The sequence below is a fragment of the Silene latifolia genome, chromosome 3 (genome assembly GCF_048544455.1).
Source record: "Silene latifolia isolate original U9 population chromosome 3, ASM4854445v1, whole genome shotgun sequence".
NCBI lineage: Eukaryota > Viridiplantae > Streptophyta > Magnoliopsida > Caryophyllales > Caryophyllaceae > Silene > Silene latifolia.
The window spans coordinates 57,742,182-57,803,129 of record NC_133528.1 but is presented as its reverse complement, the minus strand read 5'-3'; the positions used below and the strand labels follow the sequence as shown (position 1 = coordinate 57,803,129).

The window sequence follows — 60,948 nt, the reverse complement described above, 5'->3', positions numbered from 1 at the left end:
ATGGATTAATGACGAATATGCGATAAATACGACAAAAGACAGATGAAAACTATATCAAAGATGAATTCCAGAAACCCAATATTGATGAATTGAATCTCTACAACCCGGAATTGAATTTAATGACGAAAACCCGTAAATATCGGATTATTTGGGATTTAAGTCGGATTTATGATGATTAAAACATATCAATGATGATGATTATAATATACATGTGAATTATATGCTATCATGGTGAAGAATTAACAAACAAACGAAACAAAAGAAAGGAATTTTGACGAATAACGAGATCGAACGAAGAAGAAAGGAAGCGAGAATCTGCGCGGCCTCACGAAGAGGCGGCGGAGAATCGCGCTCCTTCAAGAGGCGCGGCGATTCTTGCGTCCTTTCTCGACGGTTATCTACTGGAAATCCGTAAAAAGAGGTTTTAAAGCATGGTTTTAGAAATCGGTTTTAATGGTATTTTCGACGTAAACCTTACAATTGATGATGCAATAAATAAAATACAATAAATAAGGATTATACACCCTCAGACTTACATGTTGACGAAACGAGAAGGACTAAGATATCGATTAGTGATGCTCGACGCGAATGCAAAGAAAGTGCCCTCGTAAGAGGAAAACGATTAAGTTAATTAAGTTGATTATGGTGTAGTTGGTCAAATTGGTCGGTCATGCAAACGGGGAGGCTGGTACTCAGAAGGATCCGAGCTTACGTGGTCGAAAGTTCAAGCACGTAGACGCCAAAAAGTAAGAACAAAGTCTAGAATGCAAAGGGAGAAGAGAAGGGCGGACACTCGCGTGAGAAATATGAGGAGCGAAGGCTCCTATTTATACTAATCACGTGAAAGAATTAGGGTTTCGGAGACTCTTTGGAAGTGAATCTCGGAAAGATATGAAAAAGATACGATAAATACGCGAGAAAGGGCACGGGAAGAGGCGCGCGAGCCATGCGTCTCTTGGAAGAGGCGCGCAGCCCCCACTGCGTCTCTTGGAAGATGCGCAGACACTGCTGCGTCTGTTCCCCAAGGGGTTTCCTCTGAGAAGAAAGATTTTCATGTTTGAGTTATGGTAGGACGGAAATAATTCGGTTTTCCTTAATATCTTATGTGAATATTACGGAAATTGTTTACTAAAAGATAAAATTTATGAAATATGGAATAGAAATATCCTAACATTCCGAACATTCGACTCGGGATTTAACGGTTATCAGAAAATGGAGACGGTTTTAGGCCCGGACTCCGAATGTACTCTAATTACTGTCAAAACGACCGTATCGGGACGTAGATGACAACTAAGAGGTAGACATTAATATTTGAGCAATCACTTGACGATAATCTTACGAATTGTCACAAATCGTTCCGCGTATCAAACATGCGGCCCAATCATCACCGGGTGGTTTGCGAGAGGTGTAGAAACGAGGTATCTACAGAGCCCCCACTTTGACTGAGGCTTGGACAAGGCGAAAGTCAAAGTATAGCCATCAGGTCAATCGAAGATTACAACCTGACGACTATGGCGACGTGAGGCGGCACAAGGGGTCTGAACCAAGGACCTATCGTCGGGAACATTTTAGAGTCTGTCGACTATCGGGGAGGGTCGTTTAAAGTCCATTAGACTACGTAAGGAGGCTCGCCAGCCATAAGAAGAGACCATACCTGAGACTTCTTCTCGAGATGCTTCCGGAGTTGCGTAGGAGCTAAGGTTAAGCGTAGGAGCTAAGGGTAAGACCTAAAGGATATATGAGGATTGTGCTAGGGTATGGGGCCCTAGAGGAAAGCATTGACGGGAAGGAGACCTAAAGTAAGTTCAACTTAAGGGGTAACTAAAGTTTGAGTATAGGAACTCTATTGGTTTGGGAACTTCTGGAGAACGACTCCTTGTCGAACTCCGCGGGGAAACACGAAATATTGCGAGTAGCAGGACACAGGCGGGAACTGCTGAAAGAAAACTGCTTGGGTAGTCTTCGGGAAATAATTGCGAGTAGCAGGACACAGGCGGGAACTGCTGAGGGGAAATCTGCTTAGGTAGATGTCAATCCTCATGTCTTGAGAGGGACAGTACGTCCGCTTACTCTCGCTAAAGACGTGATTGGGGGCTTTTCTTCTTGTCATGAGAGGGAAAGTATATCCGCTTACTCTCGCTTGGAGACATAATGAAGGTGTGTCGAATTCTTGTGAAGGAATAAATGACGTGCGACAGTCTGCTGCTGGCTTGGAAATGCGGGCCGGAACGAAAGAAAATCGTCAAACGGACCAAAAGAGTGAAAAAAGGTATCGGGGAAGAGGCGCACCAAAGATGGGCCCACAAATAACGAACTCATAATGAATTTTTGAAAATCCGTATGGAGGGAACACAAGGAAGAGGTGCAGCAAGAGCTGCGTCTCTTGGAAGAGGCGCAGCGCCTGCTGCGTCTATTCCCTAAATTGGTTTTTCTGCGTAAAAACGCGAAGAATCAGAGGTTTATGCTCATTTGCTCGAAACACAATTTATACGATTTCTCTCTCAACTCTTCACCATTTCCGCCAAGGTTTGATCCAAAAGCTTGCATTAAACATGACTAATCGAGGTATGTGTCTCAATCTTGCATTAATCTTCTACATTCATCCGATTTTGAGCCGAAAAATCTAGGGTTTATGACCCTTTTGATCGAAATTTTGGGGCTTTTCCCCCAAACGCATTTGCCTCTTCGAATTGACATTAGAAATGGATAGTAGGTAATATTAGGAACATAACCTTGTATTTGTTTCGAATTTTCATCAAGTTTTGAGCCTTTGAGTGAAATTTGAGACGGTTTTACAGCTGAACCGTAAATCGCTTCGAAAATAGCCTTAGGAATGCCCATTTGCGATGAAACTTGATATTTGGGATCCTTGAATGATGGGTAAACTTTCTACCATTTCGGAATTTTGGTTTGTGACAGCTTTTTCAGGACACCTTTCTAGGGCATAATCGTCGTTATAACGAAATGCTGCCGAAATTTCGGCTCGAACCCGGAACTAAGCTTCAAATTAGACCTGACTTGACCCAAACTACCACACGAGTGATCGGGTAGGTGGGAATATGGCCAAGGATGGCGAGAAAAAGAGTGGTTTCAGGGCTTTGAAGGCTCGAAAATCCCTTAACCCAGGCTCGTCGTCACGTGACGCGGCCTAAATTTGCTTTAATGTTGCAGGTGATGAGGCTTCTACTTCTGGGAGAGCTCCCATGGAGATCGACGCTGCTACTGTCGAGGAGGCTTTAGAGCAGGCCTTCACCGCCACCGGGATGGTCTGCCGGGGACGAGTTTCACGAGGAGGAGGTCAGGAGAGGAGGAGGAGGCCCCGAGACGGGCCAACGTCGGACGAGGAGGTCGTCAGCTGAGAGGAGCTCCTGCGTGGGCTGAGACTTGGGAGAGCAGGCGCCTGGTGTGGGCTGCAGAGGGTCACCTGTCCTACAGGACGGTGAAGAGTTTGGAAAATAAGAATTCACTACTCATTACTCATCTTCTTTCATTCGTTTGTTCAAATTTCTTTCAAATTTCATTCAAAACTAAAGATACCTTTGTTTCAAATCACAATAGGAGGCCGGGAACATCAGGTCGTTCTCGGGTTACACGACGGCGATGGAGCACTACGAGCGGCTGTCGGCGGAGGAGAGGGCCATGATCGAGCGTGGAGCGTTCGGTCCTTTGGTTCAGGTCTGGAGAGATATCGCGAAGAGGAAGTTGCGGGCTAACCTTAGCCTGGTCCGTGCTTTTTTGGACCGATTCTGGGATACGACTTCCACGTTCCACATGCCTTTTCGTGAGATGGGAGTCACTCTGGAGGACTACGGCATGATTTCTGGTCTGCCGTGTGGGACTGAGGAGGTGGAGTGGCCGGAGACTGCCGTGAGGGCGGATTCGGCCGAGGCGAGGAGATTGATCGGCTGGAACTTATCGCCGAAGGCTGTCACAGTGCCGGGTTTGATACCCAGTTCTTACGTTCGAGACTACTTTGCAGGGAAGACCCCGGCGCTGGTGACGATTGACGGGAGGGAGACGGCTCCTCCTCCCCGTCTGGTGAAACGAGCAGGGGCTCGTGTGCTCGCTCGTGGTTTCTGTCTTCGATTTACCTCGGAGACAAGGGCGAGAGGTCAGTCGACGAAGCTTCTTCCCTTCCTTTCGACCCGAGTTCCCCGGGACGTTGGGATTGGGTCATCTGCTTGGTTTTGCGGTCCTCATCCGCTTCATGAGGGCCATGGTTCGTCCGGAGTGATGGAGAAGGGGACTTCTCCCGGTGCCGTCGGGCCGGACTACTCTTTGAGGTATGAACCTTCCTTTAGACCAAAATAAATTCTTTTCTTTATCCAATCATGAAAGATCGTCATTTGATTATTCTACTTTTCAGGCGTGGGTGTACTCCTACTTTCCGAGCCTCGCGCCCAAGAGGACGGAGCCGCTGGAGAGGGCCTATCCCGTGGTGAGGGATTGGGTGATGTGCCGGACGAAGAGCAAGCGTTCTTCTCACAACGTCTACCGGCGGGACGTGAACGCTCTTCAGCTGAGCAGCGTGAGTATCTCACTTATATTCACTTGCTTCTTATATTTGCCTTTAATTGATCATAGGAATGATCTTTGCTTTATCTTGTCACAGTGGGTGCCCAGGCCTTGGGCGGAGTACGCTGGAGCGCCTCCTTTCGTGGCTGAGGTCCTTCGGCCTATGAGCTCGAGCCGACTGCTGTTGAGGACGTCGATGGGTCTTGTGTGGTACTTGGGCGAGCGCTTGGCTCGTCAGTGCTCGCGGGACGTGTTGACGGTTCCCGTCGATCCTCCTAGGACGATGTTTAGGGAGCCTTCTGAGGCTGAGAGGGAGGCGGACCTGGCTGGTGCCGGTGGCGACGCCCTTCTTCTTCCTGGCGAGGACTACTCGGCGTTCCTTTACGGGAGGTTGGCGTACTGGCCGGTAGTGGTGAGTATCTCTTATTTTTCCTCTTGATTCGATTATGAGATTTATGATGAAAGATCATCGATTAAAGAGAACCATTTGTCTTTGCAGGAGGTCGAGGCGGCGGGCATCGAGCCCCCAGAGTACCCCGAGACCCTTGAGTACACTGACGCGACCGGGAGGACGACGATCTCCGAGCTGCGTGACTTTGACGTAGCTGTGACGGATCTTGGCCGGACGGACGACGGCATCGATTCGGAGGGTGAGCCTCTAACTTGTATATCCTTTGTGTAAGAACACATTTGATTGAGTTTGTTCAATTGTTGAGATTTTTTTTTTTGAAAATGCAGGTTGCGCCGTCTCGGTTTGTGGCATTGTGGAGGGTGGCCAACCGGCTGCGAGCTACTGCCGTCGAGGCACTTGTCGGCGGTCGAGGTCGTCAGGTATGAACCTTACGCCTATTTTATTTTTGATTTTTGATTTTCTGATTTTGCTTGAATCGATTGACATGAGCCAATTTATTGTTTACAGGGTGACCGCGGGCTGGAGCGAGAGTTGACCCAGTCTCGGGAGGAGACAGCTCGCTTGTTGAGGGAGCTCGAGGTTCGGGATGCCGAGATCGCTGTTCTTGTGGCGAGAGTTGCAGAGTTGGAGGGCGCCCAGCAGTAGTTTTTGTTTGTTGGCTGTATTTTGCACATTTGTACATTTGGACTATCATTTTGAACATTTTTTGGACTTTGTTTGGGGCTCGAACCCCCAGTTTGTACATTTCCTCCATTTGGTATATATATATGGTGGCCTGAGTGCCTTTGTTGCTGGGTTGCATTGCTTTTATCTGCAGGTTAGTTTCGAACAGGTTTGGTAGATAACGGTTTGCGCCGTCATGCTGCCGAAATTTACATAGAAAACACGCAAAGCATACATTTTTATATACATATGGCCTTAATTAGCGCAAAATGAGAGACTCAAAAGAACGCGAAAATGCAAAAATTTTGCCGGAAATGACCGGACGGACGGTAGGGAGGGTTACCCCCTAAAAAAAGAAAAAAAAGAAATCTATAAGTTAGAAATGTAGAAATGAAATTAAGAAATAGAAATTAATATATACATGTTGAGATTCAGTAAAATAAATGAATTAAAATGAAATTATTTCCTAAAAAAAGAAAATTAAAATGAAAATTATTTCCTAAAAAATGAAAAAAATACAAGTGTGATATAATGGCAGAAATGTCGATGTCGCCTCGAAATGCGTGCCTACGAAATTAGGAAACCTGAAACATGGTAATCTTCCCGTATTTACCAAAATAATAACCTGTAGGAATAGGAAATTATTCGTTATGGAATTAGGAAAGATCCAACGCGGAAAATCACAGAAGTGAAGCTGAGGGAGAGGCGCAGCATGAGCTGCGTCCCTTGGAAGAGGCGCAGCAGGTGCTGCGCCTGTTCCCAAGGTGGTCTGTTCTGACGGATTTTTGGAAACAGCAATTAGTATAAATAGAAGCGTCGATGGAGCTTTTATTCACATAAATCTTCCGTCTCTGCTTCGTCTAATTACACAAAATTCTTCAAAATAAATTTTCTCATCATGAATACTTTGGAGATCCACTTGAAGGAATGGACCAACGAATTTTCAAATATGGAGAAGCATGATATGGGCTCTTATAACTTTGGATCGTTGTTGAGTTTGAAACTCATCAAGGTTGTTAAACCGTTCTTGGATGCTTGCCTTGACTATTGGGACCCGAACTACCATGTCTTTGCGTTCCCTGGAGGTGATATTTGCTCCTTTCCTGAAGAGATTGCTTCTATTGGTGGGTGGGACCCCGAACACTTGCCCGCCATTCCTTCTACTTCGCAAGGGTACAAGAGCAAATTTAGAGACTTGCTTGGATTGACTAGGCTTGAGGTGGACCGTCTAGTTACCTCAAAAGGCGTGAGAATGTTGGACTTCATAGATCGATTTATCAATCGGGCCGACCCCACCGTTTCTCATGCTGCTAGGCGGAGGGCATTTGGCTTTTGCTTGTTGCATGTGTATGTCTTCCAAGGGCACGTTGATGAAGACTTGAGAGGTGATCCCCGTCTTCTTGGCCTTGTTGAGCGGATGGAGTCGCGAGCCCACTTGCTTATGCTTGGGAGAGATTATTTTGGGCTTGGATAATAGGAAATCCAATCGTGATCTGCCGTTCTTGGGGAGTCCCGTCATTTTGCAGGTAAGAAAAAAACCTTTTCTTTTCGTCGTTTTTTTTTCTTTTTTTTCTTTTTTTTTCGTTTTTTTTTTTTTTTTTTTTTTGGTGTCTAATACCTGCTTTTGGTAGGTTTGGCTTATGGAACGGCTCCGATTGATCGAGCCCCCAGTTCATGCACTTTCCTGTCATGCCCGCTCGATTGCGATGAGGACAAGGTTGTATATGGTGGACTTCACGCGGGTTTGTGATTACTGGAAGAACAAGCTGAAGAGTGATGATGGCCCGTTGATCAGGTGGGTCGTACCGTGGTGGCACCTCAAGTCCGTTACTGGAGTGTCTTCTTTGGATCCCACTAGGTCCGTGCGCGTTCCCGGATTGGAGTTTATGGTATGCATCTTCCCGGAAAGGCTGATGAGACAAGTTGGGCTGAAACAGACGATCCCTAGGCTTGATACCGTCCCGCAGACTGCTATGGCGCTTACTACAGAGAGCCGAAGAGAGTGGGCTATTAAATGGGCCCAAAGAAACATGTGGTTCTTGAATTTCTCCACCAATGCTTTATGGGTGTCGGATTCTTATCTGAGGTGAAGAAAGGCTACAACTCCGGAAGAGCGCGAGAAATTGAGGAAGCGCGAGCCCATCGACTACAAGGTGCGCGAGGGAGAGAAAGAGAAAGAGAAGCATCTGACAGAGGGAGAAGAAGAAGCCGGGCTTCAAGTCATTCATCCTTCGAAGAAACCAAAGACTACTCCTGTTGCAGAAATGGTGATTGGCAAGAATGGAAAAGCTAGGCCTCGAGAAAGACCGTTGGTGATTAGGTCTGAAGTGGCGCAAGAGCGTCCGGCTCGAGGTCGTGACAAGAAATATGACAAGAATGACAAGGGCAAAGGGAAGATGGAGGAATAGCCCGAGTCTCTTTATTTATTATTTGGTTATTATTATTATTATTATTATTGTTGTAATAAAAAAAAGGTGGGGTTTTTAGAATCCTAGCCTATTCTATTTTTATTATGTAGCGTACTATTATTATTAGAAAATGAATGAAATAAAAAAGGTTAAATGGTTATGAAACCGTTGTGATTTTTTATTTATTATTCTTGTCGAATTTCAAATGCAGTGCAAATGTCCTTCTATTTACATTTTAGATATAATGGGTTGAATCCCGTAAAGGATTGCCTACGTATTCACTTAAAAGCGAATTCAAACCCTTGCGCGTAGTTCGAGTAAATGTAAAAGAATAATTGTTCAAAGCAAGAGCTTGTAATGAACTTTAGAAAAGAAGCATGAGCTTTTGCTTACTCTGAAGGTGCGAATTTAGTTTATTTGATGATATGAGGATGACGAACTTGTCAAAATGCAAGAGCACAGTGACATTAGCTTATTTCAGCTTGGCCAGGGGCCGTTTATTTAGTGCCACAAGAGCGACACGTAGGGTCACGCGAGGCGCGTTTTCACTCTTATTCTAGGCATAGTACCGCTTTAGTTGGTCAAGGTTTGTTGGGTTTGAAAACTCATTCCCATCTAGGTCTGTGATTCTAACCGCACCCCCTGGGAGTATGGATTTGACTAGAAATGGTCCGGCCCAATTAGGTTTGAATTTTCCCCGTGGATCAACAGGTAAAAGAGCTCTAACCGATTTTAGTACTAAGTCTCCTTCTTTGATGTTTCTTGGCCTAACCCTTTTGTTGAAAGCTCGTTTGATACGTGCTTGATATGTTTGGACATTATGCAAGGCACGTAGCCTACGTTCATCCAGGAGGATGAGTTCTTCATATCTATCCCTCTTCCAATCGGCTTCCGGGATTTGACTTTCTAGTAAAATACGCAAGGATGGTATTTCTAGCTCGACTGGTTGTACAGCTTCCATGCCGTAGGTCAAATAGAAAGGAGTAGCCCCAGTGGGCGTCCTAACAGATGTACGATACCCCCATAAAGCAAAGGGTATCTTGCTTGGCCAATCTCTATAGTTGTCAATCATTTTCTTGAGAATCGTGACAACATTCTTGTTTGCCGCCTCTACCGCGCCGTTAGTCTGTGGTCTATAGGGCGAAGAGTGGTGATGCTTAATCTTATATTTGGCTAGCAGTTGCTCGGTCTCAGCTTGGAAATGTGATCCGTTATCGCTGATGATCTCATGTGGGCAACCATACCGACAGATAATGTTGTTTTGTATGAACTTTGCCACATTTTTAGCTATAAGGCCAGTGTAGGAAGCCGCTTCTACCCATTTGGTGAAATAGTCAACCGCTACTAGAATGAAACAGTGACCTCCTGTTCCGGCTGGGGTTATCTTCCCGATTATGTCAATTCCCCATGCAGAAAATGGCCAAGGGGATGTCATTGTATAGAGCAATGAAGGAGGGACATGTTGCACATTCCCGAAGATTTGGCAATTGTGGCAATGTCTTACGTATTTGATGCAATCGGATTCCATTGTGGTCCAATAGTATCCCAAACGCGTGATTTTCTTTGCCATCATGGGCCCACTCATGTGAGGACCGCATTCTCCGTCGTGGACTTCTTCCATCACCTTTCGTGCCTGTGAATGATCAAGGCAACGTAGGATTACACCAAGAGGTGTTCTTTTGTATAATTCTCCTTGCATGAGAACGTATTGGGAAGCTAGTAGGCGTATAGCACGTTGTCCCCTCTTGTCCATATCCGGTGGATATGTACCATTAAGCTTAAAATTCAGGATTGCTTGGAACCAGGGTTCCTGTGCGATTTCCTCTTCATTGGTGATTTGGTGGACATAAGCCGGCTCTGACCGTCGTTCGATGCACAAAGGCATTTCCATCATGTGATCTGGCATATTGATCAAAGATGCAAGTTTCGCAAGAGCGTCTGCAAATTGATTTTCTTCCGGAGGTAGGTGTAGGTAGGTTACGTGATCAAAGAATTGAGCGACTTGGTCTATTCTAGCCTGATAAGGTGCGAGGCTTTCGCTTCGGATTTTCCAAGATCCTGTAACTTGGTTGATGATCAGTGATGAATCCCCATGTACTCGGAGGTTTTTAATGCCTAAACTCACTGCCGCTTGTAGTCCAATGAGACAAGCTTCGTATTCTGCAGCATTGTTTGTCACCTCGAAGTCGAGTTTGACAGCAATTGGTGTATGCTCGCCTTCAGGAGAAATGAGCAACACTCCTATTCCGAATCCTCTTAAGTTCGATGCTCCATCAAAGTACAGGTCCCAGGAGTCTACATCAGTTTGGAGTATATCCTCGTCTGGAAATGACCAAGTATCTATTGTTTGTGCGTCATTGATAGGATTTTCTGCGAAAAATTCGGCGACGGCGCGACCTTTTATAACTTTTAGTGGCACGTATTTGAGGTCGAATTCTGAGAGCATCAGGGTCCATCTTGCTAGACGTCCGTTGAGGACGGGTTTCTCGAAGAGGTATTTGACTGGATCCATTTTGGAGTATATTTTGACGGAGTAGCTAAGCATGTAATGGCGTAGCTTCTTCGTTGCCCACACAAGAGCGAGGCGTGTCTTTTCGAGTTGTGAGTATTTGCACTCGTACTCCAAGAACTTCTTACTGAGATAGTAGATAGCTCTTTCTTCACTTCCTACAGTTTGAGCCAGCATGGCACCCATGGCCGTTTCGGTTACTGTGAGATATAAACCAAGAGGTTGATCTCGTTGTGGTGGCATGAGCACTGGTGGTTTAGCCAATATCTCTTTGATTCGATCGAATGCTTTTTGACAATCATCATCCCACATGGTGTGGTCTGTTTTCTTGAGTTTCTTGAAGATAGGCTCACAGATCATCGTAAGTTTCGATATGAATCGACTTATATACTGCACTTTTTCCAGGAATCCTCTGACTTCTTTTTCTGTTTGAGGTTGTGGCATTTCGATCAGAGCTTTGATCTTGGAAGGATCTATTTCTATACCTCGTTGGCTAACGACGTATCCCAGGAGTTTGCCAGATGTTACCCCGAATGCGCATTTCTGAGGATTGAGCCTCATGTTGTACTTTCGTAGCCTTGCGAAGAACTTGCGAAGGTTCGCAATATGTCCTTCTCTTTCCTTGGATTTGACAATCATGTCATCTACGTATACCTCAACTTCTTTGTGCATCATGTCATGTAGGAGAGTAGTTGCGGTGCATTGATATGTAGCTCCGGCGTTGATCAATCCGAACGGCATTACCGTATAGCAATAGGTTCCCCATTGGGTGACGAATGCGGTCTTATGCATATCTTCCATGGCCATCTTGATTTGATTATAACCCGCATACCCATCCATGAAGGATAGTAATGCGTGGTCTGCAGTATTGTCCACCAATATGTCGATGTGAGGTAGAGGGAAGTCATCTTTTGAACTTGCTTTGTTTAAGTCCCTAAAATCAACACAAACACGGATTCTTCCATCCTTTTTGGGTACGGGTACTATGTTAGCTACCCAGTCAGAATACTCGGAAACTTTGATGAACCCGGCTTTGAATTGCTTGTCAACTTCTTCCTTAATCTTTAGAGCCCATTCTGTTCTCATTCGTCGAAGCTTCATTTTGAGTTTGAAACCTGGCTTAATCGGAATCCTATGTTCAGCGATATCCATGTCGATCCCTGGCATGTCTTTGTAGGACCAAGCGAAAACGTCTTTGAATTCATTTAGGAGGTCTATGAAATCGGCCCTTTCGGTAGAGCTCAAGGTAGTCCCTATCCTAAGTTCTTGGGGTTCTAGTTCGGTTCCTACATTGATGGGTTCGGTGTCCTCTATTACTGGTCCCCCTTCCCCTTCCTGTAGTATTTCTTTGGCTACGTAGGGAGGTATTTCGATCGAGTCTGGGTCTTGGTCATCCTCAGTATCATCATAAACAGAATTGCACTTAAGATAACACGAAGAGTAAGCAGAACCTGATTTATTCATATTAAAATTTGAGTAAAGTTGAAACAGAGATGCCAACTAATCCATGGTCAGTGGCGGCAAAGGGACAGTGGTTGGGGCATTTCCCGAACTACTGTGACTACTCGAGACTAAGCTAGGAGAAACAAAGGGAGTGGGGATAACGACAGGAGTAGACTCTCTAATGACTTCTCTAGACTCCGACTCTGACTCCGACTCCGACTCGAACTCATTGTCTTCTGGTTCTCCTTTGAACATCTCTCCTTCTCCAGTGGTGAGCTTGAAGAGTCTTCCTTGATTGTTGGTCCACTTGATTGATTTTCTCCATCCTTTCTGCTGTCTTGCGTCGGTTTCTGTGATTAACGCGGTGGGGTTGAAGCAATCGTCTTGTAGTATCATGGTAATGATCTCATCCTGCGCGGCCCTAACGAATCGATCTTCTCCGAACAATAGGCTAACGGCTTGTTCGTCTAAGCAAGGTGCTTGACGGGTTTTGACGGTAGGAACCGTTTCTGGAGGGATAAAGTAGCAATCGTGAAAGATCTCGATTCCGGCTAGCTTACTCTCGAGATAATGCCAAGGCTCAGGAAATCCGTGAAAGGGCTCTAGACTCCCCTCTTGAACAAAGTATCCATTTAAAGTAGGGAGATAGGGTCGCATTTGGACTCCTACGTGCTTGCGGTTTTGGAGTTGGGCAAGCATTTCGAGAACCTCCTCTTTTGTGGGTTTGTACCCTAGTCCAAGTGGTATCCTCGTTGAGTTGCCTTCCTTATATGGTGCGAAGGTATTCTTCCGAATAAGGTTCAAAGGCATTCCAGGGAAGTATCCCTGGGATTTGAGTATGTGGTTGACCACCAAGTTAGAGTAGGGATTATAGTATAAGGGTGCCAACTCACTTTCTATGACGCTTACACTTTGGAAGTCCCCAAGTTCGTATACGGGATCTGCAAGGACTTGATTGTTCGATTGCTTTTCGATTATTGCCTTGATGGGTGACGAAGTGATCGTCACCACTTTGCCGTTTAGTGGGATCTTGATCTTTTGATGAAGGGTGGATGTCACCGCTTTGGAAGCGTGAATCCAAGGCCTTCCCAGAAGTATGTTGAATGAAGCTTCAATGTCCACTATTTGGAAGTTAACCTTTCGTTCGATTGGCCCTGTGGCTATGGCTAAGTTAACAAGTCCTACCACCTTTCGTCGTGTACCGTCATATGCACGCACACCTTGATTGGTAGGGGTCCAATCCGACTCTTTCATGCCTAGCTTGTATGCCGTTTTGAGGGGTATGACGTTGACCGCGAGCCATCATCCACCAAGGTCATTGGCACATTCTTCTTCAGACAAATGACAGTGAAGTATAAAGCAAGGTTGTGACTAGCGCCAAAAGGTGGCAAATCTTCATCCGAGAAAGTAATAGGATTACTTAGCTTCGGTGATTCTTGGAAGACCAAGTTGACTACATCTTCAGGAGTGGAGTTATGTACTACATTTAGTTTGGCCAAAGCTTGCAGTAAAGCTTGGCGATGTGGGAATGAGCTTGCTATTAATTGCCAGACTGAAAGATCAGCCTTTATTTTCTGTAATTGCTTGAGCAAATGATCAGTGGAGTCATCTTCGTTGTCGTTTAGTATGATGACATTGGTTGGACCATTTTGAGTAGTGCTTTGATATGGACGACCCGAACGAGTTAGGTGGTCCACATCTTGGTCTTCACCATTTTGGACTATTTCTTTGACTAGGGAGTTTTCAATGAGATACTCGTCCTCATCATCGTCAGCCCAAACTCCGTTGATTGTAGCTAATTCCCTCATTCTCATGATATCATCTTCTAGTCGTATGATTTGATCGACTAGTTTATCAACCACGGTGATTATTTCTTGCATAGTAGCGTTTTGAGAGAAGATTAGTGGCACATGTTCTTCGGGTGTTGCGTTGGGATTGCGTAAAGTTGTTACCACGTTTTCTAATCCCCAAACTTGCCTATCTACACTCCTTGCCCATGTGATGAAGTCGGAAATGGTAGGGGAGATAGTAGAGTAGAACCCTTCATTCTCGATTGCATGAATTTCGTTTTCGATTGGAGAAATGAGGTGTGAGCAATCTAAGGTAGATTCATAACTTGTGATCACTAGAACTCCAAGAGGATTCTGAGTGTTGTTGGGTTTACCTCCCGGTGGTATTGGTAGTCGACCATCTTCAATCATGTCTTGAAGCACGTTTTTCAACTTGTAGCATTTTTCTGTGTCGTGCCCCTTGCCCCTATGGTATTCACAGTACGAATTCTCGTCCCAGAATTTGGACTTCCTTTCGGGTTCGGGAGTAGGTCCAATGGGTTGGAGTTTACCTTGCTTCATTAACTTTTTTAGAGCATTGGAGTAAGTGTCCCCAAGGTTTGTGAATTTCCTTGGTGGGGTAGTTTTCTTGGATGGCTCGAGAAGGTTAACTTCATCGGTCTTGCTAGTGGAGCCGTATGAACGACTTGTGGACCCTTGATATCCTCGGCCTACCGTTTTGGACAAGAGTCCTTTACGGATGTCATCTTCAATCCTTGTCCCTAGTACGGTTAAGTCCTTGAAGGTTTTGATGTTTTGGTATCTCAAATGATTGGCATAGATGGGTTTGAGATTATCCACAAACTTCTCCACAAGAGTAGCCTCATCCGGGCGTTCAACTAGTTGAGTGCTAGTCTTCCTCCGCCTACTTAGGAAGTCGGTGAATCCTTCTTTGTCGTTTTGGGTAAGAACCTCTAGAGTACGCATGTTGACTTGGATCTCGGCATTATCCGCATATTGTTTAGAGAACTCGATTGCGGCATCTTCCCAAGTAGCGACCTTTTTGTGGTCTAAAGAGTAGAACCATTGCCTCGGGATGGTATCAAGAGATGAAGGAAAGATCCTTAAGAACATCTCGGGTTTGATGCCTTTGATAGACATGTAATCCTTGAAGGCACGGATGTGGTTCAAAGGGTTCTCGTGTCCCTTGAACTTAGGGATATCCGTCATACTAAAGTTAGTTGGCAATTTTGAATTGACGGCCTCATACTTGCGATTGTTCTCCCTATAAATGTCATCACCCTTAAGGTACATCAATTGCTCCTCTAAGTATTGGAGTCTTTTCTCAGCTACAGTCATCCCCATGAGAGGATTTTCATCCTTGGATTCGTTGTCAGAGTCACGTAGTACTTCACTTTCATGAGGAGGCAACCTTCCCTCTACGGCATAGATACGGCCCTCGATGAGCTCAAGGCGGTCATAGGTTTGTTCTTGAGTAGCTTGCATTTGGGCTAGTGCGGCTAGGATTCGATCATTACCATCTTGAAGTTGGTGGAGATTTGTTTCATCACTTGATCCGGGCATCTTGGAAACTGGATAAGAGATCGGCGGCGAATCAAAACACGATCGACCATTCTAACACACTTGCTAAAAGAAGAAATGTTTTGACTCGTGAAGTGGGTGTGTGCCACTTGTGTTGAGTGAGCTTTGAAGAAAGACAAGGTTTTTGAAAATGTGTGTCCTAGTCAACTATAGTGTAGTTGTAGGAGTGGACTCGAAGTGAGGTTTTGAAATGGGCTTGTGGCCCGAATTTTGACACGACAAACGGACGGAGTTTTGACCGGATTTTGCGCTAATTAAGAGCCTAATTCGAAATTTTTGTTTGAAAAAAAGGGTTTTGATTTTTGAAAAATCGTCATGGTTTAGTTTAGAAGTGGTGATCACGTAAGGTATACACATTTATACAAGCATTATAACGGGATGCTGAGTGCATTTAAAAGGGTTTTGGTTTAAAGGGTGGGTTGCCATACCGAACCATCAAACCCGAAGTCTGTGGAGAGGCTCGTGCCAAACAAGAGTAAGGCCGATTCCTAGTCCATTTTCTCAAGTAGTGAAGGCCCATACAAACAAGAGTAAGCATCATAGTATGGATGACGTCAATCGCTATCCATCCTTAGGCCCAAATAAGAATTAGGACCGTTTAGACGGGACGATTGGTCGAATGGGTTGGGTTGGGCCTAGGAAGGCCGAATAAAACGGTCTAGGAAGACCGAGTTATGAAAATCGACAATTGTCTTGTACAAACTATTCCCTAACCTTGTTCAAGTTTCACCCTTGGCTACACGTAAGTGTATTAACCCCAGCGGAGTCGCCAAACTGTGGACAATGGGCCACGGGGGCGCTTGGTGAACAAGCGTTTGCATTTTTGTATGGAGTCGCCACCAATTTTTATGGGAAATTGGAACCGTTCGAATACCTCGTGTCATGTCAAGACACAAAGTAAAGACATGAACACTAAGCAATCGTTACCCTTAGCATTCTATGCCTAGAATGACTCTCGTGGATGCCAATGAACACGGGTGTTCACAGATATCTGGAGTAAGGGGTGAGGGTACGTATTAGGAAGCTCTTTTGATCGAACACCTAATCCCGCCCGCCTCGATAGCGGCCTCTACTAATGATTAGGGAAGTTATTTGTACTTGATATATCGTCGGCCATATGCATGCAATGCAACATCCAAGTTTTAATCCTAGCATGTGAGAATTAATACTAAGTCGGTGGACACGTAATTAGCATACAATTGGGTCGAAGTACGATTTAATGCTCATTTACATGTGAAAACATACAAACGGTAAAAGAAAATATGATGAATACAATAAAGAAAATTACAATAATTACAAAGGATAGGCGATTTACGTCGAAAATACCTTTAAAACGGATAATTTGAGAAAACGAATAAAGGAATAAATTAAAGAAATAAACGAACAGGAATTAGCGTGATATTACGGATAATAGTTAGTTAATACGTAAACTAATTAAACTAGGTCAAGGCAGAAACGGAGTTCAGGGACAGAACTCAGCCAGGAACAGGCGCAGCAGAGCCGCGTCCTTTGGAATAGGCGCAGCAGACGCTGCGTCTGTTCCTTGGCTCAGTTCTGGCTGTGAAGCCGTAATTGCAAGCCGTTAATGTTAATTGGCGAATTTAATGATCAATTGGTATTATTTACTCGGATGAAGGTGATTAGCAGGTTATTTAACATATGAATGGGTCATGAAAACAGCAAAACATGGATAAGACGGAATTGAACGAATTAACATAAGACAGAATAATGATAGAAGTGAAAAATACTAATGAGTCAAACAAATTAATTCAATTGATTAGGTTAGATATGATGGATTAATGACGAATATGCGATAAATACGACAAAAGACAGATGAAAACTATATCAAAGATGAATTCCAGAAACCCAATATTGATGAATTGAATCTCTACAACCCGGAATTGAATTTAATGACGAAAACTCGTAAATATCGGATTATTTGGGATTTAAGTCGGATTTATGATGATTAAAACATATCAATGATGATGATTATAATATACATGTGAATTATATGCTATCATGGTGAAGAATTAACAAACAAACGAAACAAAAGAAAGGAATTTTGACGAATAACAGAGGACGAACGAAGAAGAAAGGAAGCGAGAATCATGCGGCCTCGGAAGAGGCGCAGCAGAATCGCGCTCCTTCAAGAGGCGCAGCGATTCTTTGCGTCCTTTCTCGACGCTATTATCTCTGGAAATCCGTAAAAAGAGGCTTTAAAGCATGGTTTTAGAAATCGGTTTTAATGGTATTTTCGACGTAAACCTTACAATTGATGATGCAATAAATAAAATACAATAAATAAGGATTATACACCCTCAGACTTACATGTTGACGAAACGAGAAGTACTAAGATATCGATTAGTGATGCTCGACGCGAATGCAAAGAAAGTGCCCTCGTAAGAGGAAAACGATTAAGTTAATTAAGTTGATTATGGTGTAGTTGGTCAAATTGGTCAGTCATGCAAACGGGGAGGCTGGTACTCAGAAGGATCCGAGCTTACGTGGTCGAAAGTTCAAGCACGTAGACGCCAAAAAGTAAGAACAAAGACTAGAATGCAAAGGGAGAAAAGAAAGGCGGACACTCGCGTGAGAAATATGAGGAGCGAAGGCTCCTATTTATACTAATCACGTGAAGGAATTAGGGTTTCGGAGACTCTTTGGAAGTGAATCTCGGAAAGATATGAAAAAGATACGATAAATACGCAAAAAGGGCACGGGAAGAGGCGCGGCGAGCCCATCTGCGTCTCTTGGAAGAGGCGCAGCAGCCACTGCGTCTCTTGGAAGAGGCGCAGCACCTGCTGCGTCTGTTCCCAAGGGGTTTCCTCCTGCAGAAGAAAGATTTCCGTGTTTGAGTTATGGTAGGACGGAAATAATTCGGTTTTCCTTAATATCTTATGTGAATATTACGGGAAATTGTTTACTAAAAGATAAAATTTATGAAATATGGAATAGAAATATCCGGAACATTCCAACATTCTCGACTCGGGATTTAACGGTTATCGAGAAAATGGAGACGGTTTTAGGCCCGGACTCGAATGTACTCTAATTATCACAAAACGACCGTATCGGGACGTAGATGACAACTAAGAGGTAGACATTAATATTTGAGCAATCACTTGACGATAATCTTACGAATTGTCACAAATCGTTCCGCGTATCAAACATGCGGCCCAATCATCACCGGGTGGTTTGCGAGAGGTGTAGAAACGAGGTATATACAGAAAGATGATGGGGCTAATTATTAAATGACAAGTGAATAAAATTGAGTGTGAATGATCAAATTAATACGAGAAGATTCTTAGCATTACTCCTCGTCCATAGATGCTGCTCTGCATATGCCTTAGCTGCTTACCCCTTAGTTACCATCTCATGTTATTTCGTATAGATTCAGGTTAATGAAATTCATATATATCCAGTGTTTAAAGTATTTACATGGGATTTCGTACAGGTGGTTACGGGACACTGGAAGAACTACTAGAGGTTATAACCTGGGCTCAACTCGGCATCAATACTATATATTAAATCCAGAAACCAAGGGACTTCCATGTAATTAAAGAAAGTTATACAAATTAATTATACTATATAGTTTTAAATCACTAACACCGTGTGATGGACCCAATTAAGGGATTTCAATGCAAATATTATATAGTTTGGTTTAAAATTAAATTATATAAAAGTTTGGTAATTTTCCTAAATATTTGTAAGAGACTAAAACATGGTCAATTTTCTTAAAATAAAATAATTAATTAAGATGGTCAATTTTCTTAAAATAAAATAATTAATTAAGATGGTCAATTTCAAGGAGACTAAAAGAAAGAAGATGCTTGATAATTTTCCTAAATATTTATAGAATACTAGAAGATGATCAATTTTCTTAAAATAAAATAATTAATTAGTATAAACATGTACACTTATGCTATTAATTATTATCATCATAAAATTATATATTAAATTTAAAATCTATACAATTTTATTAAACTTTATAGTTTATTAGATGTATAGAGATGTTAATTATTTAACATACAAAAATATAATATAAGTAGGTTATAATTTTTTCAAGTTAGATTCCATAATATATAATATTGCATAATTGTTTTGATTTGATTTAATGCATATATGTAATATATTTATATAAATATAGAATCCTCTTAAAATTACATGTTTGAGTAGTAAAAGTAATTTCGTCAGTAAAGAAAAGAATTGTAGTAACATTGGATATAGTCATATGATAGTAATCACTCATTTGAATAGTAAAAGTAACAATATTATCCGCGAGATTAGTGAAAGTGGTAGAACAATAACGAGAGTAGTGAAATAATCAATATTAATGCGGCAATAGTGAAATTAACAATAATTACGGCGGGAGTAGTGAAATTATGAATATTAATGCGGCAGTAGTGACACTAACAATAATTACAGCGGGAGTAGTAAAAGTAACTATGATTACGGGCAAGTATTGAAATGTTATTACTATTGTTTCATTAATAAGAGTAAAATATTAATAGTGGGAGTAGTAAATTTGTTTCAAAATTTATTTAATCGTAATTTTAGGATATATCATAAAAAAATATATTAATAATAAATTTATGGGTTATGCAACTTTAAGTAATTTTATTTAATAAAAAAATTAATGATAAGTAGAGGTAGCCCGGGCGAAGCCGGGCACCAATACTAGTTCATAAGAAACCAGTAACTCTCTAAATTTTACTTCCTATCATTTTATTATCGAGTACCAGTTTTGGTTAATTTGAATATGTTTTCATAAATCGTACTAATTGGTCACGAAATATCTCATATATATTTTTAGGTGGGTCTGCTAAATGTGGATGGCTACTATAATTCGCTGCTATCATTCATCGACCAAGCTGTCGAAGAAGGATTCATCAGTCCTACTGCACGTCACATTATCCTATCAGCTCCCACTGCAGAAGAATTAGTGAAAAAGTTGGAGATAATCAGAACAAAAGCATGGATCAGTTTTAAATTTTGATGTTCCAAGTAGTACAGAAGACATCTTCAATTGTTCATTCTTCTTTCAAATACTTTCCCTCTTGTAATATTTGATCGAAACACAATTCACAAATGTAGTGTATCAAAATGAATTAGAGCGGATTTGTCTAGTAAAAGCATTTAACCTTTGGCTAATCATCGGTTTTCCCTTGTGTAGGAATATAACCCATGCCATGAAGGCATTGCGACCGGGTTCTGCTGGGAGTTGGAGCCTCGAGGATGTGGTCACCCGTGTGAAGTATCCAGGTGATAGCGCAGTTAGACGCAAGTATGCGTATAGAGTCTAGGCAGAGATTGGTAGCTGGACTACTGAGAGCAGAACAAGTAAGTTAGGAGGGACTAATTTCATTAGAATCATAAACTCTCTTGCAAGGGATTCCCTTTTTTTTTTGTAAATTTTCACTGCAATTTTATTGCTCTCTCTGTCAAAATCAATTTCCCTAGAAATTGTATCTAATTAAAATACCCCTCTATGTTTTGAGAGATCAATTGTAATCTGTAGCTAAATCGGATCGTAATCAAAGCATTGTCTAATCAGCAATTCAGCATTCTGATCTATTTCGACCGTGTTCTATATAAAACATTGCTTGCAGTCCTTGTAGAGGATTCCAAGTTAACAAAGTTACTTACTTTAAACCCTTTCATTGGAGTTGTCAGCTTTAAATTCATCACACTTTCTAAACTTGGTTCGTCTAGTTCCATAGACTAATAACAGTACAGACAAAAGGTCATTAGTCGGAGCTAGAATTACATTTAGGGGAGCGAAAAATTTTGACGAGAACTAAGAAGTAATGTTAAAAAGGCAAACTGAAAATTTTGGATATCCCACTGAGTCGATACGTGAAACACAAAGTATATAATGTTGATGAGTGTTTTAGGGGATTTTTTGTAAGGTTAGAGTTGAGACGAGAACTTGATGCGAGGTTAAATAGTTCTTCTATCTACAGTTCGCTTCCTTCTACTGTCCATGACAACCACTTCTTCGCCATTTCAATTTGCATCAACTCCCTGTAGACTCTATCTTCCTTTTAAAAAAAAAAAAAGGAACTTCCTGGTAGTCGATTAAATATCTTATGGATCTTTACATTATTTGCACCCAATTCCTGCTTATTACTTGTGTCATTCCTGGGTGCGATTATCCTGCAATCTTGTGTTTTTGTCTGTGGTTTGTCTGGCACAGACAAGTCTACAACCCTCACCACGACCCTAACGGACCTCATGTAGTTGGGACTACTAAAGAGATTATACTGTGATATGTTTCTTGGCTGCCAACTTAATCATTAGTATAGTCTAATTGTTCTATTGCTTGCTTCTTACTAATACTCTCTTTCAGTATCTACATTATAAAATTCACCGGGATCCAAATCATAAAAGTTGAGGTTGCCAGCCAGAATTTTTCATAGGACCAATATGCCGAGTATTGTGAATAATAAATACCACGGAGTATCTAATAGTGCACTAAAGAGGAAGTTGTGTTGTAAATTAGTTGGTGTCTTTCTACTGGAAAACCGAGCGTAGAGTCTGACAACAGGTCATAATTTTAAAAACGCAAAATGAGAAAATACAGTTTCTTACACAACACACTTAATTGTAAAGATCATCTTCATCAGCAGCACCAGCCGCAGCGGCAAATGCGTCTGAGGTGGTAGTACCACCTGCAGGTGTGCTTGCAAACCGAAACTCGGAGCCAAATCCACGGGATTGCTGCAAAGTCTGAGCAAATGCCTGGTATTTCCTAATGTCGGCATCGCTGACACTCCTCCGAGCATACTTCATCGATTCTTCAAAGTGGGCTGCCTTTATTTCTGCCACTTCATCTTCGACATCCTCCTCCATTGCCTCAGGATTCTCGCTTCTCCTTCTCTCCCTTTCGATATCCTGAAACAAATCAAATTACCAGTCAACCTATGCACTCTCCTAAGTTGACAAGATCTCCCTAACTAATGACAAAGCCAATTTTCTGCCCTTTAGGCTATATCCATGCATTGCACAGTCAACAGCACATGAAATAATTTGGGAATAGGAATGCTGACGTCCAACAAAAATCGAGCTAGAGAATGTCCCACAGCAGTCACAGGGTTACGATATGAAACAAATGGGATAACTATAGACAAGAAGTGTATGAAACCATCTCATCGTGAGATCAAGCCAAATTCAAATCTGATATTTCTCGTTTCTCGTTTAGTTATATGGCCATTTGGGTAACTAGGTAGGTCTCTTAGTGAGATGATCTCATACAAGATAGAATGCCAATATCCTCTAATGTGGAGTTTCGAATGCCCCATAAAGATGATCCCACATAGAAAAGTACTCAACAAAGAAAAGATTAAACATACTCCTACACGGAAAGTTCATCTAGACCACTTAGCAAGGAAGTCATTTTCACCACAATTACACAGGAATAGTTGGGTGCAATGCTGATTGGCTATGTAAGTAATCCCGCAATCTTTTTCATCAAAAAATATCAAATTTGAACAAAATTCAATCAGGTAAAGACACTTGCCTTCTCAATGTTTTCTCGGATGGCGTACTTGCAAGCACGCTGGCATATTTCAGTTATATCTGCACCACTGAAGCCCTGGGTATAATTGGCAAGGGCCTTAAGATCAACATCTTTAGCAATAGGAGACTTCCTCAAGGCTGCCTTGAAAATTTGGAGGCGTGACTCATCATCTGGCAGTGGGATGTAAATTAGCTGGTCAAGACGACCCGGTCGTAGGAGAGCTGGGTCAATAATATCAGGCCTGTTGGTGGCTCCAATTATAAAAACTGTCTTCTTAGCAGACATGCCATCCATTTCAGTGAGAAGTTGGTTCAAAACTCTATCAGCAGCGCCACCACCATCTCCACTACTGCTTCCCCTCTGAATAAACAAATTTAAACAGAAGTGAAAATGGTTCTTTTTTTAACTCAAGCGCACTAACTATGTTTATTGGTAGTTAGAGTTTGTTTGGATATAGTAAGAGAGAAAAGGAGGGCAGTGAAACGGAGGTAGAGCATATGTGCATATCAGCATGTGCTCTCGTGTTCTCAACTCCGATGAAAGAATGAGGCTCATTCAATTAACAGTTTCTTTTACACCTATATGTGGCAGAAGTTTTCTAGTACTGAAATCCTATTTTGTCTTCACAGCCGAGTTCTGCCACTTTGCACAAAAAGTAAGGAAGGGATCTTCTTTCAAATACAAAATTAGAGCAAAACAGTAACTTTTTCAACACTAACACAGGCAACACAAACTTAAGAGAACATACCTGTGTTGCAATTGAATCTAGCTCATCAAAGAACAAAACACATGGAGCTGCTTGGCGGGCCTTGTCAAAAATCTCACGAACGTTAGCCTCACTCTCACCAAACCACATGGTCAGCAATTCAGGACCTTTCACACTAATAAAGTTCGCTTGACACTCATTTGCAATAGCCTTGGCCAACAAAGTCTTCCCACATCCAGGAGGCCCGTAGAAAAGGACTCCCTTAGAAGGCGACATCCCAAATTTTTCAAATTTCTCTGGATGCTCCACAGGATATTGAACAGTCTGCATCAGAGAAACCAAGAAACCACATTTTCTAGTCAGTAAACAATGATTTAGTCAGTAAACAATGATTGTAATTTTAGAAGGGAGGCATGAGGGCCTTAGGGAGATCGCACATGACAAATGTAAAGAATTAATAGTACCTCTTGAAGCTCTCTCTTAACATTTTCAAGACCACCAATATCTGCCCAACTAACATTAGGAACTTCAACAACCTGTCAAACAGGACCAGTGTCAGGGCTCAAGGCTAATCAGCAAAAATGCAAAATAAAACAAATACATAATTCCAAGACATACAGTTTCACGTAAAGCAGATGGGTTGCTTTGCCCAAGAGCAGTCTCGAAATGCTCATTTGTTACGGCCATAGAATTGAGAATTTCTGCATCTATTGTGTCATCCTCCAAATCAATCACATCCATCTTCTCTCTGATACATTGCAAAGCAGCTTCAGTACATAAAGCAGCCAAGTCAGCACCAACATAGCCGTGGGTCTCCTTAGAGATTTTTTCAAGATCAACCTGCGAAAATAAAAGCAGAAGCATGGGTTATATAAATCACAGAGTTTTGTACTAGACAGTCTCACATATGAAACCCACGCAAATCCTTATGTATATGTCATCTAAATAGGTATACAGGTTTATTAGGCATAGCTCACGTGTAAGACGGTCTCATGTAAGTACTAGTGAAATCACACATTATCAAGAATCACGATCTCCATGCTGCATTTACAAATAAATAAACCGTCATACGTACATCTTCTGAAAGCTTCATGTTCTTTGTGTGAATACGGAGAACTTCAAGTCGTCCAACTTCATCAGGAACACCAATATCGATTTCCCTGTCAAATCGACCAAACCTTCTCAACGCAGGGTCAATGCTGTTGGGACGATTAGTAGCCCCCATGACAATGACGTGGGCACGCGACTTCAGTCCATCCATAAGGGTTAGAAGCTGCGAAACAATTCGCCTCTCAACCTCGCCATTGGTCTTTTCTCTTTTAGGAGCAATTGAATCAATCTCGTCAATAAAGATGATAGAAGGAGCATTCTTTTCTGCCTCCTCAAATGCTTTCCTGAGATTGCTTTCACTTTCTCCAGCCATTTTGGACATAATCTCAGGGCCATTGATACAGAAAAAGAAAGCACCTGTTTCATTTGCAACAGCACGAGCAATTAAAGTCTTCCCAGAACCTGGAGGCCCATACAGTAAAATTCCCTTTGGTGGCTTCACACCAATTGATTTAAATAGTTGAGGGTGTCTTAGTGGAAGTTCGACCAACTCCCTAATCTGAGCCATTTGCTTACGAACTCCACCGACATCATCGTAACCAATCTCGTCCAATCTGTCTTCGTCTTCTCTTTTGACGGGCTCCCCCTCACAAAAGATCTCAGTATCAGGGGCAACAACGCAGTACTCAGCAGGGTCAGTCTCAATGACTTTGAATTCAACACTTCTCATGCCCCCTCTGACCAAGAACATATCACCTTTCCGCACAGGACGGTAGGCTTCTAGGAAATAAGCTGTATGAAAGGGTAAAGAAGGAATCGGAAGTCAAACACACATCCATATTGATCAATCTTAAGCGGAATGTACACTAATCGTAGCAAGTAATATTTCTATATAGACATAGCCTTTCACAATTTAACAGCCAGCCATCTAATACGCTAGTTGTAATAATGGCATTAAATCTTGGTTAGACTTGATCTCAAAATCGGTCTTCACAAGCCTGATTTTGGCCATTGACCATAAATGCAGGGCGGTCATGCCTCACAATCCAGTCACGTTAACCTTCATAACTTTGATATCTAGTTTGTGGTAGAGTGTCTGTGTCATGACCGATTAGTAATACAAAGTATAAAATTTGTTACATGACAGTCTAAACTAATATACATATACAACACACAAAAGATGGCACTAGTAAGCAGTAACATATGAAAAGAAAACTGAGAAGAATTTGAGGGGACTGACAAAGGTGGTGTTCTTCAAATTCTAGAGGATACTAATTCATAAAGCATATACATAATTTAGAAATATCCTTTTCACGATATGTTTGATTTTGCATGTTACATGGCACCATGAATTAAGAAAAAACTCTCGGCGAAGACTTCGACAACAACATTACCGAGTGCGTCAAATGACGGGCAGATTCGGGGGTCAGATGTAGAAAGCCTTGATACATAATAAAAATTGCGTCAAATGATGACACTCTACTACTTCACGATATAAACAATTAGTGACTCATTTTGCTTTCTTCCGTCATTTTTCCAAAGACAAAGAACAGTCAGTCTTTCAGCCCATTGGAAATGGAACAATTAAACCAATGACTAACAAATAAAATCCACTTATTATTAACGTCACTTTCGCAAGTTTTGGCCACCGAAGGATCAACCACAATCTCAAACTTGCTGAAATTTAACGACAAAGATCGAGCACACACTATATTAAAAGGAATAAATACAAGAAGCAGAAACTATACTCACGTTTCAAGTACGCGTCAAAAAGATTTCCAGTCACTCCCTCGACAGTATCATCAACAGGAAGAATGTGAACACGCTTTCCATACTTGACATCAGGGCACTGATGTACAGAAACCACATCAGCAAGTCTAACCCTCAAGTTTGATCTAACAACCTTGTTCATCCTAATTTTAGGTTCTTCACATGTCTCATCAGCAAGTGCAATGCAAATGGTATCTTTTCTTTTCTTTCCCTGCGACATAAAAAATCAAACAGGATTTAAGAACCTCCGTACCACACCAAAGGTAACACTTACTATAAACGGACGTACCACACCAAAGGTAACATTCCTTATTTGGCCCACAATATTACCAAATTATCCTTATACCCATTTGATATTTACACAAAATGCCATTACATACCCCACCTACCAACCCACAATTAAACCCACAATTACATACCCCACCTATTTTTTCCCTCTTTACCCTTACTTTTTCCAACTTTTCTTAAATACTCCATTTTTTCCTACGTTACCTTTGGTGTGGTACGGAGGGAGTATATCACATACATTGCTTAAGACGTCAACAAGGTGAAAATTAATTTTCACCGAACACACATTAAGCAAGTTCATTAGGTCAAACAACAGTCAACCTGTCACTAAAAAAATTTAGACTATTAGGTAAGACCTCTTTTTACAATTACATCTCTAAGAGAAGTAACAACAAAAAAACTATTGTTACAATCACTCGGCAAGTAAGAACACTTGTTTGACCTATACTTACAAGCATAATTATACACCAAGTCACATCCATTAAAGCACAGACATACATATAAACAACATTAATCCTACATTAAATTAGCGGAAGAGCAGCACAAAACACACATTATTCAGACACACGTGAACAAACCATGATCAGAGATTTGTATCCATGGAACAGGTAAATCTTTAAATTAACTAGAGTGTACAAGAAAAAACACGATGTATTACTCCAATCACTATCCTCGATAGTAGCAAAGGGAAACTTTTAATTCATAAACCAAAATATACACCTCTTCGAAATTCGAATAGCGAAAGATCAATTTGGGAGCTTTTTAACTCTTAATTCAAGACCCAATATTTACATCTCGTCGAATAACAAAAATACAATTAAGGAAGCTCTTCACTCGGTAATTCTACCGAACACATCCATCCGCAGCAGTAACAATAACTCTAAAACAAATTTAAAGGGAGTATAGACAAATGCACACTTCCGTTGAACCTAAAAAGTACTCAAAACCGGAAAAAAAGGATGACCGGATGTATTACATCATACCCCTTCTAGTAATTGAGTTTACATGTACTTTTTTCTGAGTATTTAAAAATTAAAAGTTATATATTAATTTTTTGATGACAAAAATCCAAATTAATTGAATTTATAAGTTAGTTTTTGAGCAATGTTGTAATTTTTTAGTTTAATATTTAAGTGAATGAGCTCAAAACTTTATAGTAAAAACTCATATTCTTTAAAATAAAACTCGGAAAGTTTATTATAAAACTCAGAAAGTACACAATCAGATGTACCATAATCTCTGAAGTACTGAAAACCCTAAGCAACTACTAATTGCATAGAAATTAAACCAAAAAAAAACCACAATTAGATGAAAAATCAAACAAAACCCAAGTGATAAAATCAGAATACCTTAACCAAGATGGTATCACCACGGAAAATCTGAAGCTTTTCCATGGTATCAGGGTGCATAGAAACAACAGAATTGTCATCATTAACAGCCTCATCAACGACAAGTCGATTTGCGGCCTTTTTGCGCTCTAGAATCGCAGTGCTAAAGTCTTTCTTAGCCCCTTTCCTGTACAACAACAACCCAAAAAACACCATAAATTAGTAAAAATCCATTAAAAAAAATTGAAATTGGAATGAGGGGTTATAGAGAGAAGAAGGGGGCTGACGAATCGGATGATTCAGCATGATCGCCTGCCATGATTGCCGGATTAGTGAAACGATTGAGTTGTTAATTCCAAGAGATTAACACAAGGAAGTTGAGAGTTGAAAGTAGAGACCAGAGAGGAGTAAATTCTTGTCTTTATAGGGAAGGGAAGTACTAATCCGATTACTTCCTTTTCGACTCCAGTGCCTATTGTCTTTATCCGAACTAGTTTAGATCTTGCGTGAACGGTATATATAATGTTTTCCTACTTTTTTTAGGGTATTATTTGAATGCAGGTTAGAGTTTAAGTTTCTTATTCTGTTATATAGGAGATTACTTTTTTATATACGAATTTTACTCTTTCGTAATTACTATTCACGTAGGAATTTTAGTTTTTCATATACACTTACATGAAGTATTAACTTTTCACGTCATATACTTTTTCCTAAACCTAATCAAACTAAACTTTTATATGCACCTTTTTCCCCTAAAATCGAATTTAATTGCTCTAAAAATTTGACAACGGAACATAATTCTCCAATTAGTGAAGTATAATTTAGTTTATATCAATTATTAATATGTTTTGTTGAAATTATTAGAGTTTATCAATTAGTGAAATTAGCATGTTTAGGCTCTGTTCTTTTGGACTTAATTTCAGTTCTAATAAGTTCAGTTTAGTTTAGTTCAGCTCCATTAAGTTTAGTTCAGTTCAGTTCAGCTCTATTAAGTTTAGTTCAGTTCAGTTCAGTTCAGCTACATTCAGTTCAGTTCAGTTCAGATCAGTTCCGTTCATATTAGTTTATTTCAACATTAATATTATTATTCTTATTTTATATTCTTATTGATATCATTATTATTATATTAATTTGATTACGATTGTAATTATTATTATTATTATTATATTTTTATATTTATTATATTACTATAATATTTATCAATAATTAATTTGTATTTTTTATAATATTATATTTATATTTAATATATTTATTTTGTATTATTACAATTATTATTATTATTATTATATTATATTTATTATTTTATTAATATATTCATTATTATTAATATTATTCATAACATATTTATTATTATTATTATTATTATTATTATATTGAATATTATTATATTATATTTATTAATATATTCTTTATTATTAATATTATTAATCATATATTTATTATTATTAGTATATTTAATATTATTATATTAATAAGTTATTATATTAGACCTATTATTATTATTATTATTATTATTTATATTATTATTATATTATTTTTATATTATTAATTTTTTAGTTATTATTATTAATATATTATATTATTAATAATAATGTTATCATTTATAGTACTAATATATTATTATTATTACTATATTTATTATTATATTACTATTTTATTTTTTATATATCTTATTATATTATTATTATTATTATATTATATTATATTAATCTATTATTGTTATTAATGAATAATATTATAATATTTATTAGTATTATTGGTATTATTGTTATTATAATATTTATTATTGTTATTATTGGTATTACTGTTATTATTATTATTAGTATAATCTTTTTATTATTATTTCAGTTCAGTTCAAATAAGTTCAGTTCAGTTCACTTCAGTTTAGTTCAATTCAGTTCAGTTCAGCCTCATAAAGTTCATTTCAGTTCAGTTCAGCTCCATTAAATTCAGCTCAGACAATTTTAGTTCAAAAGAACAGGGCCTTAGTTCTTCGTCAATTATTACTCTTATTAAATGCAATGTTCAATGCATCACTAATGCAAGAAATACTGTTTTAAGACATTATGATTTATTTCTTTACACGCTTATTTTGAACTCATTGGATTGTAAATGTAGTCCTAACTTAGCAATTCATTTGACGTACTTATTTTCATCTACATTGTAAGTAATCGATGGATTTTTTGCGTATTAAATCAGTATCAGTGTTGAACGTTTTCTGGCTTCTTTCGATTCTAGCATAGCAATACATCTGACAAAGTAAGAGGCCATCTTTTGAAGAAACTAGTTTTAATCCCGTGCAAATTGCACAGGATTGCAGTTTTAAGTGTTGTTATTTCTGGATAATTTTTAAAATAATGATTAGCCGTATTTAAGATTTTCGATTTGTAATATAATTTCATATGCAATTATTGAGTATGTATATGAGTATATGAGTATATGAGTATATAACCGACGTACTAAAAATATTATAATATTAACAACACAGTTTATATTCAAAGTATATCAAAACACAAAGAACCTATATAAATTTGAAATGTCATAACGTTGTTACAATATACAATCATAAGTAAATGGTAATACAAAAATCTCAAAATTTTCTTCATTATATATGCATTTTTCATTGTTACAACTCACTCATAAATCAGAGTTGTCAACCCATTTTCACTTGTGATGCAACGTATTGTTAAACATGTGTAAACACCAATCTTGGAAAATAGCAACCTTATTATCATATACAACCAACTAACTGTTTTATTAGGCAAGATTATACATTTTAGGAAAATGAGTTAGCACCATCGGGTGTCGCTTAAACTGAGTGCCACCGGGGGGTATTTTGGTCATTTTTAAACATTTTATATTTTCAAGTTAGTTTTAAAGATATTATAATTACTTAGTGATAAAGGGTATTATTGGGAAGTTCACTAATCTTCTTCTTCAGTGACTGGGAAAATAACCCAGATGACATAAAATTAAATGTCAAATCCTTCAGTTGTGATTTTCTGCAAATTGATTTGATTATTATATTTTCAATTTCAGTTTCAATCTTGATAATTGTAGTTTTCAAAGATTAATAATGGACTTCGGCAACTTTGATTAATTGAAAATGCAGGAATCGTATCCATTATTTTGATTACTTCGGAGTACTATATAATTTCAAGATTAACAATGGACTTCTACAATTTCAATTCCGCGTCCATTCCTTGAAATAATTTCTGATTATAAACATAACAAGATTAACAAGGCTAATTAGTTCAATTTGTGAAACAACAAATTATTTTGATTATTGTGATTTTCAAAGGGTTGAACATTTTGCTTCGTAAACAAAATTCTTCCTTGAATATATACTTTAATTTTGATTCAAATCGTGATAGGAAAAATAAACAGTTTACAATTTTGCCCAAAAAATTTTGCATTGATAAATTAAAATGAAATTTTTAATTACTAGTTTTAAATTATTATTTTAATTGGGTGGCACCGAAATTCATGCCACCCGGTGGCGCCCTATCATCACCCTACATTTTAAGGTGAGTTTTTTAGTTTTAATTATTATAGTCGTTACTTCTTCCCCAAACCCCATCATGACTGTCCCTAAAGCCCGTTATTACTTGTATTTTTGTGAATGTTAGGTATTCTATTATGGTATTTTTCTTTTGCAATTTCAATACCCCATTTTTTAATCGTGTCATTATTATTTGGAGCGATTTTTTCAAATAATATTTTTGTGAAGCTTTACTCATAAACTCTTGAATAGTTACTTTTTACAGCAATTAAAATTTTCATCCATGAATTTTTATGCTAGAATTTTTTTTGTATTTTTTTGTTGTATTTTTGTCAGTTTCTTCTTTTTGTTGCTTTAAATCAACTTTTTATTTTTAATATTTTTGGTATGCTGAAATTGATATGATTATCGTTAAAAATATTGATGGTAAGTGTACGTTGATGTTATTTATATACAAAATTAAAAATGGATATAACATTATTTGATTTACTTGATATAGTTTAACTAACATTTTTGGTCATATCGTTCCAAAAATTCTTTAAAGTAACTAATTTTAGAATGTTATTTATCTGATTTACTTGATTTCTTAAAATTGAAAATGAAATAATACTAATCAACGTACAAAATATTTACTAAGTTGTAAACACTTATGTAAAAGTCAACCAAAACAATTAATTCTCATGTATTCTTAACATGGCCCACCATTACTGATTTTTTGGGGAAATGAAAAAAAAACTGCATATGATGACGTGGGTTAATGAGCATGTTGTAAATGTTCTTGTATTAATAAAGATAAGATTGAGGAATTACAAACCAATGCAGGAATTTCAGATGCATTACTGCAAATCTATACCTTTTGTACCTCAAGAAGTTCAGTGCGGGGGAGAGGAGTGTGAGGGATGTCGGACTAGGGTAGCCGGAGAAGAGGATGGTGGTCGTCAGAGGGTGGGTTGCCGGATGTGAAGGTAGGGAGAGGTGAAAAATATTAATTGAGGGAGGAGGAAAAAAATAACAAGGGTAAAGTCGAAAAGTCGTATGTGAAAGAGTAAAATGCGTATGTAAAAAACACAACTCTAATCTTAACTATTTGCCCATCTTCTTCTTATAATAAACTGGACTTTAATCTAACACACATTAAACTATAATAAGACCCTCTGTTATTATAATGCACGTGGCTCATTTGTTACCAGTAAAAGTCGGTCAAAAAACAATGACAACCCCATTTTTTAAGTGCACTTCTCCTTCGTTAATACCATCATCTCATCTTAACCTACCAACCACCACTGCTCCACCACCCTCCACCACCCTCCACCATATAACCACCACCACTCCTCACTGTCCTTTTCCCTTTTCTGACAACAGGCGTCGCCCTTATTCCCTTCCTTAATCACAGCAAAATCTTTCATCCCCGCCGTCCTTAACCTTTTGGCATAACTACTCATCAGACCCGGATCTTCACCTCCAAATACAAAAAACATTTCCGTATACCTTCCCCCTTCTAGTCTCATGTGTCTTCCATTTCTCACTCTTATGCTGTTGATATTGCCTGGAAAATTGGGAATTGAAATTTAAAAGCTTGACCTATGATAACTGAGTAAATGGTGAGCCTCTGCACATTAGGATGAGTTATCAACAAAACCATATATCCCTATTAAATTTGTTGCTTCCTAATGGTTTTTGGAATCGTGTTACTGTCTTTCAAATTGTCGAAGAATCTACGGCCAGACAAATTATTGCGATGGAGCCCCCTTATTTACCCTCATATGATTTTATGTATTGGAAATACACGGAAGATGGACGACATTCCTCTCAGGGTATGTATTTTTCTAAAAAAGGCTCGTGTCAGCTTGGCATGCACCTTCTATTATCTCTGCTCTTCCTTGGCATATATTATTGTGCTTTGGATTTCCATCGAGCCTTTAAACTTTCTTCTGGAAGATAGCCCATGATATTCTACCAACTCAAACCTACCTAGCTCTCCAGACGTAGGAATGTGGAATCCTCACCTCGTCCTGTGTGTTTTTTATGGAGTTTGTCCGGAATCGATTGATCGCCTATTTAGACCTTGTGATGTAACCAAGCATATTTAGAAGTCAATTAACTCACTTAGCCTTAATGTTCTGCCTAACATCATAGTTCCCATCAGTCAATGGCTGATCGACGTGATACAATACTTAATAATTAATTATCCAGGAACTGAGAAGTAGTGTCGTTCTCGTGTCTGGTAAGAGCAATCTGATTGTATCGTAACAATGTCGTTTTTAATGCAGAACCACTCAACCCTATGCGAATATTCCACATTCATCAACATTTGCTTGAATCATTTTCATATCCTTCATTTGGTCCTCGTGGCCTAAAAGATCTTGTATACAGGTATCGCCAAAACAAGTTCTGTGGGAGTTTTCTTTATTCAATGGAACAACCACTCCGCATGTTCATCCACAAGGTTATATGTTCGTGCATCTTCCTACTTTATGGCTATTGCGATCACTCTACTATTATCAATGAAAATTGCGTTGTCCTAAGACGATGGGACCGTCAATTTCTTTACACCCTCCAAACGATTATTATCGGTTCTAGCGCCACATGCACGTGCCGGTCCCAATTGCAATGTATCACATTTTTTTTGGTAAAATGTGAGCTTTTATTAGAATCATAAAATATGCCAACTAGCACAATTTTTACAACTTTCACTTACAATCAAGTGACTAAATAAAATTCAAACAACATGGATATCCAAACTATTTAGACAATCTCTATCAATACTCTGAACAGGTTGCACCAACTTCTGCAAAATTCTAGCACGCAACTGCTTCTTTATCTCATGCACAATCTGATCAGGTCTTCTTAGTCTCAATTCCAGTCTGCATACCACTACTACGAAAACGCGGAGTAGTGACGGGAAATCTGTCGGAAAAAACAAGCCGTCAGATAACACGGAAATCTGACGGTTTCTGACGGAGTTTCCGTCAGTACTGATTCTTGACGGAAATTTCGTTAGATAATATTGGCGCGTTGACAAAGTCAATGGCGCTAAATAGTATGTGATGGAAAATCCGTCAGAAAACTCTTACTTCTGACGGAATTTCCGTCAGATGTTTCTCACACACAAAGGTGTACACCAGCTGTTAAAATAATATGGCATCTGACGGAATATCCGTCAGTACTAGCCTATTACTGACGGAATTTCCGTCAGATGTTTCAGATATTTCATACTATATGTGCAACCCAGCTGTCAACAATAAGTGAGTATCTGACGGAAATTCCGTCAGTAATAGGATAGTACTGACAGAATTTTCGTCAGATGCTCCTCTTACTGTGGTGTGTAACAGTTGGTGAATTATTGAGAGCCTCTAATGGATATTCCGTCAGTAATACCATAATACTAACGGATTTTCCATCAGGAATACTAAAACACTGACGGAATTTCCGTCAGATCCGTCTTTTATCTCAAACGCGCGCAATCTCCCTCGACACTTTACCAATTACTCCTCCCAAATCAATTAAAAACCCCTAACTCTAACCCTCTAAAACCCGACACCACCACCACCCTCCTCCACTTCCGGCGCCACCACCACCAACAGCACCACACCCTCGCCGTCACTATTAGGTAATCTCTTTTATCTTTCCTTCCTCCCTCCTTTCTCTTTTACCTTTTCCTTGTCTTATTTTAATTTTTTTCTTTGTGCTCCGTCACTATTAAGTTAATTAGGTATTTTTTAATCTCTTTTTAATTAATTTTTATTTAATTAGTTTAATTAATTTGGATAGTAGTTATTGTTTTAATTGTTGTTGAATTATTGTTGTTGTTGATGCATGTTGACTTAGGATAGAAGTCCATTTTGTTTAAATGTATGTTGTCTTGTGAAAATTTTGTGAAGTGTTAATAATACTATTAAAAATTTTGTGAAGTGTTAAATTTTGTTGATGCATGTTGACTTAGGAAAGAAAATTTTGTGAAGTGTTAAATTTTGTGAAATGTTAATGTTTTTAAAATGATAATTAGACTTAATGTTAATTATATTAGATATGTAAAATGAAAAATTAGTCATGTTAGTTAGTTTTTGTTGTATGTTTTGTTTTTAATATTGTTAAATTATTGTCCATATTGACCTAGTACCTGTTCAAAAATTACTCCTATTACTCACTAGGAGTAATTTTTGAATAGTCCCCATTTTGGGACTGTTTTTGTATGTTTCAAGTCACTTAGGTAGTAAACATGTATTTGTGATTTGTTAATGAGGAAAGAGTTGGTGGCAATTCCTTTAATGTTCTCTGAATGCATATGTGGAGTAATTATTTATTCTACATTTTGTATTTGGAGAACGGGGGGAATTGCTGCCGAATTTTTTCCTTATTAATAAATCACAAGTACATGTTTGCTAGTGACTTGAAACGTACATTGATGATTGTATATGTGTTTTGCAGGTTTTGGTTGTATTTGAAACGATGCAAATAGGCATCGTGGCTGTATTTGAAACGATGCAAATACGCATCGTGGCTGGGTAGCAAGCTGCTGTTTCCAGCCACTGTATTTTAATAATCCTAACGGAAATTACATCAAGAAAGTCAAACTTTTTTTGACTTTCCTGACGGAATTTCCGTCAGAGGAATAGAATTTGGTTTCCCAGTTCAGTGCCATGTGTCACGCTCCTGACGGAAATTTCACCAGGAAAGTCAAACCTTCTTTGACTTTCCTGACGGAATTTCTATCAGAGGCCAAGTTTTCAGAATTTCAAATCAACCGCCAAAATTGCCACGTGTCCTCGTCTTGACGGAAATTCCGTCAGTAATACCCTGTACTGACGGAATTTCCGTCAGTCACCTGCTGTTACTGGACGACGGTAATTCCGTCAGTAATTGCCTTTTACTGACGGAAATTCCGTCAGGACGATGATTCTAGTGACGAAAATCGTTGACGCGGATTCCTGACGGAATTTCCGCCAGGAAACGAAAATACTGACGGATTTTGCCATTACTGACGGATTTTTTCCGTCAGTTCCCGCGTTTTCGTTGTAGTGTACATTTCTTTCAAACCAAATGATATACCAGCAGGCTAGTCTTGCCATTATGCATACTTTCCTCTGTAATTTAGAGCATCCTCTATAATGATAATCAAACTTCAATTGTAGCCACAATTCCACATTTGTTATAACCTGATACCTATACACACAATCTGTAAATAAACGAGTATGAGATTCCTCATTTATTTCACAAAGGACAAATCTGCTAGTTTCACTTAAACCTAAGTGATAAAATTTAGCTCTAGTGTTTAGAGCTTCCTTCTGAATTAGCCATCCTATAAAAGCCTGTTTAGGCACATTCCAAGAATCCCAAATAGCCTTATACCACTGGACAGGGAGGTGTGGTCCCTGTAACCAGTGATAACCAGATCCAATAGAGTAACCTTTGATGTCAGCCATCCATTGATTATCCTGAAAACCACCTGCCATATTATCTCTGACTTTGCAAATGTTTCTCCAGTTCCAAAGCACCCACAAACGATCTGCTTTAGTGTATATTCAGTTAACTAGCTTACCAACAGTAGCTAATACAGTCCACACCCCAGCTTCATTGATACCCAGACCACCTTCTTTTTTGCTGCAACAAACTTTATCCCAGGCCACAAGAGGTGCTCTGTAGTACTTAGTGTCTCCATTCCATAAACAGTTCTTACAAATAGCCTCAATCCTCTTAATAACCCCTTTTGGTATCAAGAAGATAGAAGTAAGCCCAGTAATTGTGTAAGGTATTAAACACAGAGTTTATAAGGACAAGCCTCCTTGCATAGCTTGGCTTTCTTGCCCCTATTCCCATTACTTTAGCCAATATTCTGTCAATCAAGATATTACAATCATGCCTTATTAACCTGCCAGATTAGATTGGGACTCCCAGATATTTAAAAGGAAGAACCCCTTCCTTAAATCCTGAAACCTAGGTAAGATCTTGCTTCAAAATGTCTGTCACCCCATTAAAAACCACCTCAGACTTAGAGGCATTAACTCTAAGTTCTGAAGCAGCAGAGAAAGTAGCAAGGGCCCTGAGAATTAACATTATAGACTTGACATCTCCTTTGCAGAACATCAAAAGATCATCAGCAAAAAGCAAATGAGTTAATTTCAAGCTTTTACAAAGAGGTTGGAACCTGAAAAACCATTTTTTTGTAGCAAAGGCCATTATCCTAGACAAATATTTCATGCAAAAAAAGAAGAGGAGAGGGGAAATAGGATCCCCTTGCCTCAAACCTCTCCTAGCTACCATTAAAGTAAACACACTGATCCCCATTAAGATTGAGAGAATATGAAGTAGAAGAGATACAGATCATTACCAACTTCCTAAACTTCTCAGGGAAATTAAGAGCATCTAACACTTGATCCACAAATTGCCATTCAATTGAATCATAGGCCTTCTGCAAATCTAACTCGAACATACATCTTGGAGAAGCCTTACCTCTATTATAAAGTCTCACCAAATCTTGATAAATAAGGATATTTTCAAGAATACTCTTTCCTTTAATAAAAGCCCCTTGGTTCCTACTGATGACATCAGGTAGTACCACAACCAACCTAGTGCACATAATCTTAGAGATAGCCTTATAAAGGACATTACAGCATGAAATTGGCCTGAATGTTTGACACTAGTTGGCCTCTCCATTTTAGGAATCAGAGTTATCACATTACACTAGTATAATTATACCCTACGGTGACGGTTGTAATAACCTTATAATGGCGGTTTACTAACAACGTGATTGCTGGGGTCATATTTTTTTCGTGTCTGTTGTAAAACCGCCACCATAGGTAAGCTACAATGGTGGTTGTAATTCCAGAACCGCCACTATAGGGTTACCTATGGTGTCGGTTTTAATTCCAGAACCGCCATTATATGCTTACCTATGGTGTCAGTTTTAAAGTAAGAATCGACATATTAAGAGTAAGCTATGGTGTCGGTTTCAATTTAACAACCGCCACCATGATTTTTATAAAAAATATAAAAATAAATTAGCAAGGGAAATTTTGATAGCACCTCAGAAATTTGACAATATCCGAATATAAATATTAACGCAATAATACCTTCATAATATTGCAATCAACTACCCAACATAATGTTACATATAATGTCATAGAAACAACCTAACATCTCATCTAACACAACAATAGTATTAATGTTTACCAACAACACTTAAAGTGTATATCCTCGTCAACAACTTCAATCTAGGCAAGCAACATTTCAGATCTAATAATCTAATCTACGCTGCATGTTATGTTCTCTAAACATTTTGTAGCCCACACCTCTTTAACTTCATTCATATCCTCAAGTGACATGGTTGTCGAATCTGCAATAATCTACATTTAACAAAATCGGTTAAAAGAAAAATATTGTTGAAAAGAAAATAAATAAACTATTACAAAAATATCAAGAACAGAATCAAACTGAGGACTATTCTAACATTTACTTCTAATATGTATATCTTAAATAAGCATTTAAGTCGGTGAAGCTAAAAACATGTATGATTAGTTTTTGTTTAATAGTACATGTATAGTGTAGTGTCGGTTAGAGGATCTAACAACCAAAGTAATTTTTGATGAACTTAGGTTCTTAAACTAATACATATGTAAGTCATTAGTATTATTCTAAGCTATGATCAAGCAATGCAAGCCTTTTATCTTTGAGGAACAATAATAATATTTCATGTATGAAGTCATCTCATGATGAATTAGTGAATTCCTATGTAGTATGATTTAGCACGACTATAATTTAGCTAAGAGTCATCTTATTGTGTAACACTTTAATATCACCTATCATCTCTCATACATAGAGCAGAACACAAGTTATAGAATAAGATGACCACACATCGTAAGACAGTCCATTTATGTAAAAAAAAAAACTATTCATTTACTACTAACAAATGAGTACCAAACCTATGAGTCTACGGACGGTATTAAAAATAGTGAATTAAAGCTTATCATGGATATTCCTACCGCTTCTAACTTAAATAAAAACAAATCAGAGTACCAAACCTATGAACTGCAAGAAGTAACCGGTCTTAATTAAATCGATCAACCCTTGTGGCAAGAATGACCATTATCTATGGCTATAGTCTCCAATCCTAACAGGGATATTCCTACCGCCTCTAACTTAAGTCACATGAGAACTCATTATCCCCATAAGATTTAGCCAAATTTAGTATGAAACTAACAGGCTGAATTAGACACGTCATTTTGCACATGTTAGAGATTACCCGTATAAACAAAACCTACAAATGATCTGAAATACACAGCAGCAAACAAAAGATTTTAAGATGTTCCATGATTACCTGTTGTGTGGACTTAGATATTAACCCAAGCTTCATAAGGATGAATGTTGTACCCACAAAATAACACCCTCGGACTGCAAGTTAACACTAAAGCATCATTATATATTGTATAAACTTTCACGACCAGGCAGGATCATAGAACAAAAAAACATTGCGTATCACACCTTTTCCTCTTATTCTTCACTTTCCCACCCAACTCCATTAATCCTCTTAATTTCACCATTAATCTACGTCACACCATTTCCATTGTCGCCATTAATCGCCGTACCATTCCTCTGGGATATTAAATCTTTATCAGCAACATGCCATTACCTTTATTTTATGAAGTGTGACCATTATTATGAACACCAAAACCAAAAGGATTGGGCTTCTGCCGTTGTGAATATGTGCCAGACTGGGAACCAGTTCCAAAGGCATTGAATTTCTGCTGTTGCTAATGCAAGCATAAACTAACAAGTAGATGGACATTATAGAAGGATACTTCTTTATTACAAACGCTTTTCTGAAGTGATATAAGCAATTGATCAATCTAACCATGTCCATTAATGAATAAAAGAATCTGAAAAGCACAGTCAAAACATGAATATATGTCTTCATAATGTCAAAATAAAGCTAGTCAATCCAAGTATCTAACCAGGGTCAGTTTGGCAGCGTATCATTTGTTTTGATGTTATTTAACAAAGTCTATTTAACATAGTCAGACCGTGCAACAATAATGTTAAACAACATAGATCAGATGAAAATATGATACACAAAGACGAAACACCTAAGGATTTATGCCACCTATAAGATATGAAAGGGAGCCTTAAATGAACATTAGAAAAGGATGCTTCTCCATTTCTGATCTACATTGACGCAACAATTTCGAATATTAATCCTGCTATAAGCTAGGTGACTAAAAATAAGAAAAGGGAAGGACTAAAATAAATGATACGTGCATTTCATATAGTCTTTTTGAGCCTTTATTGCACGTATTTCTATGTAATTTACATAGTGTTATGCTACAAATGTCCCCCGAATCGTATACTTTGGTTTGCTTTGTCCTATTGGCAGGAACGGACCTGAAAGTAGCGGAATCATGCCTTTTTCAGTCCCCTTAGCATGCATTTATGGAGATGGAAGAATTGGAGCGGAATTGCCTTTGCCTCGGGAAGCGTGAAGTGGTCTCGGAAGCTAACCAACGAAGTAAGGAGTTGGTTCAGCAGTAAATGACTCGATCAAAAGCTTTTGTTAGACTTTCTGTTCGATCGAGTAGATATGGGTGGTGAGAAGACCTCGATCGAGACCCTGTTGTTCTCGATCGAGGGGTGCTATTTTGAAGGTCCTCGATCGAATACATATTCTGTTCGATCGAGGGATTTTGCTGGGAAGTTACTCAATCGAGAACTTTTGTCATTAGTTATAGGATTTAATATCTTAAGTTTCGTTTTAGGTTAATAAAATATCTCGCCTATATAAAGGGAGACGTAATTAGGTTTAAACGGACTTCATAATCTGATACTTGACTCCTAATTACTGAGTAGACGATTTTCCTCTTTCGACGTTGCTTTTGTTCTCTCTTGTCGGATCTAAAACTTTGTAATCCTCTTTACTCTTTCTAATCGATCTAATTCTTGTTTTATTTCCTCTCTATAATTCCTGATTTTATTAGTGTTATTGTTTAGTTTATGCGGTTCCTTATTATTAATCTTTATATCATGTCTCTTGCTATTTCATCAATTATTGTTATTAGTTTTATTATGAACATGCGTAGCTAAATCCTTTTATGTTAGGATTAGGGGAGCCATGGTAGTGAAACAATAATGTTGTAAATAGATTAGGAGGTTTACATGTGAGAATTGATTCATAACAATTTAATTGTAATCGTTTAGTTGAGTGCATGCTTTTAAATTAGTTAACCCGGTTAAATTCAGACCCTGATCGAGAGATTGGAATGAATAGACCTGTTATGAACAATAGACTACACCAATGAGGGCGAGAGCTAAGTTAGTAGTATTTTAGGGCGGATAGCGGACCGAGAGGACCTTTCCTTTACCCTTCTCACATTAGACCGACTGATCTCTTTATAACTGAATTGGCCATTTATCATGGTGAACCGACTTCCTAGCATTACTCTCTTTATTTGATCACAGCTTATTTTATTTTACTATTTTCATTTCTCTTTTTTCTCTCTGCCTTAATCTTATTTAGTAGTTTAGAAAACAAATTCAAAAACCCCAATCTGTTACCGTGACGGACTAGATAACAAGTAGATATAATAGCCTCCCTGTGGAGTACGATACCCAACTTACCTCTACTTTATTAGTTGAGTCGGTTGGTTTATTTTTGATAGGGTTGCGATAGCCGTGTCAATAAATAAATCAAAAACAATTAAATGACCTAAATAACAACGTTGATAGTATCGATTACATATTTCTGTAAAAAAAAAGTACACATGTAATAGAAAACTACATAATTTACATAAAGTTGTAACTAAATTTAAATATAAGTTAAAAAAAAAATTATGCACTGAAATTATTGAAATAATCGAAGGTAGTACACACTGAATCAAACAAAATAAAATGTGAAGAGGAAAGAGAGGGTGAAGGAAGGAGACCATTATGATTCATCCTAAATCAAGGATAAATAAAACAAATCACAGATTATGAACTTAAACAAATTTTATTAAAAACCCCCAATTTAATCACAAATCCTAATTTGAAAACATCAAGATCTAACTCTAAATTTGTTTCTAAAGACTACCCACTTAAATTTGTATAAAGTACAAGGTTTAAAACTGAATTACTTGTAACTAGACAATAATCAAGCTTTAAAAAGGAAAAAACGAAAACCAAAAGCAAGCAATTTTGGGATTGAAATAGATGGGTGAAGGAACTTACTGATTGTAGAAAAGATGTACGCTCGTGCACTAGTCGGCAAGCTTGGTGGTGGGCGGGTATGGCGATCGCTAGTGGTGGGCGGCGTAGGTGTGATGGTTGAGGGTATTGAAAGTGAAGGAGAGAGTCTCACGGGCGTCGTTTTGAAGCCGTGTAACACAATAGGAAGCGGTTTTGATATGTCGATTAAAATATGTCGAATGTAGTTAAAAGCGCCACAAAACTTCTATGGTGGCGGTTTTTTATGAAGAAGCGTTGCTATTTATCACTGTCTTTAGTGTCAATATTAATGTCGGTTGTATAAATAACCGACACAAATGACCTATGGTGGCGGTTCTGACTTAGAACCGCCACGAATAATTTTTTTTCGTGACGGTTCTTTGTTAAAACCGCCACAATAGACTTTCTATAGCTTAAAAAATTCGTTCCCGCCAATTTATTTTGCCTTTTATGCCGTTTTCTATTAGAACCGCCATAATATTAGCGATACAATAGGGGTTTTTTCTACTAGTGATAGCATTTATCTGATTCAATAATTGTCCAGTATAAAAAAAGTTCATAGCACCAGGACATACCTCTTCTCCCACTATATCCCATGCATCTCTATAGAACTGACTGATATACCCATATAGGCCGGATGATTTGCCTTTAAGGATGCTGAAAATACTATGTTTTACTTCATTTGCTGTAATTGGCCTAGCCAGAATACTCCAGTGTTCCTCATTACAGCAGACACCTCTTCTGACCACACTTTTGTTTACATTATCAGTTTTTGTATGATTCCCTAGAAGTTCCTGATAGTATTCCAAAAATGCTGCTTGAATGGTATCACCTTCAGACACTGCATTCCCTCCTTATCCTGTATTTGAAACACCTTATTTAACATTATCCTCTTCTTTATTGCATGATGAAAATATGAAGTATTCAAATCCCCCTCCAAGGACCATTGTAGTTTAGCTTTCTGGGTTAAGAAATTGTCTCTAGCAGAAATAAGCTCCTTTAGTTCAGTTGCCAACTCTATTTCTTGCTAGATTAATTCAAAATCTCCTGGTTTATCCACTAGCTTCTTCTGAATATCCTCTAACACTGCACCAACAATATTGGTACTATTTTCAATATTAGAAAAGCAAGTTTTATTTAAGCACTTAAGAACAGGTTTAAGAGCTTGAAGTTTTTTGATAACATTAAACATCTTTGTACCTCTATAAGATTTCCTCCACACACTCTCAACATCCACTTTAAAGGAATCTGCAGTACCTCACATGTTAAAATATTTGAAGCTCCTCCTTCTACCAAATTCAGCTCTCTTATCCACCAACGTACATGGGCAGTGATCAAATAATCCCTCAGGATTAAAATGAACCACATAATCTCCAAATATATCAAACCACTCCTGATTTCCCATAGCCCTATCCAGCCTACTGTAAATTCTATCAGTTGGTTCTTGCTTATTTGACCAAGTGAAAAGTGCACCAGTGGCTTGTATATCCTCCATACCACACAATGACACCCATTCTTGAAAATGCTCCATCTCTGCCTCAGTAGTATTACCACCCAACCTCTCAACAGGAGACAAGACAGCATTAAAATTCCCCAACCAAAGTCAGGGTTCAACACAACTTAGAGCCAATTCCTTTAGGAACTTCCATCACTCTGTTCTTTCATACAAGCCATTAAAGGCATAAATCATAGTTAAGTAAAACTTTTTGCCATCAGTCTTTGAATGTATCAGCATATGTATATGTTGTGCATTATAAGATAAAAATTGAATGTCAAAGCAATTAGGCTTCCATAAAACCCATATCCTTCCTCCTTTATGCGAACTACAGTTAGTGGTGACACTCCATCCATCACAAATAGAGGTATCTTTTTTTAATAAATTGCTAGGTTTAATTTTTGTCTCCAGTATTCCAAACAAACCAACACCATTATTATGCATAAACCATTTCACCGCCTTCTGCTTATGCAGGTAATTAAGACTCCTAACATTCCAAAAACCCAAACTATGCATTAATATTAGGGTTTTGGGGATCCTTTCCACTCTCTACTACACTTTCCTTAGGATTAATTAATAGAGTTATTCAGTGCATCCATGAAAGTGTACCGACCAAATTTTCCAGATAAACTCACCCCTACAATGCCCTCTTGTCTAGTCATCCTTATAATTTGTTTAGCAGGTGTAGATCTAACACCTGGAGTAGTCCTAACACTGGATAGAGGAGGAAAGACAACATAGGTAAAGAGAGGAGGAGTCAAAATAGCATCTGAACTCACAGGTTGAGGTTTCTGGTCAGGCCTCCACACGTGCTTAGCCACAGGAGCCTGCCCCTTCTTAATGCCAGTATTTCTCACTAGTTTCCTGAATTATCAAGAATTATGATCCATTCCTTTACAACTTTTACAAGAAATTGGTTTCTATTCATACTCAACTGCCACATATACCACCTGCCCATACTCATCTAAGAACTTCACTTTCCCAAGCAGTTTCTGGTCCATTTTCAATTACACCATTACACGAGCATAAGTCAATCTCACCTTATCATGAGTCTCCTTATCCTTCTGAACAAAATTACCCGCTAACCCTGCTATCAAAGGTAAACAATCCCCCCAAAATTTCAAAGGAATGCCTGTCAATTTGATCCAAATAGGGACAACATCCATTTTCTCCTTAACTAAATCCATGCCAACTGACAGGCTAAATCGCATACCTAATCAAAGATAAACCAATTGGCCTAAACTAATGTAGTAGAGGTGGTCGGGATCGTATACACAGGGAGACAAATGCGTTCTATTTGCTAATTACAGTCTGTCTAAGTAAAATTTTCAAGGGTTGATTGGTTTTGTCTATCAACTAAATTGCAAACAAAGAAGAAATAAATGTAGAAAAGGGACTTCAATTAATAGATAAAGACTAGGATGTCGGGTCGCCACGGTCAACAACAATCAAAGGTAAGGTCAACAGTCGGCATAAAAACGGTCTGAGGGGGTAGTGAAAAGGTCCTTCCGGTCCGCTATACGCCCTAGAGTACTAATCTCGCTTTCGTTCTAATTAGGATGGTCTATTGTTTGTAGCAGGTTTAACTTCTTCCAATCTTTCGATCTAGGTCAAAGTTTCCCGGGTCAAATAATCAATTGCGTGCACTCAGTCGATCAAATGGTATTTAATGCTACAATTAATAACTCAGACAAATAACTAAGCCAGACCTAATTACTTAATTAAGACCGTCTTATAACCATGGCTTCCCTAATCCTAGCAAAGGGAAATTAGCTACGCATAATTAAACTAACTAATTCAACAATAATAATAATAAGGAAATAATTAAACATTATGACGAGATATAAATAACGATCTAGCATAAAACTCGCAATTAATAAAGAAGAACAATAAGAGCAAAGCAATAAGAATTAAGAACTTGATGAACAAAGGTTAATTAATTACCGAAATAATGAAGAAAGGTTACAAAATTGCAATCCGAAAGTACTCGAGCAAAGGTAACAGTATTTTTTAGCAAAGCAAAAGATAACCTAATAATGTTCTGAGTTCTCCTTAAATAACAATAAGGGGAAATTATTAAGCAAGCAATTAATGGGCCGAAATAGAACTTAAACAACACGACATGTACTTAAAAACAGTCGATCGACTAAACAAAGCAGTCGATCGACTAAATCAACTTCAGCATAAACTCACTTTAGTCGATCGACTGAAACCACAATACAACATCGTCTAATCTCTTCAAAAGTGCTTCCTCACTTGCTCACGCATCTCGAGGCGATAATTTCCGAGCTCCAATTCTTCCAAATGCAATACCGGGAACAGGTTTTGGCTCGTTTAGCTCGTCTTGGGTCCAAACCTGCATAAAACACAAAGTAACCCAAAGTAGCCGATTTATTGGAGAATAGTAGCTAGTCGCTACTAAATAAACATAGAAATGCGTGCAAATGAATAGAATAATTGTATGAAATAGGCACGCATCAAACCTTCCCAAACCAAACCCTTGCTTGTCCCCAAGCAAGTAAAGACTAAGGACAAAAACAACTAATAGAACGGTAGATAGGCTCAGAGCTAACTATGCTTTACACGCCCAAACCAATTTAATGCAAGCAGCCAAAATCAATGTACAAAATCAATTGAAAACGAGTTATACTAATGATACAACTACTAAACCTTCGACCTTACAAGACTTGTATATATCGAACTCTCACGGGTCGCTCGTCACTCGTTAATGAACATGGTGAGATTATATAATGTAAGATCAGAAGGAAAATAGGACACTCACCTAACTGCAACCTATAAGAACATGCATGCAGTCTAACATGATAATTATCTCTACCGACCGTACATATGCATTCCAACCAAACAGGACCAAGTCACATGCCGAGGACTTACAAATATGGTGTAGTGAGGTAATTGGGTAAAAAGGGGCAAAAAGATTTGGAAAAGTGGAGGTAAGAGCCAAGCTCGTACCAAAACGAAACCAATAGTAACAAATCCCGCTCAACAACCCAACCATATAAGACAAAGCGATGCCGAAGCTGGCATAAAACTCACGCACCAAAAAAGAAAATACTCCTCAGATAATATGGAATAACAGCATAGGAGTAAAACCATCCTCATTTTTTTTCAACTTCATTTCTTTTTTTTCTTCTCTTTTTTTTTTAATTCTTCACATTTTTTTTTTATTTTTCATTTTCTTCTTCTCAGATCCTTCATAACAAAACAGAATGCCAAGATCGACAAATACACACGTACCCAAAAATATTAACCGTACTAGCTTGATTAGGGTAGGCCTTATAGGAATTTAGTTAACAATTGGGTCAAAACAAGTCAATTTGGCTAATGTGAGGCTCGGGGGTAAAATAGGAAGAAAAAGGATGCCTCTCCACATGTCACACTGCCACTAACCCGAATGCATACAGGGACTAAGAGACAATTGTCATGCTTATGCAATTTGATGTTACATGTCTTATAAGGAGTACTACTTACATCATAGATGAAACTGATCATGAATGTCATCAGTTCATTAAGCTCTATACCTCAGAAATTTTGAGTAGGTTGCCGATATTAAGTCAAGTCTATTCGTTCAGTAAAGTTAATCAAAAACTCGTAGACTATGCAATGATTGTACATAAAAAGGCATTGGCAATACAAGGCTTAGGCAAAAGATAAAAACATAGACGCGGTTTCATCATTGTTACCTAACCGTTCCGACTCGACCTAATATGCAAAATAAAACATGTTTTTTTTTTAAATTTTTAAATTTTTTTTGTTTTTGTTTTTGTTTATATAAAAGAAAGAACAATGCACGCGGAAATGAGAGAAATATGCAAACAGAAATGCAATAAAAATGCAAATGGATGCAAATAGACAGACGCATACCCTCCCCAAACCAAATCACACAATGCCCTCATTGTCATCATCAAACCACCAGCAGCATCAAAATATATGGGAAAAGGGGTAAGGCGGAATGAAATGCAAAACAAGGAAAGCAGAAAAGGAAGAGAGACTTACAAGATAGGGCGCGCAAAAGGACCTTCCCAAACCAGCCAACAATAAGGGGAGGTCGTAGCCAGCAGCCACTAGTCGTCGCCTGCAAGGTAGTCATCGTCGTCCTCCTCCCTCTCGCGGGAGCGTGAAGTAAGCTCAGCACGGTACCTCTCCTCCACCTCAGCGGTGTCCTCCTCCTCCGTAGTAGCAGTGCTAGAGTACCCGCCCTCCGGGTAACGATAGTAAGATGGATGTGGCCACCCAGTTGGTAGCAACCATCCGGAACGGGCGTAGTGGTCGTACACAGGGAACCCGGCTAAAGCCTAGTACAACTCCATCCTAGTGTAGATACCTCATTTCTGCACCTCCCGCAAACCACCCGGTGATGATTGGGCCGCATGTTTGATACGCGGAACGATTTGTGACAGTTCGTAAGATTATCGTCAAGTGATTGCTCAAATATTAAATGTCTACCTCTTAGTTGTCATCTACGTCCCGATACGGTCGTTTTGGCAAATTAGAGTACATTCGAGTCCGGTCAAAAACCGTCTCCATTTTCTCGATAACCGTTAAATCCCGAGTCGAATATTCGAATGTTCCGGATATTTCTATTCCATATTTCACAAATTTCATCTTTTGGCAAATAATATCCCGTAATATTCATAAGATAATCGAATTATTTCCGTCCTACCATAACTCAAACGCGAAATCTTTCTTCAAATAGAGGAAACCTCTTGGGAATAGACGCAGCAGTCTTTGCACCTCTTCCAAGAGACGCAGTGGGCTTCGCGCCTTTTCCCAGGCCCTTCTTTGCATGTCTTACGTATCTTTTTCATATCTTTCCGAGATTCACTTCCAAAGAGTCTCCGAAACCCTAATTCCTTCACGTGATTAGTATAAATAGGAGCCTTCGCTCCTCATATTTCTCACGCGAGTGTCCGCCCTTCTCTTCTCCCTTTGCATTCTAGACTTTGTTCTTACTTACTGGCGCCTACGTGCTTGAACTTTCGACCACGTAAGCTCGGATCTTTCCGGGTACCAGCCTCTCCGTTGCATGACCGACCAATTTGACCAACTCCACATCAATCAACTTAATTAATCAATCGTTTTCCTCTTACGAGGGCACTCTCTTTGCATTCGCGTCGAGCATCACTAATCGATATCTTAGTCCTTCTCGTTTCGTCAACATGTAAGTCTGAGGGTGTATAATTCTCTTTATTTATTGTATTTTACCTTTCCGTATCATCAATTGTAAGGTTTATGTCGAAAGTACCGTTAAAATCGATTTCTAAAACCCTTTGTTAAAATCTGTTTTTGCGGATTTCCAGTAAATAACCGTCGAGAAAGGACGCAAAGAATCGCTGCGCCTCTTGAAGGAGCGCAGCTCTGCTGCGCCTCTTCGTGAGGCCGCCGCAGCTTCTCGCTTCCTTTCTTCTTCGTTTGTCCTCTCGTAATTCGTATTCAAAATCTTTCTTTTGCTTGTTCGTCATTAATTCTTCGTCGTAGTATCATAATAATTCCACATATGTTATAATCATCATTCATTAATATGTTGTAATTTATCATAAGTCCGACTTAAATCCTAAATAATCCAATATTTGCGGGTTTTCGTCATTATAATTCAATTCCGGGTTGTAGAGATTCAATTTGTTCATATTGAGTTTCTGGAATTCGTCTTTGACATAATTTTAATCTGTCTTTTATCATGTTTACCGCATATTCGTCATTAATCCATCATATCTAATGTTAGTTGATTTATTTCAATAGAGGACTCATTAATATTTCCGTTATTTCATATGATTAACTGCTTCCGATTCATCCCATCCGTGTTTTATCGCTTTTATGACCATCATTCACATGTAATTAACCTATTAATCACTTCCATCCGAGTAAATATTTCAATCCATCATTAAATTCATCGATTCAAATTAACGATTTGCGCTTCGGCCATACACCGGCGAACTCACCCTTGAAACAGACGCAAAGAATCGCCGCGCTCTTCCAGAGGGGCGATCTGCTGCGCTGTTCCAGATGATTTCGTCCCCGAACTCCGTTTCTGCCTTGACCTGGTTTGTTTAGTTTACGTATTAACTAACAATTATCCGTATTATCACCTACTGATCTGTTCGTAATTCTTTCTTTTATTCTTTTTATCAAATTATCCGTTTTAAAGGTATTTTCGACATAAATCCCCTAATCCATTGTAATTTTCATTATTGTAATTTATAATCATTGTATTTCTCTTATTGTTTGTATATTTTCACATGAAATTGAGCATTAACTCCAACTTTGACCAAATTGTTTGCTAATTAACTGTCAACCGACTTAGTTAATTCTTCACATGCTAGGATTAATCTAATGGATGTTGCATTGCATGCATATAGCCGACGATATATCAAGTACGAATAACTTCCCTAATCATTAGTAGAGGCCGCTATCGAGGCGGGCGGGATTAGGTGTTCGATCAAAAGAGCTTCCTAATACGTACCCTCACCCCTTACTCCAGATCTCCGTGAGCACCCGTGTTCATTGGCATCCACGAGAGTCATTCTAGACATAGAATGCTAAGGATAACGATTGCTTAGTGTTCATGTCTCTACTTTGTGTCTTGACATGACACGAGGTATTCGAACGGTTCCAATTTCCCATAAAAATTGGTGGCGACTCCATACAAAATGCAAACGCTTGTTTTTGACCTTCACCAAGCGCCCCCGTGGGCGGCCCGCTGTCCACGCTTTGGCGACTCATTGGGATAATACACTTACGTGTAGCTAGGGTGAAACTTGAACAAGGTTAGGGAATAGTTTGTGCAAGACAATTGTCGGTTTTCATAACTCGGTCTTCCTAGACCGTTTAATTCGGCCTTCCTAGGCCCAACCCAACCCATTCGACCAATCGTCCCGTCTAAACGGTCCTAATTCTTATTTGGGCCTAAGGATGGATAGCGATTGACGTCATCCGTACCATGATGCTTACTCTTGTTTGTATCAAGGGCCTTCACTACTTGAGGAAATGGACTAGGAATCGGCCTTACTCTTGTTTGGCACGAGCCTCTCCACAGACTTCGGGTTTGATGGTTCGGTATGGCAACCCACCCTTTAAACCAAACCCTTATAAATGCACTCAGCATCCCGTTATAATGCTTGTATAAATGTGTAAACCTTACGTGATCACCATTTCTAAACAAATCATGACGAATTTTCGAAAATCAAAACCCAATTTCAAAACAAAAATTCGAAAAAAAGGCCTTCAATTAGCGCAAAATCCGGTCAAAACTCTGTCCGTTTGTCGTGTCAAAATTCGGGCCACAAGCCCATTTCAAAACCTCACTTCGAGTCCACTCCTACAACTACACTACGGTTGACTAGGACACACATTTTCAAAGACCTTGTCTTTCTTCAAAACTCACTCAACACAAGTGGCACACACCCACTTCACGAGTCAAAACTTTTCCTCTTTTAGCAAGTGTGATAGAATGGTCGATCGTGTTTTGATTCGTCGCCGATCTCTTATCCAGTTTCCAAGATGCCCGGATCAAGTGATGAAACGAATCTCCAGCAAATTCAAGATAGTAATGATCGAATCCTAGCCGCGCTAGCCTAAATGCAAGTTACCCAAAACCAAACCTATGACCGCCTTGAACTCATCGAAGGCCGTATCTTTGATGTAGAGGGAAGGTTGCCTCCCCTTAAAAGTGAAGTACTACGTTACTCCGATGACGAGTCTAGGGATGAGAATCCTATCATAGGGACAACTGCAGCTAAGAAAAGACTCCAATACCTAGAGGAGCAATTGATGTACCTTAAAGGGGATGACATTTATAGGGAAAACAATCGCAAGTATGAAGCCGTCAATTCCAAATTGCCAACTAACTTTAGCATGACGGATATCCCTAAGTTCAAAGGACATGAGAACCCTTTGAACCACATCCGTGCCTTCAAGGATTACATGTCTATCAAAGGCATCAAACCCGAGATGTTCTTAAGGATCTTTCCTTCATCTCTTGACACCATCCCGAAGCAATGGTTCTACACTTTAGATCACAAGAAGGCCGCTACTTGGGAAGACGCCGCAATCGAGTTCTCTAAACAATATGCGGATAATGCCGAGATCCAAGTCAACATGCGTACTCTAGAGGTTCTTACCCAAAATGACAAAGAAGGATTCACCGACTTCCTAAGTAGGTGGAGGAAGACTAGTACTCAACTAGTTGAACGCCCGGATGAGGCTACTCTTGTGGAAAAGTTTGTGGATAATCTCAAGCCCATATATGCCAACCATTTGAGATATCAAAGCATCAAGACTTTCAAGGACTTAACCGTATTAGGGACACGAATTGAAGATGACATCCGTAAAGGACTCTTGTCCAAAACGGTAGGTCGAGGATATCAAGGGTCCACAAGTCGTTCGTACGGCTCTACTAGCAAGACCGACGAAGTTAACCTTCTCGAGCCATCTAAGAAAACTACTCCACCAAGGAAATTCACAAACCTTGGGGATACGTACTCCAACGCTCTAAAAAGGTCAATGAAGCAAGGTAAACTCCAACCCATTGGACCTACTCCCGAACCCGAAAAGAAGTCCAAGTTTTGGGATGAAAATTCATACTGTGAATACCATAGGGGCAAAGGGCACGACACAAAAAAATGCTATAAGTTGAAACACGTGCTTCAAGATATGATTGAAGATGGTCGACTTCCAATTCCACCAGGAGGTAAGCCCAACAACACCCAGAATCCTCTTGGAGTTCTGGTGATTACAAGTGACGAATCTACCTTAGATTGCTCACACCTCATTTCTCCCACCGAAAATGAAATTCATGCAATTGAGAAAGAAAGGCTCTACTCTACTATCTCCCCCACCATTTCTGACTTCATCACATGGGCAAGGAATATAGATAGACAAGTGTGGGAACTAGAAAACATGGTAACGGCCTTGCGCAATCCCAATGCAATACCTAAAGAACGCGTACCATTGATCTTCTCTCAAAATGCCACTATGCAAGAAGTAGTCACCGTGGTTGATAAACTAGTCGATCAAATCATACGACTAGAAAGTGATATCATGAGAATGAAGGAACTAGCTGCAGTTAATGGGGTTTGGGCCAATGACGATGAGTACGAGTATCTCATTGAAAACTCCCTAGTCAAGGAAATAGTCCAAGATGGTGAAGACCAAGATGTGGATCACCTAACTCGTTCGGGTCGCCCATATCAAAGCACTACTCAAAACGGTCCAACCAACGTCGTCACACCAAATGACAACGAAGATGACCCCACTGATCATTTGCTCAAGCAATTGCAGAAAACCAAGGCTGATCTTTCAGTCTGGCAACTAGTGGCAAGCTCATTTCCACATCGCCAAGCTTTACTGCAAGCTTTGGCCAAATTGAATGTAGCACATAACTCTACTCCTGAAGATATAGTCAACTTGGTCTTCCAAGAATCACCTAAGCTAAGTAATCCTATTACTTTCTCGGATGAAGACTTGCCACCTTTTGGCGCTAGTCACAACCTTGCTCTATACATCACTCATCCGTCTAAAGAAAAATGTGCCAATGACCTTGGTAGATGATGGCTCCGCGGTCAACGTCATACCCCTCAAAACGGCATACAAACTAGGCATGAAAGAGTCGGATTGGACTCCTACAAATCAAGGTGTTCGTGCATATGATGGTACGCGACGAAAAGTGGTAGGACTTGCTAACCTAACCATAGCCACAGGACCAATCGAACGGAAGGTTAACTTCCAAATAGTGGACATCGAAGCTTCATTCAACATACTTCTGGGAAGGCCTTGGATTCATGCTTCCAAAGCGGTAACATCCACCCTTCATCAAAAGATCAAGATCCCACTAAATGGCAAAGTAGTGACGATCACTTCGTCACCCATCAAGGCAATAATCGAGAAGCAATCAAACAATCAAGTCCTTGCGGATCCCATATACGAACTTGGGGGCTTCCAAAGTGTAAGCGTCATAGAAAGTGAGTTGGCACCCTTATACTATAATCCCTACTCTAACTTGGTGGTCAACCACATACTCAAATCTCAGGGATACTTCCCTGGAATGCCTTTGAACCCAATTCGGAAGAATACCTTCGCACCATACAAGGAAGGCAACTCAACAAGAATACCACTTGGTTTAGGGTACAAACCCACAAAAGAGGAAGTTCTCGAAATGCTCGCCCAAGTCCAAAACCGCAAGCACGTAGGAGTCCAAATGAGGCCATATCTCCCCACTTTAAATGGGTATTTTGTTCAAAAAGGAAGTTCATAACTCTTTCATGGATTTCCCGAACCTTGGCATTATCTTGAGAGGAAGCTAGCCGGAATCGAGATCTTTCACGATTGCTACTTCATTCCTCCAGAAACGGTTCCTACCGTCAAAACCCGTCAAGCACCTTGCTTAGACGAACAAGCTGTTAGCCTATTGTTTGGAGAAGATCGATTCATTAGGGCCGCGCAGGATGAGATCATTACTATGATACTTCAGGACGATCGCTTCAACCCCACCGCGTTGATCACAGAAATCGACACAAAGCAGAAGAAAGGATGGAGAAAATCTATCAAATGGACCAACAATCAAGGAAGACTCTTCAAGCTCACCACTGGAGAAGGAGAGATGTTCAAAGGAGAACCAGAAGACGACGAGTTCGAGTCGGAGTCGGAGTCGAGTCGAGTCGAGTCTAGAGAAGTCATTAGAGAATCTACTCCTGTTGTCATCCCCACTCCCTTCATTTCTCCTAGCTTAGCCTCGAGTAGTCACGTAGTTCGGGAAATGCCCCACCATCGTCCCTTTGCCGCCACCGACCATGGATCAGGTTGGCTTCTTTGTTTCAACTTTACTCAAATCTTAATATGAATAAATCAGGTTCTGCTTACTCTTTGTGTTATCTTGAGTGCAATTCTGTTTACGATGATACTGAGGATGACCAAAACCCAGACTTGACCGAAATACCTCCCTACGTAGCCAAAGAAATACTACAAGAAGGGGAAGGGGGACCTGTAATAGAGGACACCGAACCCATCAATGTAGGAACCGAACTAGAACCCAAAGAACTTAGGATAGGGACTACCTTGAGCTCAACCGAAAGGGCCGATTTCATAGACCTCCTAAATGAATTCAAAGACGTTTTCGCTTGGTCCTACAAAGACATGACAGGGATCGACAGGGATATTGCCGAACATAGGATTCCGATTAAGCCAGGTTTCAAACCCGTGAAATGTGCTTCGACGAATGAGAACAGAATGGGCTCTAAAGATTAAGGAAGAAGTTGACAAGCAATTCAAAGCCGGGTTCATCAAAGTTTCCGAGTATTCTGACTGGGTAGCTAACATAGTACCCGTGCCCAAAAAGGATGGGAGAATCCGTGTCTGTGTTGATTTTAGGGACTTGAACAAAGCGAGTCCGAAAGATGACTTCCCTCTACCTCACATCGATATATTGGTAGACAATACTGCAGACCACGCATTACTATCCTTCATGGATGGATATGCGGGTTATAACCAAATCAAGATGGCCATGGAAGATATGCACAAAACCGCATTCGTCACCCAATGGGGAACATATTGCTATACGGTAATGCCATTCGGATTGATCAACGCCGAGCTACATACCAACGCACCGCAACACTCACTCCTACATGACATGATGCACAAAGAAGTTGAGGTATATGTAGATGACATGATCTTCAAATCCAAGGAAAGAGAGGGACATATTGCAAACCTTCGCAAGTTCTTCGCAAGGCTACGAAAGTACAACATGAGACTCAACCCCCAGAAATGCACATTTGGGGTAACATCTGGGAAACTCTTGGGATATGTCGTTAGCCAACGCGGTATAGAAATAGATCCCTCAAAAATCAAAGCTCTGATTGAAATGCCACAACCTCAAACGGAAAAAGAAGTCAGAGGATTCCTGGGAAAAGTGCAGTATATAAGTCGATTCATATCGAAACTTACGATGATTTGTGAGCCTATCTTCAAGAAACTCAAGAAAACAGACCATACCATGTGGGATGATGATTGTCAAAAGGCGTTTGACCGAATCAAGGAGATATTGGCTAAACCACCAGTGCTCATGCCGCCGCAACGAGATCAACCTCTTGGTTTATATCTCACAAGAATTAAAACCGCCATGGGTGCCATGTTGGCTCAAACTGTAGGAAGCGAAGAAAGAGCTATTTACTATCTAAGTAAGAAGTTCTTGGAATATGAGTGCAAATACTCACAACTCGAAAAGACATGCCTCGCTCTTGTGTGGGCAACGAAGAAGCTACGTCACTACATGCTTAGCTACTCCGTCAAGATATACTCCAAAATGGATCCAGTCAAATACCTCTTCGAGAAACCCGTCCTCAACGGACGCCCGGCAAGATGGACTCGATGCTCTCGAAATTTGACCTTAAATATGTGCCACTGAAAGTTATAAAAGGTCGCGCCGTTGCCGAATTCTTCGCAGAAAATCCCATCAACGACGCACAAACCATAGATACTTGGTCATTTCCCGACGAGGATATACTTCAAACAGATATAGACTCCTGGGACCTATACTTTGATGGAGCATCCAACTTAAGAGGATTCGGAATAGGAGTGTTGCTCATTTCTCCTGAAGGTGAGCATACACCGATTGCTGTCAAACTCGACTTCGAGGTGACAAAAAACGCTGTAGAATATGAAGCTTGCCTCATTGGACTACAAGCGGCAGTAAGCTTAGGCATTAAAAACCTCCGAGTACATGGGGACTCATCACTGATCATCAACCAAGTTACAGGATCCTGGAAGATCCGAAGCGAAAGCCTTGCACCCTATCAGGCTAGGATAGACCAAGTCGCTCAATTCTTTGATCATGTAACATACCTACACCTACCTCGGGAATAAAATCAATTTGCAGACGCTCTTGCGAAACTCGCATCCTTGATTAATATGCCAGATCACATGATGGACATGCCTTTGTGCATCGAACGACGGTCAGAGCCGGCTTACGTCCATCAAATCACCGACGAAGAGGAAATCGCACAGGAACCCTGGTTCCAAGCAATCCTGAATTTCAAGCTTAATGGTACCTATCCACCAGATATGGACAAGAGGGGACAACGCGCTATACGCCTACTAGCTTCCCAATACATTCTGATGCAAGGAGAATTATACAAAAGAACACCTCTTGGTGTAGTCCTGCGGTGCCTTGATCATTCACAGGCACAAAAGGTGATGGAAGAAGTCCACGACGGAGAATGCGGTCCTCACATGAGTGGGCCCATGATGGCAAAGAAAATCACACGTTTGGGGTATTATTGGACCACAATGGAATCCGATTGCATCAAGTACGTGAGACACTGCCACAATTGTCAAATCTTCGGGAATGTACAACATGTCCCTCCTTCGTTGCTCTACACGATGACATCTCCTTGGCCATTTTCCGCATGGGGAATTGACATAATCGGAAAGATAACCCCAGCCGAACAGAGGTCACCTGTTTCATTCTAGTGGCGATTGACTATTTCACCAAATGGGTAGAAGCGGCTTCCTACACTGGTCTTACGGCTAAAAATGTGGCAAAATTCATACAAAACAACATCATCTGTCGATATGGTTGCCCACATGAGATCATTAGCGATAATGGGTCACACTTCCAAGCCGAAACCGAGCAATTGCTAGCCAAATACAAGATTAAGCATCACCACTCTTCGCCCTATAGACCACAGACTAACGGCGCGGTAGAAGCGGCAAATAAGAATGTTGTCACGATTCTCAAGAAAATGATCGACAACTACAGAGATTGGCCAAGCAAGATACCTTTCGCCTTATGGGGGTACCGTACATCTGTTAGAACGCCCACTGGGGCTACTCCTTTCTATTTGACCTACGGCATGGAAGTCCGTACAACCAAATCGAGCTAGAGATACCATCCTTGCGTATTCTACTAGAAAGTCAAATCCCGGAGGCCGATTGGAAGAAGGATAGGTATGAAGAACTCATCCTCCTGGATGAACGTAGGCTACGCGCCTTACATAATGTCCAAACATATCAAGCCCGTATCAAACGAGCTTTCAACAAAAGGGTTAGGCCAAGAAACATCAAAGAAGGAGACTTAGTACTCAAATCGGTTAGAGCTCTTTTACCTGTCGACCCAAGGGGAAAATTCAAACCTAATTGGGCCGGACCATTTCTAGTCAAATCCATACTTCCAGGGGGTGCGGTTAGAATCACAGACCTAGATGGGAATGAATTTTCAAACCCCACAAACCTCGACCAATTGAAACGGTACTATGCCTAGAATAGGACAAAAACGCGCCTCGCGTAAACCCATGTGTCGCTCTTGTGGCACTAAATAAACGGCCCCTGGCCAAGCTGAAATAAGCTAAATGTCACTGTGCTCTTGCATTTTGACAAGTTTGTCATCCTCATATCATCAAATAAACTAAATTCGCACCTCCAGAGTAAGCAAAAGCTCATGCTTATTTTCTATGTTCATTACAAGCTCTTGCTTCGAACAATTATTCTTTTACATTTACTCGAACTACGCGCAAGGGTTTGATTTCGCTTCTTAAGTGAATACGTAGGCAATCCTTCACGGGATTCAACCCATTATATCTAAAAATGTAAATAGAAGGACATTTGCATTACGTTTGAAATTCGACAAGAATAATAAGTGGAAAATCTCAACGGTTTCATAACCATTTAACCTTTTTTTATTTCATTCACTTTCTAATAATAATAGTACGTTACATAATAAAAATAGAATAGGCTAGGATTCTAAAAATCCCTCCTTTTTATTACAACAACAATAATAATAATAATCAAATAATAAATAAAGGGACTCGGGCTATTCCTCCATCTTCCCCTTGCCCTTGTCATTCCTATCATATTTCTTGTCACGACCTCGAGCTGGGCGCTCTTGCACCACTTCAGACCTAATCACCAACGGTCTTTCTCGAGGCCTGACTCTTCCATTATTGCCAACCACCATTTCTGCGACAGGAGTAGTCTTTGATTTCTTTGAAGGATGAATGACCAAACCCGCTTCTTCTTCTCCCTCTGTCGGATGCTTCTCCTTCTCTTTCTCTCCCTCGCGCACCTTGTAATCAACGGCTCACGTTTCCTCGCCTCTCGCGCTCTTCCGGAGTTGCAGCCTTTCTCCACCTCAGATAAGAATCCGACACCCACAAAGCATTGGCGGAGAAGCTCAAGAACCACATGTTTCTTTGGGCCCATTTAACGGCCCACTCTCTTCGGCTCTCTGTAGTAAGCGCCATAGCGATCATGGGACGGTATCAAGCCTAGGGATCATCTGCTTCAACCCAACTTGCCTCATCAATCTTTCCGGAAAGATGCATACCATAAACTCCAATCCCGGAATGCGCACGGACCTAGTGGGATCCAAAGAAGATACTCCAAAGGATGTGAGACTTGAGGTGCCACCACGGTGCGACCCACCTAATCAACGGACCATCATCATTCTTCAGCTTGTTCTTCCAATAGTCACAGACCCGGGTGAAGTCCACCATGTACAACCGCGTCCTCATCGCAATCGAACGGGCATGATAGGAAAGTACATGAACTGGGGGCTCGATCAATCGGAGCCGTTCCATAAGCCAAACCTACCTAGAGCAGGTATTAGACATCGAAAAAAACGAAAAAAAAAACGAAAAAAAAAAACGAAAAAAAAAAAAAAAAAAAAAAAGATGATGTCTTTTACCCGCAAAATGACGGACTCCCCGAAACGGCAGATCGCGGTTGGATTTCCTATTATCCAAACCCAAAATGATCTCTCCTAAGCATAAGCAAGCTAGGCTCCTGCGCAGCTCCATTTGCTCAATAAGACCCAAAAGACGGGGATCACCTCTCAAATCTTCATCAACGTGTCCTTGGAAGACATACACGTGCAGCAAACAAAAGCCAAATGCTCTCCTCCTGGCAACATGGGAAACAGTAGGGTCGGCCCTGTTAATGAATCGGTCTACAAAGTCCAACATTCTCACGCCTTTCGGGGTAACTAAGCGATCCACCTCAAGTCTAGTCAGTCCAAGCAAGTCTCTGAATTTGCTCTTATACCCTTGTGAAGTGGAAGGAATGGCAGGTAAATGTTCGGGGTCCCACCCACCAATAGCAGCAATTTCTTCAGGAAACGGGCAAATATCACCTCCCGGGAACGCGAAAACATGATAATTCGGGTCCCAATAGTCAAGGCAAGCATCCAAGAACGGTTTTACTACCTTAATGAGTTTCAAACTCAACAAAGACCCAAGGTTATAAGCACCCATGTCGTGCTTCTCCATATTCGAAAACTTGTTGGTCCATTCCTTCAAGCGGATCTCCAAAGTATTCATAATGACAATTTTCTCTTGAAGATTTATTTTGAAAGTTTTATGTGAATAGACGAGGAGGAGACGGAAGAATTGTGTGAATTAACGCCCCGTCGACGCTGCTATTTATACTAATTGCTGTTTCCAAAAATCCGCCAGAACGGACTGCTTGGAACAAAGCGCAAAGACTCGCGCGCCTCTTGAGGGACGCACTCATGCTGCGCCTCTTCCCCAATCTCACTTCTGTGATTTCCGCGTTTGGATCTTTCCTAATTCTATAACGAATAATTTCCTATTCCTACGGGATTTTATTTTGGTAAATACGAGCAGTTTACCATGTTTCAAGTTTCCTATTTTCGCGGGCACGCATTTCGAGACGACATCGACAATTCGCCATTTTACCACATGTGCACATTTTCATTTTAGGAAATACATTTCATTTCCATTTTTAAAAAATTCCAATTCCTCATCTTAGGACATAATTTCC

The 60,948-nt window shown here is 39.7% G+C and overlaps 1 protein-coding gene across 1 annotated transcript; it reads right to left on the bottom strand.

Moving 5' to 3' along the window:
• Positions 1-21,807: 21,807 nt before the first annotated feature.
• LOC141647660 (cell division control protein 48 homolog A-like) lies at positions 21,808-28,559 on the bottom strand. Its single transcript, XM_074455945.1, has 9 exons — positions 28,267-28,559; positions 28,001-28,166; positions 26,346-26,574; positions 24,619-25,385; positions 24,162-24,383; positions 24,008-24,079; positions 23,586-23,867; positions 22,838-23,197; positions 21,808-22,212 (listed from the first exon to the last, which is right to left on the bottom strand). The coding sequence occupies exons 1-9, from the start codon at positions 28,296-28,298 to the stop codon at positions 21,919-21,921; spliced, it is 2,424 nt and encodes an 807-aa protein (XP_074312046.1). The 5' UTR covers positions 28,299-28,559; the 3' UTR covers positions 21,808-21,918.
• Positions 28,560-60,948: the final 32,389 nt, after the last annotated feature.

What these genes read in the sequence shown, in the direction of transcription:
- LOC141647660 (XM_074455945.1), bottom strand. Translation starts at nt 28,298, where the DNA reads ATGGCAGGCGATCATGCTGAATCATCCGATTC. An exon ending in TTTTGACGCGTACTTGAAAC is followed by an intron (nt 25,386 to 26,345) that starts GTGAGTATAGTT and finishes CCTTTCATACAG; the next exon opens with CTTATTTCCTAGAAGCCTAC. An exon ending in CATCTGCTTTACGTGAAACT is followed by an intron (nt 24,080 to 24,161) that starts GTATGTCTTGGA and finishes CCTGTTTGACAG; the next exon opens with GTTGTTGAAGTTCCTAATGT.